Source organism: Phaseolus vulgaris, chromosome 11, assembly GCF_000499845.2.
Source record: "Phaseolus vulgaris cultivar G19833 chromosome 11, P. vulgaris v2.0, whole genome shotgun sequence".
NCBI classification, from domain to species: domain Eukaryota; kingdom Viridiplantae; phylum Streptophyta; class Magnoliopsida; order Fabales; family Fabaceae; genus Phaseolus; species Phaseolus vulgaris.
Window position 1 is genome coordinate 25,109,086 of NC_023749.2, and position 72,089 is coordinate 25,181,174.

General features: G+C 33.9%; 4 protein-coding genes across 7 annotated transcripts; 2 read left to right on the forward strand and 2 right to left on the reverse strand.

Moving 5' to 3' along the window:
* Positions 1 to 4,239: 4,239 nt before the first annotated feature.
* LOC137831447 (zinc finger CCCH domain-containing protein 2-like) lies at positions 4,240 to 5,966 on the forward strand. The gene has a single exon (XM_068639129.1). It carries the CDS (start codon positions 4,582 to 4,584, stop codon positions 5,668 to 5,670), a length of 1,089 nt encoding a protein of 362 aa, XP_068495230.1. The 5' UTR covers positions 4,240 to 4,581; the 3' UTR covers positions 5,671 to 5,966.
* Positions 5,967 to 29,492: 23,526 nt separating this feature from the next.
* Positions 29,493 to 30,535, reverse strand: LOC137820478 (ethylene-responsive transcription factor 4-like). The gene has a single exon (XM_068624598.1). It carries the CDS (start codon positions 30,431 to 30,433, stop codon positions 29,819 to 29,821), a length of 615 nt encoding a protein of 204 aa, XP_068480699.1. The 5' UTR covers positions 30,434 to 30,535; the 3' UTR covers positions 29,493 to 29,818.
* A 13,950-nt stretch (positions 30,536 to 44,485) lies between these two features.
* LOC137829421 (reticulon-like protein B18) lies at positions 44,486 to 47,644 on the forward strand. 4 transcript variants are annotated; one of them, XM_068636225.1, is made up of 8 exons: positions 44,486 to 45,155; positions 45,932 to 46,085; positions 46,176 to 46,250; positions 46,351 to 46,492; positions 46,594 to 46,663; positions 46,769 to 46,834; positions 46,911 to 47,033; positions 47,359 to 47,644. In XM_068636225.1, the coding sequence occupies exons 1-8, from the start codon at positions 44,690 to 44,692 to the stop codon at positions 47,529 to 47,531; spliced, it is 1,269 nt and encodes a 422-aa protein (XP_068492326.1). In that variant the 5' UTR covers positions 44,486 to 44,689; the 3' UTR covers positions 47,532 to 47,644. The 4 variants fall into 4 exon arrangements, with proteins under 4 accessions (XP_068492326.1, XP_068492330.1, XP_068492337.1 ...); XM_068636229.1 differs by having other exon boundaries at positions 44,536 to 45,155; positions 45,935 to 46,085; XM_068636236.1 differs by having other exon boundaries at positions 44,573 to 45,155; positions 47,384 to 47,644.
* A 756-nt stretch (positions 47,645 to 48,400) lies between these two features.
* On the reverse strand, positions 48,401 to 51,871 carry LOC137837914 (uncharacterized). The gene is made up of 3 exons (XM_068647095.1): positions 51,459 to 51,871; positions 50,744 to 51,347; positions 48,401 to 50,470 (listed from the first exon to the last, which is right to left on the reverse strand). Exons 1-3 carry the CDS (start codon positions 51,869 to 51,871, stop codon positions 48,401 to 48,403), a joined length of 3,087 nt encoding a protein of 1,028 aa, XP_068503196.1.
* Positions 51,872 to 72,089: the final 20,218 nt, after the last annotated feature.

Genomic DNA, 72,089 nt, shown 5'->3' on the forward strand with positions numbered 1-72,089 from the left:
ACGGGCCCTCCCTCATTTCCTGGTAAAAACGGAGACCGAGGCAATGTCCTCGTCGTCCTCGAAGGAAGTGGGGGCGACTGCCGCCTTCAGAGGCAAATGGCTGGCCATCTTTGCCTTGGTGGCCATCTTCAGCAGGTCATCCTTGTTAAAACGAGCTAACATCCTATCTGCAAGGGAAATACAGAAAAAAGTGGTTACGTCTTGTAAGCAAAGTTTTTATTCTCTAAGGATAAAGGGGAAAAGGTATACCAGTGTAACTCTTTAGAGAGTCCGAATCAAATTCGTTGGCTAGGAGGTGGGCAGTATTGAAGGCTACTGGGAGGCTTGTGAAAAATTTGCAAACCTCCTTATCAGCAGGAGCTAACTTGTCTAGGCGTCGAGTAAGCTTGGAGTTGGGTTTTTCAGTCCAATATAGGGGAAAACCATCTAGGATATCAGGGTGCTTCTTGTTAGCTCGAACCTTGAGGAAGTGGCCATTAAACTTTTTATACGAGGATTGGAAGAGGGTAAGGATTCCCTTTCCAGGGATACTATTTACAGAGACCCAGAGTTGGCGGTTTAGTTTCTTTACCTCGAAGAGGTAAAGGAACACGTCTACAAAGGGTGGGACACCGAACTGGTCACAAAGAATAGAAAAGGCACGAAAAAATGCCCAGCTATTGGGATGTAGCTGGGCAGGAGCTACATTAAGCTCGGTCAAGAGTTCTTTTTCAAAAATAGACAGAGGAAGACGGAGAAGGACTCTCTTCAAAACTATGGCATAGAAATAGCAAAAGGGTTTGTTGGGAGATATGGTTTCATCACAACACACTGGCTCATCTACCGCACAAGGGTCTAGGAAAATCCAATCATCCTCTTTGCCGAAGTGGCACTTACTTTTCCTACGGATTACTATCTTTTCATGGGAGGTGTAGGAAGAGGTTTCGGAAAGGAGGTTTGGCGGTGCCCAGAGATACAAGGATTTATAATCCATGGAGGGTTGCATCTAAACACAATCACCGCAGAAAGAAAAAAATAGCTCAGACCCAACGCAGTATAGAAACAAGCAAACAAGTATAAATTCATGCAGAAGAACAGAAAAGCGAAACCTAAACAAGTATTTAAGAATTCAAGCGACAACATGCGAATGATCAAAATCAAGCATAAGCGTAAATGGGTGCAAACAGATGGTGGTCCAGGCAGAGCATGCAATTGCAAAAGATGAATAGTCACAAAGGGAGAAAAGGAGTACCTTTCACGGTTAGAAGAAGAAAAGCTTGAAGACATGAGAAGGAATGAGTGAGGAGCTCTGAACGATGAGAAGGAAAAGGTGCAAGTTTGAAGGTTTTTTTTAGGGGTTTTAGTGTTTATGCAACTAAGTTCTAAGAGAGGAAGGAATTCGAAATGGTTGAGTTTCGCTGCCATTGGTGCTAAGACACGTGTGTATGTGGGGGCCACGAACAATAACATGTCACTTCAAAAAATGCTTCGAACGTCGTGCCCCACCTACCTCTGAGAAACGGTCACGTCAGCGTTAAGGGTACTCAAGAGACTCTTCGCTTAGCCAAGCTCAGCTCGAGCCTGGGGGCTTATGTACTGACCAGTGCTCGGCTCTCGGTGTTATTTTTCTATGCTTGGTTCTTTGAGATATGGGAGGTCAGCTCGGTCATTGGCCCTGGGTAGATGGCCTTTTAGGGAAGGCCCAAAGCGCAAGAAAGTGTCGTTACGTAGAGTAATTTTATATATGCATCCACTTATAGATATGTTTGGAGCGGTAAATATAATTTTTTTATTATGTTTGTTATGGGTATATGACGATATTTCCTATTGTGTTTTTCTATTGCATATCTGTTACATATGGCTAGTTGCTAAAACCCTATCAAAATAGGGAGATGCATAGTAACAGAAAAGGCCTACGAATGGTACCTGAAGATCATTGGTGTCCATGGTAGGTGGTTTTTCTGTTACAGGTACAAGGTACAAGATTAATGTGTTTAGAATATTTTCGGTTAAGATTTGCTTATCTCCAAGGAGAATGATTGCATAGTGCATAGGCGGCAATAAAAGGAGAGTAAGTCTCCAGGTAAAGGTACGCTATTTTTTAGACACTTTCAACAGGTAACGCCCTCTGTCTCAGCGAAATCTTATTCTAGTGCGACAAGGATTTACGAGCTCGATTCCAGAAGAGATAGATATAGAAGGAGCATTCAAGTCAACTGGCAACCCAGTCAACCGGCAAAAACAATAACCATTTATAATACTTGTTTTCCTCATTCCACCCAAACAAATTTCCAAAACAAACAAATTTCCAAAACAAAACTATGACTAATCGAATTCTAAAACAAACATTCAATTAATCGATTAAAAAAAATTAGCTTAACCTTTACTAAATTTCCATCTTACTAACACTGACTGACTTTAATAAATTAAAACTGTTTATCCTGAAAGATTAAGTGACATTCAAAAAAATAATTATTCTCTACATGTGATACTCTTACAATACTTCTTAAAATTAAAACAAAGACTTGAAATTATTTTTTATGTACAAAATGTAGTATTTACATAATATCATTAGAATCTAAAGAAACCATGATTCACCTAATAGAAAGATTAAAATGAGTAGAAAACTCCAGTTTTAAAAAGTTTTTATGAATCTTGTTGATTTAGGATTCTGAAACAACTGTGACTGACAATTACAGTTATCTAATCTTTTACACTGGCACAGGAAAGAAAGTTTGTCCATTTTTGTTGTCTTTGTTGGAATAATTGGGGTGGAAGAAAAATGACAAAAAAAACTCTGACTTTCTCTTCACCCTTCCCATGAAATTACCTAACCTCGAACTTAGTTCTTACTTCACATGAAATTGAGCAGCAAAACCAGTGCATATTCAACAACTGTCATGGCTGCCCCCTCAATCATGGTGATTGAAAAATATTCTTTCTAGGGAAAGAAACTACAGTGAAAAGCTTCCAAAGCAGTGACGCTGGTTAGGGTCACTGTGATGTGATGAAGGGATTCATTTCTTCGATGGGCCTAAATATTCTATTTCAATGGAATCAATGGGCTCAAAAAATAATGCAAACCAAGAAAAAAAAAACAGTGCATGGAATTTATTGTAAAAATTAACTCTATTCAGCTACACTTAATTCATCTATTTTCATTTAATCATTGTATTAAAATATTTAAAAATGGACTTTTTCAAAAGAATTTTTCAAAGACTAATGATTTGTCTTTTATGGCAATGAATTAACACTGTTAACCCAGTCAACAATTACATACAATTTTTTTTTCTATTTTTGGAAAAAAGTCAGCAGCTCCTAAATATTTTAATTATACCCTTTTCAGGCTATAACTTGATAAATTTTGTAAATTACACATTTAACCACTATTATGTATGAAAATGTTACACCTAAGTTTAATTAATTGGGATTGAATTCATATAGCTAAAATATTTATTGTTTTATAACTATTGTTTTAATAAATAAATAGTATATACACGAATATTTTAAAAACTTAATTGCAATTTTGATACTTATATTTTATAAAATCTTTAATTTTGATAAATAATTTTCATACTACTTTCATACTACTTTTACGCAATTATTCATACTTTTGTTCAATTTTAAGTTCGGTTATTCATATTTTTCTATTATTTCGGATATAACGTGTAAAATTGGGAAACGTATGGTACTGTGAAGTAAGAGAGGGAGAAATTTGTTGTTTGATATACTTTGATAATAATTTAATGTATTTTTAAAACTGAAAAATTGAATAACATTATGGATAATTAGAAATTAAAGGGCTAAAATTACGTAAGAATTGAACTAAAATTATGAATAGTTAAAAAAGTTTCATTTATTATTTGCTAATTGTAACGATTAGATTTAATAAATTACAGCATACAATATTTTTAGTGACAATACCGGAATTAAATATTGAAATCTTTTTATATTATTATGATTGTATGAACATATATTGACTTGAATATAATGATTAATGAAAAGCCAACTCTCTTAAAATTTGTAATAAATTGATTGTACAGAAAATTATGATCTTTCCTAAATATTAAATACTTTGATTTCTTTGTCTCAGACTGACATAAATAACCATCTTAATAATATTACTATTTGTTTGAAAATGGCAAGAAAGGAAAAGAAACCCTAGACATATCATTAATGATTTTGTCTGGGGACAGTAACATAGTGAAATGAAACTTGTTTAGGGTTTGAATCAAAACTAAAGTAATTCTCTGTGGGCAGGCTCAGCACATGATCTAGAACTTTCTTCAAGCTTCCACGTGTGATGATGCCACTTCATCAAACCAGCTCTGTAACATAGTTACACATAACCCAAACACATGACTGCAACGAATTGTGACACTGCCACGTACCCTCTTTTGCATGGTTACACCAAATGCTATGCAGCCACGCCCATTCTCACCACCTATATCTATCACCTTCACTCTCTTTCTCTCTTTCTCTCTCTGTGATGAACACCTCAACCACCCTATATAACTCACCCTTATTCCTCTAACAATATCCATTCTCCACACACTTTTTTGTATTGTTATTGCTTCACTCTTTCCTTCACTACACCAAAATATGAGCACCATTTGTTCAGAACACAAGTTCCAACTTCAACCCTCTCACCAACTTCTCTCCCTCAAGAAATCCCTAAGGGAAATTGACATCCCGCCAAGGAAGCTCCTCATGCGCCGCGCCGCCGCCGACATGTTTTCCGACGACACCCTCCTCCACAAATACCTCCCCAACACCAAATCCATGGACTCCGACGACTCTGATGATGTCGGAGACCCTTATGCCTCCGACGAATTCCGCATGTTCGAGTTCAAGGTTCGTCGGTGCACTCGCAGCCGGAGCCATGACTGGACAGACTGTCCTTTTGCACACCCCGGCGAGAAGGCTCGCCGCCGTGACCCTCGTCGGTTTCATTACTCTGGGACGGTGTGTCCAGAGTATCGGCGCGGGCAGTGTAGCAGCGGCGATGCGTGTGAGTTCTCTCATGGGGTGTTTGAGTGCTGGTTGCACCCTTCTAGGTATAGAACTGAGGCTTGCAAGGATGGGAAGAATTGCAAGCGAAAAGTTTGCTTTTTCGCTCACACCCCTCGCCAACTCAGGGTTTTGCCTCCCCAAGACAGTATCAAGAAGAAAAAGTGCACCAATATGAGTCCTCATAATCATAATCATAATAATAATAATAGTAACCATTGCTGTTTGTTTTGTCATTGCTCATCTACTTGTTCACCAACTTCTACCCTGTTTGGCATGTCTCATTTTTCTCCTCCTTTATCACCTTCTTCCTCTTCCTCTTCCCCTTCTAGGTTTGAGCCTAGCCACCGTCATGGTGTTGTGAGCTACAAGGATGTGTTCTCCGAGCTTATGTGCTCCATGGAGGGTTTGAATTTTGGCGAGACTTCATATGTGTCTGCTTCAAAGCCTCACAGTCTGTCTTGGCTTGATGTCTCTGAGGATAACAAACAGTTCAATATTCATTCACCAACCATAGCTACTTGTGGAAGCTTTTCCAATAATGAGAATAGAAGATTTTTGAGGGAAGGAAGTAGAAGCTTTTCCATTAATGGGAATGGAAGGTTTTCGAGGGAAGAAAGTGGGGTTGTTGATGATGTCATAGCCCCAGATCTGGCGTGGGTTAATGACTTGCTGATGTAGGTTATTATTAATACGTGTTGAAGATGATGACAAAAAGATGCATGGTGGGATCTGTGACGAGGATTTACCAAGTGTAAATACATGTCGGAGCAAGCAACATATCCTTGGCTTCTATTGTTATTATTGTTTCGAGTACTTTCATTGCTTTCTGAATTTTGTTCAATGTTGTCAAAATTAATTATGTAATTTTTGTGTCCATTATAATTAGATTTGATCTTTTGTTCCGAGGATTATGTAGAGAAAGAAAGGGAACTGATTCATGGAATGCAATGTTGAACTTTTCTTTCTGTTTTGGATTTTTCGTTGGCTTAACTATCTTATCACCACTGTAGTAAGTAAATACGTGCCTTAATCTCATTCTCTGCCATATGGAATCATCATTTAGATTTTTTGTTGTTCTGTTCTGTTGTGTTGGCCATTGGTGTCAAAGCAAATTCAGCAGATGCTTACACATGTCAACCATGCAGTGCTTATCGTGACGAAATTTAAGATGATATATTCTCTCAAAATTTATTGTATGCGGTGCTCTATTAATTTGCTTGATTCTGGGGTAAATAGAAAATTGTTCATCCAGATAAAGATTTTTTCGTGAATCACGAGGAGGCACTCCAATTAATGTTAGGGGAAATCATATTCATAAAAAAAAGTGTGTTTGCTTTTTCTCTCTCCTTACATTTTCACTTTATATTTTTTTCTTAGCAGCATTCTTCTTCTTTGTCCTTCACTTACATTGCTTAGTTTACATGTCTTTTTCTCTTTTATGTTATTTTTTTTTTCTCTAAGTCAGAATACACCTCTTATTACGTAGAAAGTGTAACTGACTGAGAATTTAGCTTAGAATTTGAAGTAAAATTCGATAAAAGTTTTCACTTTGAAAATATAGTTCATATATCTTATTTTGAGTCACTTTTTATATTTTAAAAGAAAAATATCAAAATGCAGTGGATACTTGTCTTCTTCGTAAACATCATCTAATAAAACTGGAGCCATACTTGTATATGACGATGAAAACAATAGAGTAATTCTAAAGGAATACGTAAGTATTTTTGTTGCAAATTCCTCCCTATAGAGATGTGCTTTGTTTCTTTTCGTTCTGAGTTGGAGATCTTCATTGTTGTGATAAAGTGAGGAGGGAACTTTGCGTGAGACATTATCATAGGTTTCCTTAGATGGTTCTATTTGTTCTATTTTAGGTTACATTATCTAATTAATTGGGTTTCACTCATTGTTCAAATCCAGCATTATCTCTTCTTCTTTCATGCAGCATCCGAATTAGTCTTTTTGTTAATAGCAATTCATAAGTCATTTTCACTAACATTAAGTTTATACTATTTTTAAATTATTGAACGAGGAAACCACACAACCCATCACACTTAACTAAATACTTACATTTTTCCAAATTTTAAGAAAGTGCAAGAAAATGAGTAGATACATTGTAGGAGCGTTTAAAGAAGTATTTTTTTTATAACCGTTTGCAATTAAAGATAACTGCTTGCTTCCTAAGTTTTAAGTCACAAGAAAAAATAGTTTTACTTTTTATGATAGTGGGGTCTAGGTGTTCATGCTTTCATCAATAATATATAGGTTCAATTAATCTATTATTCCATTTCAATTTGTATTCAAAGAAAGTTGAAGATGTATCTAAAAGAAAATCAGGAAATAAAAATTAATTTTAGATAAAAAAAAATAATTAGTTGTTATAAAAATAATTAGTTGTTATAGTGACTAAATTGGATATCATTTTATAAATTAAATAAACTTTTGTGGTTTCTAAATTAGTTTTTATTATTGTTAAATGGTTTCTAAATTGATATCTAATTAGCTACTTAGATTTTTGCTACTAAATTTAGAATCTAAATAATTAGTAGTTAAAATATTGGTAGTTAATTAGATACCAATTTAGAAACTATTTAACAATAATATAAACTAATTTAGAAACCAAAAAAAATGTCCAGACTCTAAAATGGTCTCTAATTTAGTCACAATAACAACTAATTATTTTTTATCTCTAAAATTGGTTTTTATTTCATGATTTTCTTGTAAGGTATCCAAGTGATCTTCATCATATATGTTGGTGATGAGATATGACCTTATATTAACTAGAGAAAAATGTTATTTTTTACAACTAAAAAATGTAAATGTTATTTTAATAATTATACACTAAAAAATATTTAAGTATGGGGTGAATAAGCCTTAAGTTAATAAGCAGAAGGAATTCTTTAGGTGAAGGGTCATAAAAAGGGTATGGTCGGTTGAGAAGTAGGGGAATAACCACTAGTGCAAAAAGAAGAAAAGGGTACTCTTTATTTAGTGCGGCTTTTCTGTTGTCCGCTTTCGTAAAAAATGCGATGGCATTTTTGAAATTATTTTGATTTACGAATGCGGCTATTTGTATAGTCGTACTTGTAAATCAAATACGAATGCGGTTATTTGTATAGCCGCACTTGTAAATCAAAACGTTTGATTTACGAATGCGGCTATTTGTATAGCCACACTTGTAAATTAAAGCGTTTTGATTTACGAATGCGGTTTTACCTTTAGCCGCATTCGTAAATTCTTTTTTACCCTAAATTTTGAAGCGCGCCACACACATTTTCATACTTTCTTTCTCGTCTTTGCTTTCGTTTCGCGTTTGCACTCTGAGTTCATCTCCTTCTGCTACATCTGCATTCCATTTGTGTCAATGTAAGTTTCTTGAGCTCTCTTTCTTCCTCTTCATCTCGAAACATTATTTCATTGGCTGGCATTCGTTGCTCCGTCGTTTCTTCCCTATCCGCTGTCGCCGTTGCTGGCGCTCCCGTGCCACTCTTCATGTATAAATTTTTTCGTTTTTTTTACATTGTTTGGTTCCTTGCATTGGTCAATACTCTTTCATTGCCTTCGTGGGTTTTTGGTTTGCTTCGTCGTTGTTTCCCTGTCCACTGCCACTTCCACTACCGTTGTCGTTGTTGGCGCTCCCGTGCCACTGTTCATCAACGTTGCCTTCACACAAGATTGGCGGTGTTTTAAATTTTTTGATTTTTTTTTTAAATTTTTTTGGCATATACAAGTGCGGCTATAAGAAATAACCGCACTTATAAATAGTATTTACAAGTACGACTATATAGCCTCACTCTTATCTCTTCGATTTACAAGTGCGTGCTAATCAAATGCAACTATATAGCCACCCTTATAAATTTAAAATAGTCGCACTCGTTTTGCCTTTCTGTATCAGTGAACTTTGAAGTTAAGATCTCTTGGATGCTCGTGGAGGGGAAGAGTATCAGGTTTTGGGAGGATTCTTGTTGTGAAGGCGGTGTTCTAAAAGCAAGGTTCCCAAGATTCTATTCAACTTCTGTGTCTAGCCAAGCAACTTTACACCAACTAGGGTCTTGGGACGAACAAGTATGGAGATGGGAGTTGGTGTGAATGAGAGATTTGTTTGAGTGGGAAATGGAGGATCTTAACTGATAATGCATCAGATTGAGGACAAGTCCTTAGTCAAGGATTTTGAGGACCAATGGGTATGGAAGGAAGAAGCTTTGATGGTGTTTATGGTTAGCTCTACGTATAAGTCCCTTAGAAATGTTATGAGTAGGGAAACCTGACCCTTGTTCAGTATGTTATGGAGTTTTAAAGCATGACCATCAGCGCAAGTTGTAGCATGGCAGGAGTTACATAATAAAATGGCAACTAGGGACAACATGGAGAGGAGAGGTGTGGTGTTGGAGAACAGTGTTATGTGCGGTGGTGAGGAGGGACGATTAACCATGTCTTCTTTAGTTGTGAAATAGCTTGACTAGTTTTGGAGTTTGTGCTGCCAGTGGATTGGGGAGGTGTCTGTTTACCAATAAAACCTACTTCCTAGCTTTCAATCCAAACCATTACATACCACTAGAATTAACATATTAAAACCAACAACAACTTTGCATCTACTATTGTGCCATAATCCTTACACAACAACTTTGTTGAGCAAACCTGGTAGTCTTTTACAGGTTTTGTATAAGAGTTGGAACACCCCTTAAGTACTCATTCTAATTAAATTCATTCTTTGCTAATAAAAGAACAATAAAAGATACAAGGTGAAAAGTGTTTCATCTCTTCTATATTTCAGCAAAAAAAATATTTCTCTTTTCAATTATAATATGGTACAGAATTATTAACATATTGTTGGAGATCCCACATCGACTAGAGATTAGGAAATTGCATGGTATATAAGTGGGTGCAAATCTCACCTCATAAGCCAGTTTTATGAGCTTGAGTTAGGCTTAAAGTTCACTTGTTAATATAATATCAGAGCCGGTGTGAGAGGGTGTGTTGGAGATCTCACATCGACTAGAGATTAGAAAATTTCATAGTATATAAGTGGGTGCAAATCTCACCTCATAAGCCGGTTTTATGAGCTTGATTTAGGCTTAAAGTTCACTTCTTAATACATATCAACACTTTTAACTAATTATATAACTAAATTAAAGTATAAAAAGAGAAGTAATCTTCGTTTTTCAAACACAACATACAATTGAATCATATCTAAACCTAAAATATAATAGTTGCTAAGTAGGGTTTAACCACTAATGTGGGTTTAATTTCATGAGCTGTTAAATTGCGATAAGACTATAGTTAAGAAGTATTTTGAATTGGGAAGTGAAATTTAGATAAAACAGAAAGTTGGTGTTGATAAATCCATTGGAAGTGGGTATGAATTGAATGAATATCCAATTTCAGAAGTACTTAACTGAGTTTAGATACAAAAGGGGTGGGGCAATTAACATAGATTGGTGTTTTGTGGTGCTCCTCATTACTTGTTAAAGAAGAACACTAAATGATGGAGCAAAGTGGCTTTAATGGGGTGAGATTTGTTTCCTAGGAGGTAAACTTATCTGAAAGACAGATGAGGGGGTGAAGGGAATGACCCATAAGGATGTGTATGGAATAAGTCATTTTGGTGGGGTTTGTGGTTAGGTATAGTGATTGCCATAAACTCACACACACCTAATGGTGTGGGATGGGGGAGCACCCCATGCTAAAATGACCCCTTTTGGAGTTTGAGGTCCCCTCTGTGCCCTTAACTTTGTGTCACAATTTGATGTTCCTTTGTAGAAGAAAATTGAAGAGCAGCTTTTGTGGGACAAACACCCCATGCTCTTGTTATGGTTGTGACTCTAGGAAAATACTAGTACTGACACCTGTGAAATGGGTACATTTCTTTTGTCATGTATTCAAGATTTTTAACCAACTTTTGTAAATATTTCAAAAAAATAAAATCAAATATAAAACTAGTTTTATAAAAAAATTGTAAACTAACTTAAATATATTCTCAATGTTCATGCACTTTGGTACATTTCAATGAATGGTAGAGTTTGAATTGAATTTGTAGTTGAGATCTGGCTAGGGTTGCTTGGGAACATTATTATATATCTTGGCTGAATAATGAGTTGTCTCCTTCCTTATATGGCATTCAAATGGTCACCAAATTTGTATGCATCTATACATGCATGCACACATGTCTCCACCAATTGCACCTTCCACAACCTACAAAAGAATAAAGCTGCTGCAGCATGAATTTTACACGTCCTTATCTTTTATTTAATAGCGTTGCCATCACCCAAGAGCTTTTTTTCTTCTTCTGTCAAGACCATAACCTGAGTTATTTGCACTGTTTATATTCAGATTAGACATTTACCCAGGGTGCTAATTAACATGCTAATGTGCTAAATATATGTATAAAAACTTTCTTAGGTTAGACCTATGCTTCATTATAATAAGAAAACCCCTTTTACCCAAATAAGTAAAAAATCTTGAATATCTAACAAGAAAAAGAGTAATAGCAACATGGTGTTTCACTGAATCTTCTATTGTGGTCTCAATAAGGTATGGTCCCTTCATGGTAAATACCATACAAGATTTTGTTGAATTGTATAAGGAATTCATGGTTGTGATTTCGTTTGCCAATATATTTAATAAGTAACTGCGTTTGAAATTGTTGAAATTGCATGTTAACGTTAAACATTTGTTTTGAATTACTAACTCAAAATTCACTAGAGTGTACCATTTCATTAAGAAAAAATTACCCTCAAATCAAGGTTTTACATTTTGAATTACCTTATCCAAAAATGTAAAAGATGTGATGGTTGACATATTTGGAGAGTAGAGAAAGAAATAAGCCTTTGTGGAGAAGATGATGCCATTGGTCCACATGCAATTATTTTAAAGGCAATTACTTTTTACACCCCATAGTTTCTTTGTTCACCTCTGTAAGCGGTGTTCAAAAGATAAAAAAAAAAATCAAATCGTCGAATTAAGGAATATATTCTTGATTATATATACAATTTGAAATATTTCCAAATCCATAAATAATATATTCTAGTTTTTTTAATTTGAAAATCTATTTTGAATTACATAATCTCAAAATGTACTCTAGATTTTATAATCCAAAATTACACTTTTAAGTTTTAAATTGTGTAATCTGAAAATAAATACATAATCCAGAAATACATTCTAGATTATATAATTTAAAATATATTTTTTAATTATACAATCCAATAATGTATTTAAAATTACATAATCTATAATAGATTTTTAGATTATGCAATATAGAAACATATTTTGCATTTTACAATTTAAAATGCATTTTTGGATTACATAATCTAGAAACAATTCCATACTATATAATTTAAAAACACAGTCTTATTATATAATCCAAAATATATTATAAATTGTGTAATTTATAATATATTTTTGAATTTAGAAATGTATTTCATATTTTACAATGCAAAATACATTTTTAAATTATGGATGATGTAATTTAAAAATGTATTACATATTATATAATCTAAAATATATTATATAATCTAAAATACATTGTTTGAATTTTTAAATTACGTAATCTAAAAATATATTATAAATTATATAATCTAAAATATATTTTTTAATTTTTAAATTGTTATAAAAAAGTATTTTCAGATTATTATGTAATCCAAAAATATATTTTAAATTATACAATCAATAATATATTTTTGAATTACGTAATCTAGAAACATATTCTAAATTATATAATTTAAAAATATATTTTAAATTATATAATTTAGATATATATATTTTGTTATTCAAATATATTTTTCGATATATTTCGGATTTTTGCAATGCATACTACATTTTTTATTTCGAATTGCTTAAACAAATTTTTAGATTATACAAAATATTTCCAACCCTTAAATAATTTAAACATTTTCACACCGACAGAGGTGCAGGAAAAATGTAAGAAAGTGTTAAAAGAAATGTCCTATTTTAAATAATGTATGCATTACTGGTTTTTGCTTTTTTTTGGAGTTCAGTATGACAGGTTGTAGATTTGTTGGCTGTTGTTAAAATCACAAATACTATAAAAAAATCATAAAATTAAAATTAAAATAATTGATAGTTAAAATATTAATAACTTACCAATTTAAAAACTATTTATTAATAATAGAAACTAATTTAGAAACTAAACATTTTTTTAATCTCTAAAATAATTTCTAATGTAATCAATATATAACAATTAATTATTTTTTTATCTAAAATTAGTTTCTATTTAATGATTTTCTTATAGTGCTAGTTGGGTTACCAGAACAAATTAGATGTTGTTTTTCTATGCACTATATTAATTCTAACGTGCATCCAACATAAAATTTAAAACCCGAAAGTGTCTTTATAATTTTTATTTTCAAAAAATGACATCAAATGAAAAAAACACACACTTCAGACTTGTGCATCTAGAACATCATTGCCTTCTCGATTTCCATATTGGAACAGTTATGAATATCCAAATCTAGAAGCAATCAATTCTTTTTTAAACCTCCTGACAACACCATCCGAAAATTCTTTCTGGATTAGAAAAAACCAGAATTCACCGGTTTCACAAAAAAATCACCTTCTTCTCCAATGAGCATTGCTTATTACAATCCACCAACATTACCTTATCCGGTGTACACTTCTTCTCCATCTTCTTCTCCATCGATAACTCTTTCTCTCCACCTCCGTCCTTCTCTCCATTGCCTTCGTGTTTAGTAGTGTGCCTTAATGAACTCTAGGTAGTATTTTAAATCATTAAGGAAAAAAAAAACTTTCATGTATATGTGTTAAGTGCAAATCTAAATTGATCTGTGCAAGGAGAATCAGTCCAAAATGTAATGCATTAGCCATGTATCAATTAATAATTTGAAGGAACGTGAATATTTACTTCTTAAATGGTCATTATTAAAATTGGGAAAAGTCGAAATGTCGGAGAAAACAATTACTCTCTTTGATTAACTAAATCATGCACATTAACAAAATCAGTTAAAAATTTATTGATATGGGTTTATATTCTCAAATATAATAAAATAAATTATGTCATTTATTTTAAATATTTGTTATTTTTTTAGTAAAAACATGCTAATTAATTAAGATTATTTTAAAAAGTTAATTAATATATCATTCAATTATAAATGGATCTACTTGGAACAGAAAATGCTCCTTTTTAATGTTTTTTCTTCCTGCACCCCATTATTATTAACTGCAACCCATACAAATAGACTCGGGAAGCTTGTTTTAAAAGTTATCATATATGTTCTGAAAAACTTGTTTAGAAATGTTCGATCTAAAAGCTCGTTCCAGAATGTATTTCAAATGTTTTAGAAAGTTTGTTGCGAAGCTCATTTTGGAAACTTGTTTCAAAATGTATCATATATGTTCCAACAAGCTTGTTCTTGAAAGCTCATTTCAAAATATATTTCATGTATTGCAGAAATCATGTTCTATGAATTCCCGAAACCATGTTCCAGAACTTTTGTTTTGAAATTTTTGTTCTGGAAATCGTATTTTGCTTATTCTGGAAGATTTCTGGATAATATAGAAGCCACTTTTACGAAGGGTAAAATAGTTATTTTAGAATAATAACGGTGTAGTTAGAAATTAAAGGGGTACACAAAGAAAAAGTCTTTTCTAACTTGTTGAAAAGAATAATTAAGAAAAGGTTTATTTAAGTTTCAAAGTCCCTCATAATAAACTTTGGTATTTTCAACTATTACTTTTTTTCTTCTTTTTTTTTCTATTGAGTACTCAAACAACTTATGTTTTTCAATTTAGTCTTTGTTGTTTGATTTTTTAGTTAATTGTATGACATAATTATTATTTTGTCTCATCATTTTCTTACTTAGCTATTTTTAAATGATATAAAATGTGAGATTTGATGATTAATATATATTGTAATTAATTTAAAATATTAAGTAACTTTTATGGTCTATACTAATTATAATATTGTTTTATATTAATCTCAAAACATTACATTTTTAACACATGAAGAAAAGTAAACAAGATAATGAGGTAAGATAACTATTACTCATCCAAATAATAAAAAAATAAATAACAAGACTTTGTTAAAAAATTAAAATAAATATTCAAAAATTAATTAAACCTTATATATATTATAGTATGCATGTGCATGATCTCTGCTGGTGTTGGTTTAAAAAAACAAATTTTTACATGTTCATAAATATTTTTGCCTTATTCGCTTCTACTCCGCAAGATTTGTATGCAAGCACGGTGCTCCAGCACCTTCACCATCGTTGCTCGGTCCCCTGTTCCACAGAGACTCCTGGTCCTAGCGAAGATGCTTCTTCCCATGGACCTACATCTTCTGCCAACGATGAAGTATGTTTTATCTCTATTGTGTTCTTTCAACATTGATTTTTTTTACAATGTACATCAGATTTGTTATTGTCGTTATAAGTCTCATATCTACCACCACCAGAAGATGAAGAATGAAATGAAGAACCCAATTTGAAACCAATTCTTATTTGTAATTGCCATAATTATTGTTTATGTTTTCAACTCAATTCCAAACTAATTGTGATAATTATTGTTTATGTTTTCAATTCAATTTCAAACTAATTGTGATAATTACTGTTTATGTCTTCAATCTGATCTTATTTTACAAATTTAATAAGAATTCTTTATTTTCTATAAAAAAAATTAGACCTTGTTAACTATACGAGTTAGAAAAAAAAATCTTTAAACATGGTATAAAATGTATTTAAAAGTTGTAAAAATACATTTTTCAACATAATAAAAAATATATTTTAATGATTTAATCAGCATATTTAGAACATGGTTAACATTTACTAAATTTTGATAAAAAAGTTAAAGAAAAATATTACCAATAAATAATATATATATACATAATTTTTTTAAGTTAAACATTTTTATATGCTAAATTAATTTATTTATTTTTCTCAGATTATATATATATATAATTTATTTTAAGTTATAAAAAAAATAAAACAGGATATAATTAGCTTGTTTTTATAAAACTATGTTTATCTAACCAGTAATTTAAAATATATATATATATATATATATATATATATATATATATGTCATGTTTGAATTAAGATAGATTTACAATCATCAATTATTTTAATTTATAATTATTGATATAAAAGATAGAAATGATTATATTATTATTTCTTTTTTAAATCAATCAATTTTTATTTTTAATTTACTGAAAAATATAATTATTTAAAAATGTTATATAAAAAATATTTTTTATTACTTTTATATATTTTTTTAATATAATTACTAATATATCCATTCACTATCCATTTGTCACCTCACACGATACTCAATTTCACATTTCTTTGATACATATAGTCTTTGATGCCGTAAGATGAGATTTAATAAAAATAACTAATTTAGATATTTTTAAAAAACATATGAATCAAATTAATTTTTTTAAAAACTATTGTACTAAATTAAATATTATAATGTAATATAACAAAAGATTAATACTAGTTTAGCTCTTTCTTTTGTTATTTTTATATTGTCTCAATCTTCTTCTTTTTCTGTTTTATTAGTATATTGTTAATTTATCTTTGTTTTAATAAAATATTATTTTTGAAAAAAAAAATAGTAAACCTTATAAAGAGAATGACTTTTAAGAGTTGTTTAAAAAATAAAATAAATAAAATTAATTTATATTTATTAAAAATTCATATAAATTTTCTGATTTTTATTTCTAATTTGTATATCACCTCATTTTAGTTTAAGTAAAAATTTAATTTAATTATTTTACTATTTTTTTTAATAGTTTATGGAAAAAGTCCTCCAAGTATAGTTTTATTACTTAAATATTTTATTTTTTTTACTTATCTGATTGTGCTTAATGAATAGAAAGTTAATAAAAAAGATATCTATTTTTTTCCCTCTCTAAAAATATTATGACATTGTAGTCGGTGTTGTGCAGAAGTGAACACTATTAGGAAATGGTGTTATTAAGTTCGTGGGTATATGATTTCTGACAAGGAATAAATTAAAAAAAGTTAAAACTGATAAAAAAGATGGTAGACAAACTTCTGACAGAGAAAAAGTCCTTTGCAAAATTATGATCACTAAGTAGTTAATTAGGTTAGCAGACCAATGAATTGTATAGTTCATCTATTATCTACACCATAATAAATATATATAAATTAAAATTAAATACAGACAAGAGTATAAATTATTAAAGAATAATAAATGTAGTTTTTAAGACTCTGATCTATAAAAAAAAATAATTCATTTTATCCTCTTGTTTCATTAAAAACATTTAAACTGAGAAAATAAACACAATATTTTCTTAAATAAAAAGATTTCACTATAAAGCCTATTCTACTCTCAAACAAAAAACTTATTTAAAATTTGAAGGCTTTGCAATGGTGTGTTTTTTATACCCTTAATTCTAATTATATAGATGAGATCTCAACTCAAAACATTATAATAGTATGTGAAAGTTTTATCTTAATGGTGATGAGATTCATTATCCAGAGCATTGATTAAGGTATTAAAGTATAAAGTTAAGGAGGAAATTGATGAAAGGGTAGAAATGTAAAAAGAGAATGTGTGGGTGATGGATAAGGAAGTGAATGAATAAATTGGCGGTTGAACAGTGTTGTGAGTGTGACTGGTGACGGCAAAGCGCATTATAGCCGCCCAACACAAGACAACACGCAGCAGCAGCATCCAATTTGGTGCACCGCGTCACGTGGCGCTTTAATATGAAACGCTCTTTGGGTCCCACGTGCGCTCTACGTGTCATGCGTTACGCAATACAGAAACTTCCCACTCTTCTTCTCACGTTCTCATCTACGCCATATCATCTCCTCTCACTCACCACTTCCCACCCTCCGCGCGTGCTCACCAACTTACTCATCTTTTTTTCTTTGCGCTCAGTATTTTTAAAAAATATCTTTATTTAGTGTATCTCTTCAAATTTCTGTTAAATATTAATATTTTAAATATAATTTTTAATTGTTAATACAAACTATTTTGTCCACAAAATTATTTCATATTTCTTCTTTTTTATTCTTTACAAACTAACCCCACCACAGCCAACACTAAACAACTGTATTTATATAATAAATAAATAAATAAATATTAGTTTTTGAAACTAGTTTCTTGACTCCCCTATAATTTAAAATATTTTTTCTTTTATGTTCGAAAATAGGAAAGATAATGAATATAATATATATTTAATTTCAAAAATAAAATAAAAATACTAATCAATTATCTCTCCTCCTATTTAGCTACGAGTTCTTTTGGTAGGAAACTAAACATAATAGTGCAATAGAAAAAGAAAAAAATGGAAATAATAAATTATAAAAAAATTATTATATAAGAAAAATGTGTTATTTGAAGGAGTGTAAAAATAATTGAAATTCTACTAATTTAATGAGTTTATAAAAGATATTGAAAAAAATGTTATATAAAATACTTCAATATAGTAATAATAAATTACTATTCTACAGTATTAATTTAAATAAAATGTTATTTTCTTACTCCATTATTTATTTTTTTATTGCAATTTTTTTATTTTTTTCATTTTATTAAATTTACTTTAGAGAAAATGTTATCTATTGTTATGTTTTTCAGTATGGAATTATCTAATCATGAAAATATATTGGATAGATTGTTTTTATTTATTATATAATTTTATGATAAAGAACATTATATTTAATAATTTATCTTTTTTTAGATTATTTATGTGATGTTAGATTTTTTTTTATTGATTTCTCTCACCGCTTAAACTTATATTTGACAGTAAAAGAATATATGATGTTACACTTTTTACTTTTTACTAACTTGTCTAACATTTTATTCGTTTAAGAGATTGATTGATGTTTAAGAGATTGATGTATTCAATGATGTTAGACTTTTAATTGAACTAAAAAAATTCAATATCTCAAAATTTTAATTAGTGTTCTAAAATATTTAAGTATAAAACATAATTATATTTTATTTTAAAATAATAAAAACAATAAAATCATATAAAATATAAGTGTCGCAAAAGTTTAATATCTCAAAATTTTAGTTAGTGTTTTAAAATAGTTTAAGTATAAAACATGTACTTTATTTTTAAAATAATAAAAATAACAAAATCATATAAAATACAAGTGTTTTATTTGGTAAATTATATAATATAGTGTAACTTTTCACAAAGTTTGATAAAGATGCATATAAAGACAAATTAAACATGCACCAAATATCATACGATACACATATACTAAACAAACCTCGTACTAAAATAAATATCCATATGCTTTAATTACTTTATATTTGTAAGGAATGTTTATTTGTTAAGGAGATTTGTTCAAAATTAAGTATAAAACAAATATCAAAGCATCTCTCGAGACACAAGTTAATATTGTTTCTTTAATCAATTATGTGATACAAAGAACTTTTCAAATCTGACACAACTATAAGTCTTATACATAATCCACATCAATCACGAATTTTGTGCAAAAGGCTATACCAGCAAAACTCACTCCATGAAAAGGTAGAGGAAGCTTCAGATGAAAACTACATAACTTGTGGCTAACACAATTTCATTGTCTTCCCACTGATGACAACAAATAGTCGTATTGAGTATAAATAATATTATTGTCATGTCTCACTCAATGCAGACAACCACTTCTTACGTCAAGCAAACGAAGTACCAATTTGTCTTTAGATAATTCAAATGAATATTTTTTTTTGTGCCCCACAGATAATGATGCATGATATATGCGAAAAAAAAGACTAAGAAGATATACTTTGTGGAAGAAGTCAACATTGTCACATGTTATGGCTTTACCTGTTGAATCCAAGCAATGCTACATCACTCTCTGTACTCTTACACCTTTATAAGGGTAAGAAGGTTGTTCAAGAATAAGAGATTGAACACCATCAGTTATGTCACGAGTCTTATCTCCTATCTACGTACTCCATGGTAAAACATCTCGTAGAGAAATATCCAAAGCTTTGGATGTCCCATTACTTGATTTTTTAACATATTCAAGCTCAATGGAATTTATACCACAACTTTTATGATATCTTCATCCTTGTTATGCTTATTATTCACCCCTTCATTGATGATGCTTAAAAAAAATAAAAAGTAAAGAGGAAAAAATAACGAGCAAGAGGGTCGTTAAAAGAGGAAGGCTCAAATGCTTAAAATTCATGTTTGCCTGAGCATATGGTTGAGTGTGTGTAACATCATAAATTTTACCCATATATAATGAAATAAAAGTAAAACAAGCAATATCTAATTACAAATAATATATACTACTTTCTTATATGTGTATCTCAAAAGAAATATCCCTCTTCATAGGGATTTAATATATACATCAAAAGTTTTAACAACAAAACAAAACATTCAAATAAAACTATCTCATCCTCCAGCTGCTCACTAAGGAGCTCTATTACCTGCAATCTCATCTGCTCCCGTGTAAAACACGATCATCACAGATAAAGAAACCAACACAAACAAATAACAGGGTAAGCTATCTATAAAAAAAGTTTTGATATAATTCAAATTTTAAATTTATAAGCATAATTCATCAATTCTCATGCGATTTCTCAAACCATCAAGTTTTTATTACATTCATAAAATTCATATTTCATATGTCGGACTTCTACTGACTCATAACACATAGACTCTTGACTCTACTTTCGGAAGACTCGTGTGTTGACTTAGACTCAGAGATCTGCACCTGTCATACTATCTCACTGTGAAATCCACACAGTTATGCGCATAAAGAATCTCAATATCTTATCTCTCCTAGTATGACATGGTTAACTCATATAACAGGTCAAGTTAGTTATCTTTCAAACAACTTACCCATTCATATGAACCTCCTTCGACTCTCACCACCTGAATAACTTCATCTATATGATTTCATTATCTCAGGAGAGTCAGGATATCTCCTTCTAGACGAATCCCTAGTCAATGCACATCCTAAACAATCTTAACACGGTATTTTCTTTCCTGAAAATACTATGTTTTGATTAAAAAAATATATTCTAAACATTAAAATCTCCAACATCAAACAATCAAATCATTCCACAATTTAGAATTTCCAAAACACAACAATTCATTCACTAATCATATAAATGTCTTGAATCAAAAGGATTCCAAAGTGTATCTAAATAACATCAAGTTTTACTATCCAAAAAGAGAGACAATAAAAGGAGAATAAATTAAAATTATCTTTCAACTACAACTATATTCAACAGTATTTAATAAAAAGGATGAGGAAGTCACAACATGAAAATTAAAGTTTGATCACCAATTGTTAAACCCAACAACTAACTTATCTCAAAAACACCAGAATTCAGATTACAATCAACATAGCTCTCAAAATAATCAACTCATAATTTACTTTAAAAATTGTCACAAACAATTTTAGTTCATAAACTGAATCATCAGGAAATATTCAAAATATATAAAAATCATCACAAACCTTTTTCAAATACATTCAGTAATTCATTCAATTTCAAACTTATATACATTCTACACCATCTACTATATCTAAATTTTACATTTCAATCTCAAACAGTTTCCAATCTATACCAAACAAGAGATCCTGCAAGAAAATTTTGAAATTGGTGACCACGTCAACCCCACATCTAGATCTTCTAGCTTAAGGTTCTATTGGCAATTTAAAAATATAGCTTCCCTTACCTGAACTTTAGCTGATGCTCACTAGGAGCTCCAAATCTACCAAAAGCCTAAAGGTAATTTAACCTGCACCACAGAATCCTGATAAAAATTTAACTATATAACTAGGACCCTTTGTTAACAAAATTAACCCGTACAAAATCTAAAACTAACCCGTACAAAATCTAGTAAGATCAAAATTAACTCAAAAGAAAAAGGGGCCAAGGAACTTACTCTATCTGAGATTTTGATTCGGCAAACTTATAAGGTTCACTACCAGGAGTCCAACGACAGACTCCGATCGCCAAACTGATAAGCGAGGAAGTCAGAATCTTAAAGAAAAGGAAGAGAAAAGGAAAAAGAGGAACAAAACTGAACTTACTCTATAAGAGATTCTGATCGGGCAGTCTTGTAGTCTGTCTTCGCGCCAGGAGTCTAACGGTATACTCTGATAGTCAAACTGATGAGTGAAGAGATAGAGAAGGGAGAGAAAGGAAAATGGAAACTTTTAGAGAGATGGTGGTTTTTTAAAATGAAACCTGAATAACTGATTTTCTATTTATATGTCCTTTTTCATTTTAATAATAAAATATTCAGGTATCATTTAAAATATACCACTTCTACTCTAAGGTTATTTTCTAGATCCTTACAGCGTGAGCCTTAAAGAAAAGAGTAGAAGATGTGTTTACAAAATCAAAGAGTGTTCAGAAAAGAATATGTACAAGGTAAATGGGAGAACCTTTTCAAGCATCTACTTTTGATGAGCTGCAGATATTTGTTAAAATCTACAACTCAAAAAGAGCATCTCATAGTAACTGAGTTGCAGATTTTATCAAATCCTACAACTCAAGGTTGATGTAAATATGTTAATCAACAAAATAATTGGTTATTCGTTATATTATGATTTGTTTTTATGATTATTATAAAATCTTCATGTTATTTTTTTTTTGAAGCACTATAAAAAAAGGAGACATTGTTAAGGTGAAAGTTCAAATACCTTGTTATTTTGATTCAATGCTTAAACCAACAAAACATATAGCTACGTTTAATAAGATGAAGACAAGATCATCTTAGCACATCTTCTGTCACACGATAAGATATTATTGATTAACCACAATTTCTATTAGTTGAAGATTCAAGAACAAATGAAAGAGCATTCACCATATTTTTCATTTCATTTGTTAAGTGTTAAAGAACGTCAAACAAAATGAACATCATAAAGATCAACCAAATTATCTCTTAAAGAAATGAAAGAGCATCAAATGATTAACTCGAAACAAAATCTAAGTTAACACAAGAAGATTATTACAAAAGCTTGAGTCTAACACAAAAAAAATGTATCATACATATATCCCAGGAAGACTTGTGTTAAGCATTAATGTTCAAATATCTCTTGGGACACAAGCAAAGGTTGCAAGGACCATCAAATCTCTTGACACATCTATTTTTAAATTCTAACCCAACTACTTGCCTTGTACGATGTGTACTTTTACTATGAGATGGTACACAAGGCTTTACTACCAAGGAAAGTGTATATTGTTAGTCATTCAAGATGTTGTGTAAAGAAAGAAAATCATTTAAAGTTGATGAGGAGCATTAAATGCAACATTCATGTTGAAGCTCGTTAGACGTAAGGAGGATATGAAAGAAGAACTGAAATTGCTTAATGGTTATAACAACTATCTTCTTCTAGCGACTATATAAATCATCCATCAAGAAGAAGAAAAGAGAGAGCAGGAGATGCACTATGTTAAGATGTCGTCAAGATGATAAGCAATCCTAAAAGACATTAGAAAAATTATCCTAAAGCTAAGAGCAAGAGCACTGCCAAAATGTATGTATCTATTAGAACTTAGAAAAGAACACTTCTACAAGCATAAAATGCTTTCAACATTATGAAAATTAGTAATTTTTACAAAAGCATAAAATGCTTTCAACATTATGAAAATTAGTAATTTTTACAAATATGGACATTACATGCAAATACTAATGACATTCACAATCTAATTTAATTTTATGATTTGATATGATAAGATAATTATTTTCATTGCATTGAGATAATGTTTAAAGCATTTGTTCTCAAATATAATGCATTATTCGAGTTTCCAAAAGATAAAGTATGGTATATATGCAAATTGAACATAATTAATAAAAGAATTAAAATTTTATTAATAGCTTATGTTATTTAATAGTATTCTTTTTGGTGATGTTATATATTATCTTTTTATCATTAATGAAGAGAGAATCTAATCTATTTGCAAAATACATAAAGATGGTAAATCAATGATAATAAAAGTGTTTTATGAACATAAGTATGGAGAGTTAACATGTTTTCCCTACCACATCTTAATTTGTTGTGCAAAATAAGAGAAAATCTATCAAGTATAGCAAAATAAATATTTGTGCTATCATATCAAATAGATTAGTTGATGAAGTACATTAAAGGAATATGTTTTAAGAAAGACTTCTAATATAATGACTACTTTGAAAAAACTTTATAATATACTTGGGAAGAAATAAAATTAGAATGACCTAACTTTCATAAAATATTTTATCAGCAATTTTATATAAAAAAGTGAATTGTTTTCAATTCATTGTTAAATTATAATTTTATATCATCATGATTATTTATGTTAAAATTATTAAAATTAAATAATAATAAAAAAAGTGATAAAATGATTCATGTTTTAGTATGTTGTAAAAACTATATATTATTGTAATATATATATATATATATATATATATATATATATATAAACTAGGTGTTCAATAATTTTAGATTAACACAATCTATTTTGTAAATATGGTCTATTTAAAAGGAACTTTTATTGACTTTTGAAAAAAAAAAGACATAATCTAATAAAAAGATATTAAAAATTGTAACATTTTGTAAAAGTTATACCAATATAATTTGATCTCACCTCTTCTATCTTCTTCAATCAAGATTATTTAAGTGAAAAAAATCTTTAAATTTATTTCTTTTAGTGTTTAGTTGAAAACACTAAGCATAACTTTTGGATATGTTTGTCTTGGACGTTTTGATATGTAACCATTATAATTATGAAGAGTGTAAAAGTATCAAGATATTATTGTTTAAAAAAATTGAACAATTATTTAAAGAAACAAATAAAAATAGATGTACTATCTAGGAATAAAATGAAACAATACAAATCTTTGTAAGACTTTTTTTCTCTCTCCAAAATAATGTTCTTAAAAAAGAAATTTAAGTAAAAAATCAATTGTAAACTATAAAGTTTTAATTTTTTTATTATATTTTATTAAATGTATTAAAATAATATATATATATATATATATATATAGATAATTTTTTGAATTTTATGTACATCGCCTTGTTTAATTTTTAATGAGTAGATGATAGGAGTATTTTACAATTAAATATTATGTGAATTTATAAGTTTGACTTGGATTAATTTTGAAAGTTATGCATGTGGGAGGTGGTAAATAAATTATTAATGTGAGAAAAAAAAAGTAATGGTGTATATCTTACTTGATAAAAAAATATTTTTTTTATAATATAAGTGGAAAAAAAAATTTATAAATCAGTTTAATAAGTTTGAATTAAATTTAAAGTTTAATGTTTTTTAATATATTTCTTAATATATGATATTATAATTATTTAATATTTATTCTAATAAAAATTTATAGTAATATATATATACATAATTTCAGCCACAATATGTGTTTCTTAATAAGTAAACATAAATGAAAATGGTTGGAGAACATTCCTAGAACACCACAAAATATGAAATCTCTCTCACACAACACATAAAAGGCAACCATGGTAGGCACTTATGCTTGAAGTTATTTGAAAAACATAAAAACGTGATGTGTGAATATAAAATAGTAAAGTTGTTAAGTGATAAGAAAATGAAGTGATACATGCGTGTCCAAAGGAAAGAGGGGAAGGGACCCAAGAAGAAAAAGAAAGCAATGTCACTAGGTCCCACCTTTTCCCTCACACCCCTTCTGTCTTCCATCTTACTCTTCTTTCTCTTATCTTTTTCCATAATTTGGTTTAATCTACCAAATTAGTACTCTTTTCTACTTCATTCATCTCATGCTATTCATATTTAACTCTAACTAACTTGGTCTTTACATATACATAAAATTAAATATTTATAAATAATCTGGATATAATATGATAAAAAATGACATAATAATTCAACCGTACATTTTGATAATATATTAGAATGTAAGTTTAAGTTTAACTTTTTCATGAAAAAATTTGGTTTAAGTTTGAATGTTAATTTTTTGTTATTTTAGTATATAATAAATATATTAATACGATTTTAGTAACTATTCTATTAAGTGGATAGAAAAAGAGAGAAAATGAATAAAATAAAATAAAAAGTACTAAAAATAAATGTATTTGTTTATTTTTATTTATGTGTGGACGGCAAGGCGAGTGAAGAGGATAACACGTGGCGTTCAAAGTGAAGACATGGCCGTCAACACGGTGCGCTTTCTGTGGGTCCCACACAAGATATTACAAAATCTGCTGCTTTCTTTCCTTTGAACCAACACCAACGCTGCTAACCTAATTAATTAATAAATAAATAAATAAACAAATTGAAGAATGCAGCCATGGTCAATGATGCTAGTGAGCCTCATTAAAATTCTCCCACCCCCACAAACCAATCCATATCATTCTGTTAATGTAGAAGTTCAAAACTTTCTTCTTCTTCTTATGCTTATATTCTTATGATTTTTCTTTTCATTTTTAGGATAATTAAGTATCTATAATTAATAAAAACTTATTCATTATTTTTCTCTTATTTCTTTAATTTAATTCTTTTATTTATTACCTGGATTTTATTGACTTAAACACAGTAACTTATCATAACTATGAAATTAGTCTAAATTAGGTCTTTAAATAGTATTTAGGGTGATTTTCTCAAATATTTTACTTAAATACTAATTTCAAATTTCTTATATTTAGTTAGTTTTACTTGAATGACAATGACATATTAGCTTTATCCAATTTATATTATTCTTAAATAATTTATCCATACATGAATTTTTAGACTAAAATCTATGCAAAGAATCTATAGAAAATTAAATATGATGATTAATTAATAAACTATTAATAAATATATAACTCTTCTTCAAGCTTGATCTCATGCAAAAGTATATTACATGAATTACTAGGAAGAAAAATATGGCAATCAATCCATAATCTATAACCATCATGATCTAGCCCATGTCAAAAGTCTAGTGCATAAATTGGTACAAAGTCAAATATGATAGACCGATTCTATCATTAGCTCCTCCCCATTTCTTCTTCTTTATTATTCTCCTATCCTTTGTTTAAAATAATATTTTTGTCTCAGATCCAAGTAAATTACCACTTCACCCACCATGTGCTTGATCATAAGAATTCACCAATATGGTAAGACCCACATAGTGTGACGATAAATGTTCAAAATGAAAATTTATATGATAATTGAGAATAAAAAAAAAAAGACATTGATTTAGTTTATGTTAATGCAAGTAAGTAGTTAAAGATGTAAAGTGAAAAATAAGAATAATGGTAAAATGATATTTGATGCAATAGAAAAAAAAAATAGAAATGTAATAAATTTGTGATGAAGATGTACAAATGTTTTAAATTACATACAATATACTTTGAGTGACAAACTTGAAAAGATGCATGAGAGATAGGCCGATCTCAAAACATTTTAATACACTTTTATGATACTTAATAATTTAAATGATAATTTTTTTTATGATTGAGAGTTGTGTACTCTTAGATTTTTTATCGAATTGTATAATGATATATTGGTTTATGTTTGATTATAAGGAACTTATGTTATTAAATTATTTTATTAACATATATGATAGTTTTTTCATTTGTGTTCGACATTAAATGATTGTGAGGTTATTTGTCAACATGTATAACAATTTTCTCTTTTTTTTTTTTTTGCATTGTGTCATATTATCTATTGACCTATATGATGATTTCTTTGTTTGTGTTCGATACTAAGAGATGTATGTTAGATTATTTATTGACCTATATTATCTTAATACGAAGTTAGTAACAAGTCTCTAAATGATGCGTTGTTCATTTGTGTGCAATTTTGTAAAGAGTTTGATTATTCCTTAAATAATTTTTATTTATTTATTTTATTTTATGTTGCTGATAAAAAAAAAATTACCGTCCTATATTGTAACATTAGTGCTTATTTAGTACTAAAATTAATTACTTTAGTTTAATAGTTTATTTAAATATTATCAAATAAATAATTATATATATATATCATAGAATTAAAAATTAAGAAATATATTGAAAACAAAAGGTTAAATTTATTAAAATATTTTAGTGTATATATATATATATATATATATATATATAAACTGAAGTTTATTTTATTAGCATATATAAGTGAAGTAATTTGTCCAAAAACAACATATACATGTATACATAAATTACCTCATTAATGACTACTAATGGAAAATTGATTGTTTAATACATCAAATAGTAGACTTAGGAGTATCATTAGGATGATTTTTGTAAAGGATGACTCAAGAAATCTATCAGTTATTTTTTAAACTAAAACTGCTATATATATATATAAAAAAAAATTATTGTAACCCACTAATTGAACAAAGTGATTTGAATTGAATAGGTTGGTATGTTTCCAATTATTACAAAATGAATGCATAGTATGCTCCCTTGAGATAATTAGCAGCAGCATACTTGGACTTTGAATTAATTATAGTTTGCACGTATCAAGCTTTTTCTTTAAATGAGTTGTAGTAGGATAAATTTTATTTAATTGGATAGAGATAGAGTAGTTTTGTAAAAAAAAAAAAGTACACAAAACTCTTGAAAAGAATTTTACTCAAATCATGAGTACTAATTTGTTTGGTAAGTTAAATTTTTTATTTAAACAACCAATCCATGTTTATTATTTAAAATAGCTCCTCATGTTTAAGTATATAATTATTTATTAACTCTTTGAAAATTAAAATAAGTCAAACCTAGTTTTGCAACGCTTGTATTAGATGGCCAAACTAAATATTATGCAATATAAGATTAAAAAGTAATTTCATCCACTATTCAATTCGGTTTTAAAACGGTAAAAGACTTTCTCAAAATGTCTACAGAACAAACAAGTTTTAAACCATAAATTTAATAATAAAACAACTTCTCAATTTGCCCCAAACCACTAAAAACCTTCCTTAAAAACATGTCTATGAAACAAAATTTCAAATAAATTTAAAGTTGCACCTGACATAAACATTAAACTCTTAAAATTTTCGGCTATCTTTGATTTGTAAACCTTAATTGTTACATTTAAGCTTCAAATCTATGACAACAGTCAATAAACGTCTGCAGTAGTATAACTCATTGTTTCCATAATGGGGCTATTACCCATTTTAAGTTAGGTTTAAATTTTATAAAATTAAAAATATCATTTTATTTTTATTAATATTATTTATATATATTGTATTATTATATTAAAAATTTAGTATATGATATTGCACTAAAAGCAATTTGATTCCCGTTGAAATTCATGTCTTTACTTCTAAATCTTGAAGTCATGTTTTTATTTGTAATTGAACACTGCATCTTTACTTCTAAATCTTAAACACCTTGAATTCAACTGAATTCAATTCATTAAGGCTAAAGCCATTAAAGGTTGAATCCATGTTTATATTGTTTAGTTGCTCAGATCAGTAATTATGAGTAATCCAAAACTTACACTAAAAAGCTTAGGTTGAAAAACTAAGATCACTAAGATCACCAAGCTTCTTATACCACAACCGTGTGTTGTTTTTTCCATGGTCACATTAAAGACATAATGGTAACTCATCATTATCACAACACAAGGTAAAAAAAAATGCAGGAAAGTGAAAATCAGAAATTACTTAATTAAAATTAAGATTAGCCAGAATTACATATCAGATGTCACATAAAACTATACCAGATCTGAACAATTTCAGATCATGCCCCTTTGTTTTCAAAGACCTAAAAGGACAGAAAATTAACCTATCTACATCGAAGATGTAATATATGATATGTATTTATATAATTAACATCTAATACCTCATCTATGTATCTACCAAAGAAGATTAATATTTAATCTACCTAGATAAAAAAGAGAATTTTTTTCCTCAGTTCTTTCCTTTTTGCTGTTTTTGTTATAAGGGTATGGAAAATTAAGAGATTAATGGAATTTAATAATCCATAGGAGGAGCCAGGTTAAGATCGAGATTGAGTTCTCTTTTGGATAGGCAATCAACAACGGAGGAGGAATCTGAGTCACTCTGAACCGGGGCCGGTTCGAACCGAAAAGGGAATTGGTGGGTGAGGTAATGAGCCCGGTCGAGGAGAAAAACCGGACGCACGGCAGTGACGGGTGTCACGAGTAGCTGCTGCTGGATCGGGAGGAAGGGGAAGCGGTCGATGAGGGCAGAGACAGGGCGGCGCGTGACGTCACGCTCCGGGGCTGCGGACTCGACGGTGCTGCTCTGACTAGGGCTGCTGCTGCTGCTAGTTTTGTTTTTGTTGTTGTCAAGGTCGTTTTTGTTGTTGTTGGCGGTGTCGGGGGGAGGGGGGAAGTTGGTTTTGGCTTTGGGGCCGCGAAAGTTACGTGCGGCGGCATCGTAGGCTCTGGCGGCTTCCTCCGCGGTGTCGAAAGTCCCGAGCCAGACGCGGGATTTCTTGCCAGGGTCGCGGATCTCGGCGGCGTAGCGACCCCAGGGACGCTTGCGGACGCCGCGGTAATGGACCTCGTCGGCGACATTGTTTGGCTTCTTATTCTTGATGACCGTTTTGTCCTTGGCGACCATGGTGGTGACGTAAAGCGTTTAATCAGGGAGTGCTGAAAGATAGATGTTGGGTGAGGGGAGGGGTTGGGTATTTATATAAAATGTGCGGTGGGTTTGAAGAGAGAGAAAGAGGGTGGAGTGAAAGAATGGTGTGTGAGGTGTGAGTTATTAGAGAGAGAAGAAGAGAGAGAGGCGCCGCCCAAAGGAAAGAGAGGGTTACGTGGCACGCGGGAGTTTCGAGACAAGCGGCGAAGGTGGGGTTTCATGCGTGCCGGCTTTTAACCTATTTCACTCTCCTCTCAATAGACTCTCTTACACTCGCTTACCTTCTTCGTGGTTTCTTCCATATTAATTTCAATTTTTCAAAAGATGAAAATTTAAAATAAAACATTTTATTGAAAATAAAATTAGAGCAACCTCACTTTTTTAATAAAAAATCATAAAAGCCAAAATAAATAAAAGTTTAGACCTAATTGATTTTATTTTGAACGTAATAAAAAACAGTTTTGATATAAAAGGAAATTTATATCGTTTCTGAGTACCCTGAGGATGCGATAATGCTCTTGAGATTATCGCAATCCCGATAACACGTTTGTATTATTTTGTAACAATGTATTGTGAGAAATGCTTGGTTTCCTATTATTGTAAAGTTAAGCTAATAACAGTTTTTCTTTGGGGGAAAGAGTGAATGACCAAGTCTAAAGTAGTTACAAAGTGTGAGTGTTGATGGGTAAGAGGCATCAGCAATATTTCACTAATGTGAAGAGTAATTATTGTGGGTGATGATGGATAGGGATTTTTTTGAATGGTTCCTTGAGACAGTTTGGTGAATGGGGAGTGAACCTGGTGAAGGGGAACGAGTACACGCACACGCGTCACTTTCTTCCTTTTGACGCGTTTGTTTCGGTGCATCCAAAATCGCCTCCTGTCCCTGTCCCTCTCCCTCTCGTTAATCAATCAAACACCTTGTGTGCGTGCCGCGACTCCCTTCACTCTCCCACTACCACCGCGCCACGCGTCGCGTGCCGCACCGCGCTTTTCATCTCGTGTTTTGCGCCGCATGATTCCGGAGGGAGCACACACGCCCGCACTACACGCGTGACGGGGCGAGAAAGCGAGTACTCAAACGTAATCGTGCTATATTTGTGCGTAAAAGCCTGAAGCTAAGAAATAAAAAAGTGGAAAACCGTAATTGAAAATGTGGAAGTATGGCAAAAAGGTAACACCGATTACGGGATTGGGTTTTTTGGGTAATGAGAGGGTAAATTTGTTTTCTCTTTTTCAACATAACTCAGTAGTTGACATTAAGCAAATTTACATGCTGATGCGACGCATAGTTATTTATAGAATAACTTTTTTTTTTCAAAAATATTTATTTAAAGTTACCTATTTACTTAAAAGAAATTTATGTTTATGTATGTGAGATATCTAAAATCTAGGTATTTAAAATCAATTATATTTACATAAGAAAAACTGTGTAATTTGTCAAATATAATTTGGTAAAATTGACTTAAAATTTTAACTGGATTTTTGTGTGAATATTTTAAATTAACTTTTAATTTAAGAATTAGTTAAAAATTTTGTTAAAATTTATTCATTGTATCTAATAAATAAATTTATTTTAATAGGTTATAACGATTTTTATATGCTATTTTAAGTAAAAAATTGTATAAGTTAGTTTATATTTTATTTGTTTTCCTTTAATGATTTTTAAAAACCTACTCATTAATAACCAAAATATAATATGAATACGAACAAAAGCCAAAATTCAAAAGTGTAGAGAGAAAAATAAATAGTTAGATATTTTTTCTATTTTAACTATCGAAAAAATGAAGTTATTATATTTACCATAAACTCTTGCATTATTAATGTTAAAATCCTAAACATAAGGTCAGTATAGGACAATCAACAACTAATATAGAAATCTTCCTATATGTTAATGTTTTTGTTGTTATAAGATATTTTGCTTCATAAATTTATCATTAAAATTAATTATCATCAAATTTAAGTTCTTATTTTTATGTTTTTCTTTGTTGTGAATGTTGATCTAATGTTAGGTTTTGTCTAATTATTAACGAATTTTGGTCATTTTTGACACACGTTGTTGATTGAGAAGTCAAATTCTTTTTTTATTTCGCATTACAAGTTTCTTTCTGCAAAAATATATTATTTGTCTTATTAGAAGTGACAATAATAAATGTCCCTTTTTATCAACATCTTTCTTATTGCTTCTCATTTTTTATTTTATATTTGTGACATTATTAGATTACTTTTTTTACCTTACACTAGAGTTAATGACCATGTAACATATATGTGAGGTTATAGGCCGAACCCAAACATGTGGTGAACGATTTTGATATTGATTCCTGAAAATAAGAAAATATGAATCCTGCATTTATTATGGGGGTGAGGATCTCAAATATTTAGCCAGATATGCAGGATAGTATTTAATATTGAAAAAGGGTTATAAAAAAGGTCAAATATGGAGGAAAAGAGAGGATACTCATTATAAGAGAGGAGGAATATCGATCAAAGGGATAAAACACTTCGGTTGGAGACCACTGTTTATGGTTAAACTGAATGCTTTAGTTTGGGATACATCTTCCTTGGCTAGAACATTTTGGCACCTACCATGGGGTTGCACCATACATTCAAAATAAAATGCGGCCAACACGATGCACTATGACAAATGGAGAAGAAAATGGTGAACCAGATGCATTACAAAACATGATGGGAATGATGGAGGACATGAGGAGACATAATGAGGAAAGGTCGGAGGAGTCTAGAAGAGTTAAGAAAGAAAAGTGTTAGAGGAATCCCTTCGAGTTCATAACTAAATTCAAAGGAACAACGAGGAGCTTGAACAACAAATCAGAAATCAACTTCTTGGAGATTGCCAAGAGGAGGATGTTGAACCAAATTTTCAACCATTTTCGGAGGCAATATTGAGAGAGTCCATTCCACCTAATTATGAAAAGAGATGATACCCATTATAAAAGAGGAAGAATACCAATCAAAGGATATAACACTTCGGCTAAAAACTACTATTTTTGACCAAAGTGAATGCTCTAACTTAGGATATATCTTCCTTGCCTAGAAGAATATCTATAAATATCTATAAAATTTAGGGGTTATATAAGTCAAAACTTTGAATTAATTGCATAATGAATCTATCCTCCTTAGTTGTATTTGATAATTACATTCATTTTCACTATTTGAATAGTTTATATAAGGAATATGTTATTTGATCTAGTTTATTGGAGATTTAAGGAGATTCAATGAGTCACATGTCCATACATCACCACTAAGCAAATAATGTGAAGTTATAAAATTATATTTATACAGAAAAGAAAGGGTATTATTTGACCAATCTTAAGTGGTAAAATTGACTTGTAAGTTTGAGTGAATATTTTACGAGTATTTTAAGTTAACTTTTTAGTTTAGGAATTACTTTAATTTTTTTAACAATTTTTGAATGCTATATTAAGTTATTTTTTATACGTTAGTTAATATTTTTTTTATATTTTTTCTTTAATAATTTTTAAAAAATTATATCTATTTTTCATTGTTCTAAAAGTAAAAATTTATTACTCTATTGATTTATCTATTAGGTGACTCTTGTATATATTTAACTTACTTATTGCTATTATGAACAACTCTATATAAAGAATCAAAATTCTCTCTAAATGTATGAAGAATTGTTTACTAAATTAGTTTATTTTTGCATGTTCAAATGTTAATTTGAAGTGTGAAATTAGAATTATAAGAGATAATGACCTTAAAATTAGGAATTAAAGAATATTAATATAATTTTCATATAGGATAGTCCATAATTATGGTTTTCTTTTGTTGCTAACTCTCTTGAAACTAACTTTGTGACAAAATTTTAATTTTAATTTATTGATTGATTTTGTAACATCCTTAATTTTACCCATATATAATGTAATAAAAGTAAAACAAGCAATATCTAATTACAAATAACATATACTACTTTCTCATATGTGTATCTCAAAAGAAATATCCCTCTTCATAGGGATTTAATATATATACATCAAAAGTTTTAACAACAAAACAAAACATTTAAATAACTGTTCACTAAGGAGCTCTATCACCTGAAATCTCATCTGCTCCCATGTAAAACACGATCATCACAGATAAAGAAACAAACACAAACAAATAACAGGGTAAGCTATCTATATAAAAAGTTTTGATATAATTTAAATTTCAAATTAATAAGCATAATTCATCAATTCTCATATGATTTCTCAAACCATCAAGAGTCTATTACATTCATAAAATTCATCTTTCATATGTCAGACTTTTACTGACTCACAACACATAGACACTTGACTCTACTTCCGGAAGACTCGTGTATTGAAATTAGCATCCAGAGACCTGCACCTGTCATACTACTGCTGTGAAACCCACACAGCCATGCACATAATTATCTCAATATCTCATCATCTCATCATCTTCATATGACAGGGTAAATCCATTTGATATGCTCTGATCAGTTCTTTCAAACCTCAGAATCAGCCAAATGGACCTCCTTCGACTCTCACCAACTGAATAACTTCATCTATTTGATTCCATTATATCAGTAGAGTCAGGATCGTCTCATTCACAGGACACTCACAAATCAATACACCCTAATAACAATCTCAACATGGTATTTCCTTTCCTGAAAATACTACGTCTTGATCACACTTTAACCTCATTACATACATCATTTAACATATCAATGCACCACTCAATCACTTCATATATATAAACTTTCTAAACAATCCAAATATATCTCAAACTTTACTTAAAACACATAATTAATTCCAAATATATGCTCTTTAAATCAATCATCTGAAATCACACAACCACTTCTCATCAAACATCTCACTTAAGTAATTCAACCAAAATATTCAAAAAGAATAGTTCAACTCATTTATATTATCATTCAAACACTTTCAATTCTCAATCACAAACAGTTTCAACAAATTATTCCCATAACAGATTCAAAATCAACCATTCCAGTGAATATATTACTTTACTCTTCAAGAGAGACAATCCTGCAAGCAAAAACAATTGGAATTGGTGACCACGTCACCTCCACATCCAGAATCTTCTAACCTAGGGTTTTATTGAAAATAATAAGACTAGCTTCCCTTACCTGAACTTTAGTTGATGCTCACTAAGAGCTCCAAATCTACCCAAAAGCTTAAAGGTAATTAACTCTATTTAGGATTTTGATCGGACAATCTTGTAGAGTTCATTGGCAAGAGTTCAATGACAGACTCCGATCGTCAAACTGATAACTGAGGATGTCAGAATCATAGAGAGAAGGAGAGGAAAGGAAAAGGGTACGAAAATAAACTTACTTTATCAGAGATTTTGATCGGGCAGTCTTGTAGTCTTGGCTGCCAGGAGTCTAATGGCGTACTCTGATCGTCAAACAGATGAACGAGGAGGTCAGAATCTTAGAGAGAAGGGAGAGAAAGGAAAAGGGAAACTTTTAGAGAGATGGTGGTTATTTTAAAATGAAACCTGGATAACTGAATTTTCTATTTATATGTCATTTTCATTTTAATAATAAAATATTCAGATATCATTTAAAATATATCACTTCTACTCTTGTTATTTTCTAGATCCTTACAGATTTTATTAGTAACAATACATTAATCAATTAAGTATTTTTAAAATAAAATAATGTTTATTATTATTATTTTATTAGTTATTAATAAACATATTGGTATGAGAAGATTGTTATTACCATGAGTATATAAATAATAAAATAAAAATCTTCCAGGGATAAAAAAAATACAAGAAACAAAAGCATATTTGTTCATAAAATAATTTTCTTCTTTTGTAATTTATGTACTCAAATATTAGGTGTTGTCTCCATCATTGTTTGAAATCCACACAGCTATGCGCATAAATAATCTTAATATAACCTCTCTCCTAGTATGATAGGGTTAACTCATATGACAGGTCAAGTTAGTTATCTTTCAAATTGTACAGGACAGGAGCTCGGTCCTCGGTTTTGGACCAAGTACTACTCGGTTCTCGGGTAGGGTAAAAGTCAACTCGGCCATGGACCTGGAGTCAAGGTAGCGGTGTTGGGCATGTTTGGTTAATGGGCCTAATTTTCTAATGATGTGCTATTATTTAAATTCAAGTTGTATGTGCTTAAAGCTAAAATATAAAGAGATATTTTATGAAGATATAAGATAAAATATAAAGAGACATTTTATAAAGATATAAGATAAAATATAAAGAGATATTTTATCTGTTTGCTGCACGTTGATAGATGTTGCTAACCCTAAAAAGATAGGGAGGTGTATGTATAACAGAATGTGGCTTGCAGTTTAGCACCTAAAGGTCATTTGGTGCATGTGGTAGGTGGTTTTCTGTTAGAGATATAAGATAATGTGCTTATTTTCAGTTAATATTTGCTTATCTCAAGTGTAATTGATGCATGTGCGGTTATAAAAAGGGTTTGAAACCCTAGGTGAAGGTACGTTAGTTTTAGACGCTGTTTTTACACACTACACTGAGAATTATTCTTGCCTTTGTGAGCCCTTACTGACTTGAGCGTCAGAGTGCAAACAACCGTAAGGGCGCCCTCTGTCTTTACATGTAAAAACATTCAACAACCAAGAGAAGTGCAGATTCTAGAGGAGACAGGCGGAGCTTGAACTAGTCGTCAGAGTCAACCGACGGCTAAGTCATCGACAAAAACATTTGGTGCCCATCATGGGGCCTGATAAAACTAGGTCCTACCCACAATCGTGATCAGAGCTATCAGGCGATATGAGGAATACGAGACAAGGGATATCTGGACAACAAGAAAGCGACAATGTTACCATGCAACAAATCATGGAGACCATGAAAGCCCTCCAATTAGTGAATGAAGAAGCCAAGGCTGACCAGTTAAGGCCATTCCTCGAGCGTGGAATGTGGCAAACCTCAAGTTGTATTTCAGCTAAGATATTCTTACTTAATGCTTTCTTTTTGAACAATGGGTGATAAATTTGTTCTTGGAAGATGATGCATTTAGCGTTGTTGATTTATTTGAATTGGCACATGATAAGTCGACCTAGCTCGGTATAAGTACGAGCATAGGCGCTCTGTGGGATTGATTTGTTTGTTGATTTGCGTAAGCACAACACATGTAAGTCAACCTAGCTCGGTGTCAGTACGACCACTCGAGTATAGGTGCCCCGTGAGTAAATGATTACCCAGTGACAGGTAAGACAAGGGGCATGTGTACCATGCAGGAGAGCTCGTCATTTGGACCCAAGTGTTTGAGGTAGGTCATCTCGGTGTTTGGGCGTGAGAGGTAAGTTGTGAGCTCGACTCAGATGTTGGTCAGCCCAGAAAAGGAAACAAAGATAAAGAGATATTTTATCTGTTGTGATATTATTCTAGAGATAAAAGATAAAGAGATATTTTGTTTGTTGTGATATTATTTTGGAGATAAAAGATAAAGAGAGATTTTATCTGTTGTGATATTATTCTGGAGATAAAAGATAAAGAGATACTTTATCTGTTGTAATTCTGGAGATAAAAGATAAAGATATATTTTATTTGTTTTAATTCTGGAGATAAAAGATAAAGAGATATTTTATCTGTTATGATATTATTCTAGAGATAAAAGATAAAGAGATATTTCATTTGTTATCATGTTAATCTGAATTATATTATTGAACAGTGCAGTGGTATAAGGTGGCACCCTTTTTCCCTTAAAGAGGGTTTTTTAATGAGATCATCGAATAAATGTCGCTTATGATGCATTATTGTTGCTGATGCTTATTGTTACTTTACATATTGTTTAATTTGTGAGCAAGTGCATAAACGAGTTATTCAGAGACGTAGGTAAGTCGCCTAAGTCGGTGTCACTCAGGCTGTAGGTGCTCTACAGGATGAGCAAGTTACATAAAAATGCTATCCAGAGACGTAGGTAAGTCGCCTAAGCCAGTGTCACCCGGGCTGTAGGTGTTGTGCAGGATGAGCAAGTTGTGTAGATAAGCTATCCCGAGACACAGGTAAGTCGCCTAAGTCGGTATCACCCGAGCTTTAGGTGCTCTGCAGGATAAACAAGTGCATAAATTTGGCTAAGTGTAGGATATGTCGAGCTAACAACATGGTCGATACCATGTGAGAACTAGACACTGTGAGGGATGAGCAAGTTGTGCAGGTGCCCGTGATCACCCGAGTTGGGCGCTCTGTGAGATGATTTCAAGTTGCATAGTTTAATTGTTCAGGGGTATGTTGGCAAGTGCCTTGCAAAAGTTGATGATGACGAGGGCACGTGACCAAGCAGAAAGCTGAGCTAGTATGTCGAAAGAATCACCATGCCCAGAAGGGCACAATTATCCGAACATGCGTCACATAGAGCAGTACTTGGCGAGATCAAGGTAGGAATGCCTCTGGATGCGCCACATTCGAGCATTAGCCTGTAGTGGCTATGGAAAACAGTTCAGTAAAGGCCAAAGCACTTTAAAGCCTCTTTGCTTAGCCAAGCTCAGCTCGAGCCTGGGGGGCTTGTGTACTGGATAGGAGCTCGGTCCTCAGTCTTGGACCAACTACTACTTGGTTCTCGGGTAGGGTAAAAGTCAGCTCGGCCATTGACCTGGAGTCAAGGTAGCGGTGTTAGGCCTGTTTGGTCAATGGGCCTAATTTTCTAATGATGTGCTATGATTTAAATTCAAGTTGTATATGCTTAAAGATAAAATATAAAGAGATATTTTATGAAGATATAAGATAAAATATAAAGAGACATTTTATAAAGATATAAGATAAAATATAAAGAGATATTTTATCTGTTTGCTGCATGTTGATAGATGTTGCTAACCCTAAAAAGATAAGAAGGTGTATGTATAACAGAATGTGGCTTGCATTTTAGCACCTAAAGGTCATTTGGTGCATGTGGTAGGTGGTTTTCTGTTAGAGATATAAAATAATGTGCTTATTTTCAATTAATATTTGCTTATCTAAAGTGTAATTGATGCATGTGCAGTTATAAAAAGGGGCTGAAACCCTAGGTGAAGGTACGCTGTGTTTAGACGTTGTTTTTACACACTACACTGAGAATTATTGTTGCTTTTGTGAGCCCTTACTGACTTGAGCGTCGGAGTGCAAACGACCGTAAGGGCGCTCTCTGTCTCTACAGGTAAAAGCATTCAACAACCAAGAGAAGTGCAGATTCCAGAGAAGACAGACGGAGCTTGAACCAGTCGCCAAAGTCAACCGGCGGCCAAGTCACCGACAAGAACACAAACAACTTACCCATTCATATGAACCACCTTTGACTCTCATATTCCACATCTCATAATATCCAACATCACACAATTAAATCATACCAAAACTTAGAATTTCAAAACACACAAAAATTTATCCAATAATTGCATAAATATCTAATTAAAGGATTTTTCAAGGGTAGATGCTTCCTAAGAGCTCCAAACCTATCAAAAGCTCAAGGGTAGCCTAACTTGCATCATAGAGTCCTGATAAAAAAAATCTAACTATATCACTAGGACCTTAAGCTAACAAAGATTAACCTTGAAGCCAAAAGAGTCACATGCAAATCCTATGCAGAGACAAACCTAACAAGTTCATAATTTGACTCATAAAGAAGAGCAAGAATGAACTTACTCTATTAAAGATTCTGATCGAGTAGTCTTATTAATAGACCCAAATCCATAAGAAGATGACCATGGATGCCAACTTTGAAAGGTCATCTCAACAAGCAAAAGAAGATTCCATCAATAGGAGGAATGGTCAAGGACCAAAGCATTTGAAGTTCTTTCTATTAGTCTTCTTAATTTTTTTTAGCCTTGTTATATTCACTGCATTTTTCGTTTTGAATATGTTACTTGTTATGCCTTTCTTTGATCTTGCTTTTTACTTTGAGTCATGTGTTCTTTAGTGTTCTAGGTGTCCTTACTTTGATTCTCTTTGCTTGCTTTTAATTGTGAAATTTACAATTCAATTAGAAACTTGTTTTAGTAAAAGTTGATGTTAAGTTCCAAACATATGATTGCAAGTGTTCAATTATCTTGAATCCACCAATTTTTTTTTTGTGGAAAATTGAATGTTCTTGACACTTTGCATGATGCAATTAGGATAAAAAAAAACAACAAACTCTTTTATTAAAAAGAAGCAAAACAGTACCACTTCTTTACAAAAATAGTGAGCAATTCACGTTGATACCATACAACAAGGGTGCTTTGTTAAAAAACAGTGACGGTTTCATATAAAAGTGATATTAAAAACAACAAAGCATTTATTTCTAAAGGCATCTTGCTTATCATTTGGTTTAGAAATTCATTTTGCACATCTATGGATTCAACTTGATTGACAAATTGTTTTCTACTTTATGGAATTTTGTTCCTTGATTATATATGGGTAGTTGTACTAATGTGGCTAGTACAAAAGTTGTGGAGAAGTTAGCCTTACCCACTATCTCTCATACCAAGCCCTATAAATTACAATGGCTTAGTGTAGAGGGTGAAATCATGGTAAATAAACAAGTCCTCATAAACTTTGCAATAGGAAAGTATAAAGATGAGGTTTTATGTGATGTTGTGCCCATGGAAGCAACTCATGTTCTTTTAGGAGGGCCTTGACAATATGATAGACATGTTTTACATGATGGCCTCACCAATACAATGTCCTTTTCCTTCCAAGGGCGCAAGGTTACCTTAAAACCCCTCTCTCCCCAAGAGGTTTATGAGGACCAAATAAAAATGAAAACTAAAAGAGAAAATGAGAAAGCAAAAGAAGGACATGATAAAACGAGTCACAATACCTTATCAACTAAATCAATCATGTTGACTCGTGCTATGCCTCAACTTGCGCCTCCAAGGTGTTCTTCTTCTCTTTCTTTTTCATTACCCAAGGTTCCTACTTCCACACCATCTTGGTTAAAGAATGTTAGGGATGATTTTTACATACCTCCTAATGGTTTTCACCTTTTAAGAGGACTTTTTCCAAAAAATATCATCATTCCCAAACAATATTTTCCAACATGGTCTGTCTATAGGACCTCTTTATCTGAACTCCTAACGCTTAAAAATGCCAAGTCAAGTTTGCCTTTCTTTTCTTCCATTGTCTTAATTGATAGCAAACTGACTTTGATATATGCAGGAGTACTAAATTCGTGGTCGAATTCTCTCCAACTTGGGGGGCATAATACGACCCAAGCCCAAGCCTGAGGCCCAAGACCAACCCATGATCTCATCATCCATCATGTCTCAGAAAATTACTAAGAGCAAGGGCACAAACATTAGTAGATGAGTTTCAATTGATGTCTCTTTTTTATTTTCTTTAGAATAGAATTAAATAAAACATAAAAGGGAGGTGTGGATAGGAGTTTAGGGCTTACAAGAAGAAGTAGCAAAGTCACACTTTCCATGTGAAGTCACACCTTCCATGTGACTTCGTTTTAGCGCCATTTTCAAATGGTGTGCATTTGAAATTTCCCACCATTAAATCCGGCCCTCTAAAGCTATAAATAGAGGTGCTTGGCTCATGTAAAAATACATTGAATTTGAAGTAAAGTTACTATACACAATTTGTGTGAGAATTAGGGAGACTTGTTTCTCCTAGCTTAGTCTTATCTTGTGAGTCTTTGGGAGCTCTCAAGTGGCGGCAACCTCACTCATCTTGGAGTCTATTCACCTTCCAAGTGGCGTGAATCTCTTCCCTTGCTTCAACCACATAAGTTTTCCTATCATTCATCTTCTAATTCCATTTCCATTCCATATCAAGTTCTAAACATGTCTTGTTCATTTGTTCTTGGTTTCAATCGGTAGACTTGTGTTGTTTCTTGAATCTAATTGGTTGATTTGTGTTGTATGCTAATTTCAATCGATTCATTGTCCTTTAATTGTATTTCTATTAGGTTCATATTAATTGTCTTGTGTTCTTGATTCCGCACCATTAATTGTCATTCATAATCACCTATACTTGTGTTTTTCCTTTGGTCTTTGGAAATGAACCTTCACATCTACTTAATACTTGTTAAGTTAATGTCCAGTGGGGATTTTCCTTAGACTTCTCACCATAATTGCTTAAGAATTAATGATCCTAATTATAAAAAGTGTCACCTAATGAATCAACCTAAAATCAACTCACATCACTTATAGTATTCACTGTCAGGAGTTTGATGGCGGACTTCGATCGTCAAACTGATGAGCGAGGAGGTCAGAGTCTTAGAGAGAAGGCAAAGGAAAGGAAAAATGAGTTTTTAGACAGATGGTGGTTCTTTTTAAAATGAAACCTGAATAATTGAATTTCTATTTTTATACTATTTTAACTTTAATAATAAAATATTCAGATGTCATTTTAATTGTACCAATTCTACTCTAAGTCTATTTTTATCGGTCTTTACATTCTGCGTAGTGATGTAATTTTAGAAATTTTGAGTTTTGTTTTGTTCTTGGGTGGGATGGTGCATGAGGATTGTTTAAGGTGACCTCAGTGGAGGACACCAAGGTCAAGTTCTCTAATCTCGGTGTGAATGTAGTTAGTCACAGTAAATGATGACCTGTATAGGAATAATTGATTGCTACCAAGTTTCTGCACACTGATCAAATATTTGAAAATCAGGCTTACTGTTATTCTTAGGTGGGATGATGCATGAGGTGTGTATAAAGTAACCCTAGTAGACAATACCTAGGTGAATTTCTCCAATGTCACTATTATCGGTGTATAATTATTATAGTGGACCAGTCGAACTTGTAGTTATGTACAATATTTATAATTTATGTTTTAGGTTAAACAATTTGATTAGTCAGTGTATTTGTGTTACCAATGTTACATTGTTCAAAATGTTTAATATAATCAATTTCATTTTTTATATGATAAATAAGTTTCATGTGTGATAAACAAACCAAATTCACCTCATTCATCATTCTCCCTGACCACTGTGTAGTGCAAAAACTTAAACCGTGTCACTACATCCTAAACCATTTTTGAGAATGAGCAACGCATTAACCTCAACCATACAACCATACTCGAGTCCAATTGGTCACTACTTCAATAAATGAAATCTTTCATACTAAAACTAATCACAATCTATAATTAACCATAATTTTTTTTAATAAGATTATAACAATAATATTAAGAAAGTTTAATTCATAATTACGATTGGAATAAATCTTTATTTTAAACAAAAATCTATTTGACTAAGTTAAATTAAGATTGTAAGAATAAGAAAATAGATAAATAACACTAACTAAGATGAAAGAATATTATTGTAATTACTATTACTATTATTAATATTTTATTATTATTAATAATATTATTAAAATTAGTATTAATATTAAAATTAATTTTATTAATATTATTATTATTATAATTACTACGACTATCATGATTATTATTATTTTTAATATTATTACTATTAATAATAATATTAATATTATTACTATTATTAATAATATTAAAATTATTATTATTAATATTATTATAATTACTATTATTATTAATATTGTTAATAATAATAATAATAATAATAATAATAATAATAATAATAATAATAATAATAATAATAATAATAATAATAATGTTAATAATAAAAAACTAAAACTGCAATCAAACAACACATGAAAAAAAAACCTTCCACTATACTGTACAAGAAAAAAACTAAATTTGCAAGGACAAACAAAAGCTAAAAAAAAAACCTCAAAATGTAAATAATTTGAAATATTTTCAAAAAAGTCCAAGGATCATAAATTATTAAAATATTAATATTTATTGTTAGTCTATGTGAAAATATGGCCACCCATTTCCTATCTTTGACAAATTTTAGAAGTTTTTTTTTCTCACACTTAATTGTCCAACCTCCCTTGGAAGCTGCAATAAAGAAACAATTGCTAACAACTTAGAAGAAGTACTCTGAAACATTTGCACACACTAAATTTTTGAAGTTTGTATAGTAATAATTCAAAACAATAAAGGAAACTCACTAACTCACTCACTCTCAAGAGGATCTCATCATCACTTTTTGACGTCACACTCCACTAAGCGTCAAGTTCCAACGTTAACAACACACTCAAATGTTTTTAACTTTTTTCTAACATTAACCGTTGAACCTCACGGTCCCACTCCACTACCACTGCACCGCCTCATTTGAAAAAAGGTTACGGCTATAAACGCCCTCTTTTCCCAACGGCTCCCCACACACCAATCTACATTTACGCTTCATTTTACAAACCATACTACACAACTTCAATCTCACTAAACTCACTGTCTCTCAAATTCAAATTCACATTCACATTCATGGATTGTTTTCCTTCCCCTTATCACCATCACCACCGGTCTCGAACTAAGTCATCGTCGCGTTCGGTTCGCAAAGACGAGAACTCGGTTCCGGTCGAGCCTCTTCGAATTTCACTCGACTGCGTTCAGTCACCGCCGGCCAAGCCTTCGTCGTCGTCTCCGCTGTCTCTCCTCCGATCTCCGACAAGCTCTCTTCCGCTCAGGGAGCTTCTCCTTCTCTCACCTTCTTCCGCGCGGAGATCCAAGGCGCGGTTCGACGAGGAGGCGCCAGAGGCAGCAGGAGTGCGGCGCCGGTGCAAGAACCGAGCGGCGTCGCCGAGGAGCTCGCGGCGGTGTAGGCGCGAGGAGAAGGAGGGAGGTCCGGTGGAGGAGGCTGTGAAACAGAAGAAGAGGAGGCACAGTGGGAGACACAGGAAGGAGAGGCTGAGCTTGGTGCCTTTTCAACCACCTTCAACTTCATCTCCAAGTATGAATAAATGCAGTGTTCCTAATTACTAATTACTAGGTTTTAGAGGTTATAAATGTTAGTTATGAATGCTCATAAATTCTATTTAGCTTGACTAATGTTTGATGATTAAAATCTACCTTGTGGTCACACATTCTATTAATGAGTAAGATAACAATATCAACTTTTATTTGATGTGTAAATAGCTTTTATACAGATATGTGTTCAATTTATATATTTTTCTCTTTTACTTTAAACTAATCACAGGCCAACTTAAAAAAGTAGTTATTATAATTATGATTGAATAATAATGTAAAAACTAAATTTCATAAACTAAAATCTTTTATATCATTTGTTACATAACATTTTGAATGAGGAGATAGATAGTGCTTCCGTAAAAGGCAGGAAATATTTCTGGCTCTAGTAGTTCATAAATTAAATTCTAATTTAATACGTTTTGTAAATCTAATTAATTTTTAAAAAATTTATTTTAGTAAATTTGGAGTGTAATTTTATGATATATATCTTGAATTTCCTTCTGTATTATGAGGAGAGAGTAATTTAACTGAATTTTGTGATTCTTTGAGACCGGAACAGACTTTTGCATTTTGAAGGTACATATACAGACACACAAAGCTAAATTTTGTGCACTAAATTTGGTGGTTTTGCTAGATTTATGTAACTAAATTTAACTGAGTTTAACTCTTGTTTGTTGCCCTGTTTATTTGATTTCATTTAATGTTATTTTGAAGCATAGTATAAATGGATTGATGCGTTTACTTTGGCTTGATGTTTAGAAGCTGATGAAGAGAATGGGGGTGATCTAGATCGTGTTGGAGCGTTCATTACTGATTTGGTTATGTGGAGAGATGTTTCGAAATCGACCCTTTGGTTTGGTTTCGGGTGTCTTTGTTTCTTGTCTTCTTGCTTCACTAAAGGAATCAACGTTAGGTCTGCAGCTTCTCTCTCTTAGTGCTTCTTCTTTTTTTGTTTGTCGCTCTAGTAGAAGAGTCTGACACGTTCCCGGGGTCACCATTTCAGCATTTTCTCGGCCATATCACGATTGGCAATTCTCTTGTTGGGAGTTTCCTTCTTCTCAAACACAGTTTTCCAAAGGTAATACAAGCTTAGTTTGTCATTATGATGCTTTTCTTTTAAAGCAATCGTAGTTTTGGATTTGAATGCACTTAAGGAATTTGTGTGTGAATGTGTTCAGAAACCAGATTGAGAAAAGGAGTTTTGCCAAGTTGAAAGAAGATGACATTTTACATCTTGCAAAATTGATTCTTCCTGCATTAAATTTTGCAATTTCAAAGACTAGAGAGCTGTTTTCAGGAGAACCGTGCATGACCCTGAGAGTAATCTCTTAAACCAGAATCTTGGTTTCCTAATTGTTTGCAAAATTTCTTTTTGTGTTAGTTTATTCCATCAGATTGTATTTTAACTTTTTTTGTTGCAGGTAGCTCCTTTCCTTCTACTTGGAGCGGAGTATGGTCATCTTATTACAATTTGGAGGCTCTGTGCCATTGGTGAGGACATCATGAACTCTCATGTTCCGCATTGTCATGTTTTATGATATATTTTTGTTTTGATAATGCATATCTTACTAAATTGCTGTATGCATACATGAGCAGGATTTTTTGTCAGCTTCAGTGTACCAAAGCTTTATTCCTGCTACTCGGCTCAGATAAATCAGCGAGGTATAATTCCAGCCTCTTGTTGAAAACATTTTAGGTTATCCAGATTTGTATTTTACACTAAGGCTTTGCCATGCAGTGGAGTGCTTGAAATTGCGATTGGTGGACACATGGAATGCTTGTACTCACAAGAAGAAAGTGGTCGCTTTGGTGCTTATCACATTCTGGAATCTATCTACAATAAAGACTCGAATCTGCACAGGTAACTCTCCAGTAAGCTACTTGTTTAAGTAATTTTAACTAGTTAATCTGACCAACATATACTATTTTACTGCCTTTTGCAAAAGGATGCATGACTATTTAAGCATCAACAGTCTCCAAAATTGTAATGCTAATCTAGTCTCATCTATAACTTAGAATATAAAAACAGTGTTACCTGAATACGCATTTTTGCTCCTTACATATTTACTTGGTGGAATACCTTTAAAAGATTCATTCTGTCTCAAAATCTGGATGATGTAATGTGACATGTACATTTGGCAACATTGTACTGGTAGTTGATTCTTGTGATGTAATTTCCTTTGCAGCATTTATATTGCTTGTAATACTCAGATATTTCCGGCAAGATATCACGGAACATGTAGAAGCTGATGGAATGGCAGAGAAGGAGCAGAATCAGGCATTGGTGGTGGTGGCAGAACCTGAGGAAGAGGAACCGCGGCATGCACTAGTGGTGGCTGAACGAAAGCGCCAATGCTAGAAACTTTGTTCATCCAGCCATTTCTTTACACTGAGCACGAATATGTAGCTTGCACCCACAGATGGCTCATTTCTTTGCAGTTTAAAATTAACAATAAAAACGTGCTTTCAAAATCCCACATGTGTTGACTTGTTCTGAACTGGTTAGAACCGGACAGAATACTATCAGAGCTATCTGACAAAAAATATTGAATATTATACTACAACAGAAAAGAAAGCAACATAATACCAATAAATAGAGCGGAAAAATAAAAGAGATAAAGAGGAAAAACACACTCGAAACTTGTTAACGGAGTTCGGCCAATTTATCCTAATCTCCGAACACAACTGAAATAGCCCACTTTTATTAATGTGGGAGAAGATATGACAAATTGAGATATTTTATAATGAAGGAAGAGAGGTTAATTTATAACCCTCAAACTTCCTTCCCAGACAATGAACCCACCAATGTGGTGAGATTTAGGATTAAGCCAAAAAAGTCAACAAATCTCCACCTTGGCTTAATTTCAAGTCACACCTAATACAAATCTTCTCAAACAAACATAACAAAACCAATCTTTGCGGTGCTTCAAATTTGCGTCTATGGGTGCCAACTTCAAATGTGCAAGATATTAACCAAGTCTAAATAGTGTTCAAGCTTGGCCCTTGTAACCACCTTGAGGAGCATATCTGCAAGATTCTCCATAATGTGAATCTTTTGGAGAACAATCTCCTCTTCTTCGAGAATCTCACGCACAAAGTGATAGCGAACATCAATGTTTTTTTTTTGATCGGCAATAAAAAATAAATAAATAGGAACCACTTCAGGGGTGGTTCAACCCTTATACACGTGCCGGCCTAAAACCTTCAGACTTACAAAACAAGCCTAACTCAGGAGATTAACCTCATGCACACCAAAGGTTCTAAACACCAGTCAAAAAAGGAAAACGAGGCTGACCTACAGTTAATAGAAACCCACAACCAGACCTTTACTTGTACCAAAGAAAAAACTTCAGAAGCATCCCCCACTCCTTTATTAAAAATAATGTTATTCCTGTGCTTCCACAACTCGCTCACCACCCCTACCCAAAATGTGGACCAGACGTTATTAACCGTTTCAGAGGCACTGCTCAACCTGTAATTATCAAAATTACACTTTGGCTGAATATGAGACGCCATCGAAACCCCAAGCCACCTATGGCACAACCCCCACACCCGCCTAGCAAAACTGCAATCGAAGAACAAATGACAACAAGACTCTTCCACCAACCCGCACAAACCACACGCCGAGCTAACCACCAAAACCCCTCTTCTACTCAAATTTACCCTGGTAGCAAGCTTGTTTTCCAACAGCCTCCAAGCCATAAGAGCTGCAGAGGGAATTGCCTTGCTCTTCCATAGCTTACTGAAAATTGGCGAAAGCGAAGTCTCTTTATCCTTTCTAACAAGATTATAGGCAGAATTAACCGAATAAGATTGGGAATCCCCTCCCTTCCAGATCCAACCATCCACCTCACCCGAAACAACTCGAGCCTCTAACAGAAGCTGACCCAACTGCTCCGCCAACGACTTCTCCCACTCAAAAAACGGTCTTCTCCAAGACAACTGCCAAACCCACTCACCATTTGACCAAAAGCCAACCTCAAACACCTTAGCGTTCTTGGAAGAGCTAATAGAAAACAACCTTGGAAATGAACTCTTCAGTGACTCACCGTTCAGCCACCTGTCTTCCCAAAAAAGTATATCCTTCCCTTCCCCTATTTTCCACTTGAAACCATCTGCAAAACTTCTTCCCCAACCCTCCGAGAACCACACCTCTTTCAAATCTTTCCACCATAGAGAACACCTTCTACCTCTTCCTTCCTCTCCCAGGCTTCTCCACCCTCCATATTTAGACTCAAGGATCTCCTTCCAAAGGCCTCTCTCGGTCGACCCCATCTTCCAAATCCACTTCCCCAATAAAGCCAGATTGAACAGTCTTACATCAATTACCCCCAACCCCCCAAACTTACGTGGCTTGCATACCTGACTCCATGAGGCCCAAGCCATCTTCCTTCCTTCTGCACCCCATCCCCAAAGGAAGTTTCTTTGCAACCTAATCAGCTTTCCAGCCACCCCCGAGGGTAATTTAAATAAAGACATATAGAATAACGGAATAGAGGATAACACCGACTTGATCAAACAAACCCTCCCGGCCATCGACAAACATCTTCCCTTCCATCTGCTTAATCTAGTCTGAACCTTCTCGATCACCCCATTCCAAAAATCCCCTCTTTTATGACTCCCTTCGACAGGCATACCCAAGTATATAAAAGGAACAACCATCGTCTCACAATTGAGAATAGCTGCAAACCGCTGGAGCATTCCCTGGTCCAAACCCGTCCCACCAATCCTACTTTTCCCGAAGTTAACCCTTAACCCGGAAGAAAGTTCGAAACAGTGCAAAATCGCCTTAATGTTAAACACGCTTTTGACATTTGCTTCACAGAAAAACAAAGTATCATCTGCATATTGTAACATATTGACCTTTACTTTATCCTTCCCAACCTCCAAACTATCAACCAACTTCTTTTCCTCCGCTACCCTTGCCACCCCAGCCAAACCTTCTGCTACAATGAGGAATAGAAAAGGAGCTAACGGATCTCCCTGACGAAGACCCCTTCTAGGAAGGAACTCCCTAGTTGGGCTCCCATTTACAAGGACAGAGACCGAAACCGACTCTAAACAACCTTTGATCCACTGAATCCAACGATCACAAAAACCCAACCTCCTTAACATATAGTAGAGAAAATCCCAACTCACTGAGTCATAGGCCTTCTCGTAATCAACTTTGAAGACCACACAACTCTTTCTTTTTCTCTTGTATTCTTCCAAAACCTCATTCGCGACAAGCACACTGTCCAATAAACCTCTTCCTTCAAGAAAAAATGACTGTCTGACATCTATAATTTTTCCAATCACCTTTTTCAAACGCAAGGAAAGCGCTTTAGAAATGATCTTATACAGACAACCTACTAAAGAAATAGGTCTAAACTCCCCTAACTGCTGTGGATTTTCTACTTTTGGAATCAGACAAAGAAAAGACACGTTTGAACCTCTTGGCCAGCTGCTGTTACCCGCAAAATCCTTTACCGCCAACACCACGTCCTCTTTTAGAATGTCCCAACAAGATTTTATAAATCCAAAATTAAATCCGTCCGGACCGGGACTCTTTCAACTCTCACACCCCCAAACCGCTGCTTTCACTTCTTCATCCGAAAACTCGCCAACAAGCATTTCATTGTCTGCTTCAGAGATGGAATTGAAATCGACGTTATCCATTCTGACCTGACAACCATCATTCCTAGCAAACCTTTCTTCAAAAAACTCACAAACCTTAATCTTCACCTCCTCCTTATTGTCACTCCATTTATTATTGACGAAAATCCCGTGCAGTTGATTCCTAGCCCTCCTCCATTTTACCGAAGAGTGGAAGTACTTCGTATTAAGATCCCCCTGCTTGATCCAACTTTGTCTTGCTTTCTGAAACATAATCGCCTCTTGTTTAGACTTAGAGACAGATAGTTCGGCAAAGAGGGACTTTCTTTCTTCTCTTTCTGGCTCATCTAACCCGTCTTCATCATCGCGCAAGTCTAGCTCGTCTAACCTCTGTTGGATTTCCTTACTAGACTGATTCGCATCTCCAAAGACCTCCTTGTTCCACACCTTTAAATCTGCTTTCAATCTTTTCAACTTTTCTTTGAACACAAAAATTCCTCTTCCTACCACCTTGTATGAAACCCAACTCGATTTAACAAACTCCTTAAAACCACTATCTCTTTGCCACACATCCAAACACCTAAAAGGTTTCGGACCCTAATCCACTGAGACTTCCTTCAGCAACACTGCGCAATGATCCGAGATCGATCTGCTTAATACAAATTGTTGGCTGTTAGGCCACAGATCCAACCATTCTTTGGATACCAGCACCCTGTCTATTCTGCTCTTCACCAGACCATTAGGTTTGAACCAAGTAAACTTCCTACCCACCAACGGGATATCCGCCAATTCTGAACTTTCAATAAACTCATTAAAACCCTTAATTTCTCTAGAGTAGTCAGATTCCGACATCTCACTCCTCCTTTCCTTCTGCATTCTTATTGAATTAAAGTCCCCAATGATACACCATGCCTTTGAGAGTTGCCTCTGTCTGAAAGTGCCAACCTCCTTCCACATCTCTTTCTTCTCCCTAAGAGTATCAGAGCAGTAAATATTCACAATGGTAAGGTGTACACCATTTCGTCTCTTCCACAAACCCTCTAAAACCGTGAAGTTTCTCCCATTTACGAAACTGGAAAGCTGGAACGACTTTTTACTCCACATCGTAAGCACTCCCCCTGCTTTATTTATTGCTTTGTTTTCCACCCAATCCACTTCATTGGTACCCCAAAGAAGACACACCTTCTCCCTGCTAAACTCCGAGCACTTTGTTTCTTGTAAACACACCATATCCACTTGTTCCCTACTGATCAAATCCCTTACATAATTCCTCTTTATAACGCCTCCCGCCCCTCTTATATTCAGACTAATTATCTTCATTAACTGCCTTTCTCCTTTCCTTCCACATCTTTCTCGTAGTTACTCCACCTTGATTAGATAGCGAACAAATACTATTTAAAACTACTTCTTCTCGGTCTGGGAACGAAAAACCTGCCTCTTTCCCGACTCCCCAGACACTGGAGGCTACATTCTTATCCGTCTTCACCCAGAAAATCCTATTACAGTTCTCAATAGCACTATCGGAAGCAAACATTGAATTCGACTCACTACCAGATTGATGGACCAAAAATACTTGGTCCACCTTAAGTTGCTTTCCGACTTTATCTCGAAGTAAAGCTCAAACCTCCGTGAATCCTCCACTTCTTCTGACTTGTTACCATCTATCGACCCTCTACTCACCAAACCGTGGCTTTCTTCATTTCTGTTTAAAAATGGTATCTCGTCCTCGCCCTCTTCATCCACCCTTACTCCTGCTAATTCCGAAACCTCCAAAGAGATTCCGGGCCTTATTGATTCTCCAACCCAACTCTTACTTCCCAAATGTTCCAGCAAAAAGCCTTTTGCAAGAGCCTCGGTATCCGCATCTTTGCAACCTTCCAATTCTTTTCCACCTACCTCTTTAATTAAAGCCTGTTGTGGGCCTACCTCCACGTAATCTGCATCTTTGCAACCTTCCAATACTTTTCCACCTACCTCTTTAATTAAAGCATGTTGTGGGCCTACCTCCACGTAAGAATCCCACCCAAAATCCTTCCCACTCACATTGCAGATTTCCGCGCCTACCCCATTAACTCCTTCCAACATCCTAAGGGACCCACGGCCTGCAATACCCCTAGAATGCCTCCCCTCCACGTTGGAACCCACTCCACCCTTTTCGGAACTACTCCCTAATAACTCCTCTTCTACACTTCGTAACCCGCGCTCACCAATGCATGAGCTTCCTTCATCAATGCTCCTCCTACCCCAATCTGAAGTTGCCTTGGACTTATTGGGAATACATGCATCAGACATTAAAGGTGAACTCACGCTTCCCACCTTTGCTCCTAGAAAATCGTTCTCCATTAAAGCACCACTTAAAGCATCTTGAAAAGGCACTCCTTCACCTTGCTTGCGTACCCTACCTAGGGTTGATGATACCCGCCTGCCCTGGACGTCATCACCACCGCCGTAAACCTTCGTTCCTCCACCTCCTTCGTTGCCTACCTCCCCTCATCCAACCGCTTCGAACTCGGATTCCGCCGAAACGCCTAAGCTTGCTCCTACACTTCCCTCCTCCAACCGCTTCGAACTCGGATTCCGCCGAAACGCCTAAGATTGCTCCTACACTTCCCTCCTCCGAGCTTGCCTCTGTATCCACCTTCGAGCCTCCTCCATCCCAATTACCGCTAACCGTCTTGTGGAAAAAATCCGGGAAACTTGCCTCTTCTTCAAACGACACCGTGCACGAAACTCCATTGATGCTGAGGACCTTCGCCACTTTAACTACGCTGTTGAACTAGATTTTAACCCGTGTACGCACGTATTCCAACTTTTCTTTCTTTTTTGTTGCTTCATCTATCTCCACCACCTCCCCTACCAACTCCCCTACCCTGAAAAAGCACTGATCGCACCACATTTGAAGCAGGATGCCTCTGCACCGAAGCCACATTGATCTCTCCTTCACTGCAAAGGACTCATCCCAAGGTGCAACCGTCAAGAACATTTCATCAAACCAGGCTTTATTTTCAGTTAAAATCTTACTCAATCCTTCACCTTCATCACATGACAGCAACACGTAACTTTCCCCAAGCTGCCTTATACTGACATGACTAAAGCCACCCAAGACAAAGCACTCTTTCAACGCCTGCATGCAAGACACCACCTTAAGGCTACCCACATAACAACCTTCGAGCCATGAAGGAGACTCTAAAACCACCGTCAGTTCAGTAACCTCTTCTCCCTGTGCGCCACCTGCATTCCCTCCAGTCCCGCTCTGAGCTACCTCCCCCGAAACAACTTGAGCAAACGACTGTTGCTGCTCCGTCCGACCCCGATTCCAGTTCGTCCTGGGTTGCGTCGCTCTCTTCCTTGGCGGCCAGCCAACCCAGAGCCCTCATTTCTTTGCACCCTTGTACCCTCCGCCCTCTGGTACTTTGGAAGATTTACCTGCATCTTCCATGTACCAATCCATATTGAGTCCAACTCTCTTTCCAGAGATACAACGTCATTCACTCCCTGAAACCTTACGAACCCAAACTTTTGATTCCTTGCATTGAGCTTTCTTGAAACAAAAACATCCAGCACCCTTCCCCACCTTTGAAAAACCCTCCATAAGTCTCTCTCCTGAAAGTGTTCAGGAAAATGTGTGAAAAAGAAAGAAGTGTCAGCCATCTTCAGAAACTTACCCCACCGGAAACCTAACGGCAGTACGTATGATGGTATCAAGTTTCGTGGAGCCCCATTCTGTAGGAATTGTATACTACTCACTCACTGTAGCGAACATCAATGTGCTTCGTCCGTGCATGAAATACTTGATTCTTTGCTAAATAAATAGCACTCTAAATATCAAAATATATCTCAAGTTGTTTCTGACCAACTCCCAAGTCTTTAAGCAACCCATGAAGCCAAATTGCTTCCTTCACAACCTCTGTAATCGCCATATACTTTGCCTTTATCGTAGACAAAGCCACTGTAGACTACAAGGTAAACTTCCAACTAACTGACGCTTTTGCTAAAGTGAACAAATAGCCAGTTGTAGATCGTCGCTTATCCAAATCACCTTCATAATCAGAATCACAATATCCAACTATGCATTGTCCAAGTGATTCATCTTGCTCAAATGCCAATCCAACATCTACGGTATTTTGGATCGTAGAATCCATTTAACAGCTTGCCAATGACCCTTTCCCGGATCATGCATGTACCTGCTAACAACACTAACAACCTTTGAAATATATGGTCTCGTACACACCATTGCGTACATCAAGCTTCCAACTACATTTATGGGACTTTTGCCATGTATTCTCGTGCTTCAACCGTCTCGGAGATAACGACTCCTCAATTTCAAATGAGGAGCAAGTGGGGTACTTACACGTTTTGTATCTTCGTGCATACCAAAACGTTGTAGTACCTTCTGCAAATACTACTTCTGTGACAGCCAAAGTTCCCCCCTCTCTCTGTCCTTGTTTATCTCCATGCCGAGAATCTTCTTGGCTTCTCCTAAATCCTTCATCACAAACTCTTTACTCAACTGAGCCTTTAACCTGTCAATCTCAACTTGACTCTTTGCTGCAATCAGCATATCATCAACATATAAGATTAAGTAAATGTATGAACCTTCTTGAAGTTTGCGCAAATACACACAATGATCATATTTGTTTCTCTTGCCCTTCTGACCCTTCATGAACTTATAAAATCGTTTGTACCACTGTCTCAGAGATTGTTTCAATTCGTACAACGATTTGCTACCCAATCTTCTTTACAAACAACCTTGTATCCTTCTGGTTGAGTCATATAGATTTCCTCCTCCAAATAATCGTGTAGGAACGCAGTCTTTACATCAAGTTGAGCTAACTCCAAATTCAAATGTGCTACCAATGCACACAAAATTTAAATGGAAGAATGTTTAACAACTGGAGAAAATACCTCATTATAATCAATTCCCTCCCTCTGAGCAAAGCCTTTAGCAACCAACCTTGCCTTGTAGCGAACATCTTCTTTATTAGGAAATTCTTCTTTCTTTGCAAATACCCATTTGCACCCAATTGCCTTCTTACCTTTTGGTAATTATGCTAGGTTCCACGTCTTGCTTGTTCTTCTTCAAATACTGCATCTCCTCTTCCATCGCACCTGGCCAATTACCACTCCCTGAACTCAGAATGGCTTTTGGGTAAGTTGATGGAATGTCATCAGCATCTGGAAGTGCATAGGCAACCATATCCATGAAACGAGCAGGCTTCTGAATATCTCCTCTTTGTCTTCTAATTGCAATTGGCGCCGATTGCTGTTGAGGTTCTTCGGTAGGAACCTCTTCCTTATCTGACTCTTCTTCTACCATAGGAGAGTCACTAGTGGTGTTTCGTGTTTGGATAACCACTGTTTGCTCAAATTCCACCTACTTCGGAGCACACTCCACCTGCTTCGGAGCACACTCCACCTGCTGCGGAGTATTATCAACTCCTTCTGGATTTACCTTCTTTAACATGACAAATTCATCAAAGGTAACATCCCTGCTGATAATCGTATTCTTTGCCTCTAAACACCACAAACGGTATCCCTTCACTCCAGGATTAAAGGCCATGAAAAGAGCCCTTTTTGCCTGTGGATCCAACTTTGATTCAATCACATGATAATATGCAATATAACTAATAACATGAAAAGAATCATAATCAGATGCAGGTTTTCCAGACCATACCTCTAACGGGGTTTTTCCATCTATAGCAAATGATGGAAAACGATTGACGAGATGTTGAGCGTATTTCACAGCCTCAACCCAAAACTTTCTGCCTAACTCAACATTAAACAACATACAACAAACTTTCTCCACAAGTGTCTTGTTCATACGCTCCGACACCCCATTTTGTTGTGGTGTTTTTCTGATAGTGAAGTGCCGAACTATGCCACCATCTTGGCATACCTTCAGGAACGAATCACTCTTGTATTCTCCTCCCTTGTTTGTTTGGAGAACTTTGATCTTGCTTCCTGTCTGGTTTTCAACTTGAGCTTTCTCCTTAAGGAAAATTCGAAGTACATCATCTTTGTTCTTCATGGTAAACACCCAAACTCTCATGGAAAAATCATCAACAAAAGTGACAAAATAATGCCTACCTACGATTGACGAAGTCTTGGCAGGTCCCCACACATCTGAATGCACATAAACTAGAATACACTTGGTATTGTGAATTGCAGTGCCAAACTTCACTCTTCGTTGTTTTCCAAGAACACAATGCTCACAAAATTCAAGTTTGCAAGCCTTCGTACCTTTCAACAATCCCTGCTTGGCAAGAATTTGCAAGGATTTCTCTCAAGCATGTCCCAACCTCATATGCCACAGCTTCGTTGCCTTGACATCCTTCTTAGTGTTAGAAGTTGTTGCCGCTACTGTCCCACCACTGTACTACCTTGGTAGTAATACAAATTGTTCTTCCACATGCCTTTCAACATCACCAGTGCTCCTGAAGTTGCTTTAAGAATTCCTTCTCACATCATCACAACTACGTCTTTAGATTATAAAGCCTTTAATGAGATGAGATTCTTTTTCAACTTTGGCACGTACCGCACATCCCGCAAAATTCTGGTGGATCCATCATGATTCCGCAGCTTGATTGAACCTATCTCGGTTGTCTTACATGGATTATCATTACCCATGTAACACAACCCCGCCATCGAGTTCTTGAAATTCAAATAACCATTCCCGAATGGGACACATATGATACGTACAACCTGAATCCAATATCCACTCATTTGGATGCGATGATGTTGAAGGCGAGACAATAAAAGAGATATATGATTCCACATCACTTTTGCATTCTGCAACATTTGCATCTTGCGGAGCCCTCCCTTTCTTCTTCAGTTTTGGGCAGTCTTTCTTCCAGTGTCCTTTCTCATGACAGAAAGCACACTCATCTTTGGCAACGATTCTCGACCTTTAAACTTTGATGGAAACCAAGTAGAGGATACTCAAGCCCATGAAGCCCAAGCCCAACAAGGGGCCCAAGCCCACCAAGGGGTCCAAGCCCAACAAGGGGCCCAAGCCCAACGAATCACTAGGAGCATGGCAAGAGCTTTGGGACAAGAGTATAATAAGATGGCTCTTCTTATTTCTTTTATAGAATAGGGGTGCGGATGTAATAAATAGGTGTAAGTAGTAAGGGAGGTTAGGGGGGAGTGTAGATAGGAGTTAGGAGGTGCCAAACTAGGAAGGAAAGTCACACTTCCTTCATTGTCTAGTTGGCGCCGAATTTGAGTAGCATTTGAGGCTCATTTGGCTTTGCATTTCAGCACCTCATAGGCTATAAATAAGGTGCTTTCCTTTGTATTTTTCAGATTGGAATTTTGAAGTAGAGAGACTATACTCAAATTTAGAGAGAAATTGTGAGTCTTGAGTCTTCTTCTTCCTTTGCCTTATCTTGTGAGCAATGGTGAGCTTCAAGTGGCGGCACTCCTTCACTTATCTTGGAACTAAGCTCCAAGTGGCGTGAATGGCTTCTCCAAGTCTCAAAATCCAGCAAGCTCCTTTCTATAAGTGTTCTTCTTTCATTTTCTTTCAATTCCATTCGGTAGTTTAGCATTTCTTGGTGTTTCCTTTCATTTGTGCCGATTAGATTTGTGTTTCCAGCTTTGCTTTGCAATTTCTATTCGGTGCAGTAGCATTCTTTCCATTTTCTGTTCGGTTTTTATTTGTGTTCTTCCATTCTTTGTTGTTTGATTCCATTTGACAATATATGGACCTCCATATGAGTTTTGGTTGGTGCAAAGTCTTGGTGAGTTCTTGAATTAGAACATTGATCCAATTCTAAGTAAAGTGCCATTTATGACCAACTCAAGTTGCTCCTAAGAATGTCAAAGAATCATGTATTCTTGTTGTTGCATTCACATCAAACTTAGACCTTCCTCTTTTCCCCTTTATCTGGCTTTGCTGACGACCTCTTGCTACCAATGCTTCTTCTGATGTCGTTGATTTGCTTTTCATCTTATCCTGCTTTCTCAATTAATGACTATACAAAGCAGAACAAACAACATTTAACGACACATTCTCCTTCCCGTGAAGTAGCGTAGTCTCCAAATGTTTAAATTCATCAGGAAGAGATGATAACAACATCAAAGCCAAATCTTCATCCTCAAACTTCACATCTAAATTTAACAGGTGTGTTACTAATTGATTAAACATAGTGATGGATTCATTCATAGTAGTACCTTGTTGGTAGTCAAATTGGAACAACCTTTTCTTCATCAGGAGCTTGTTCTGACCACTTTTTTTCAAAAATTTTCTCCAATGCCTTCCACAGTTTTTGTGCAGAAATCTCATTTTTTAAAGCATACTTATGCTCTCTGGACAAGTAGGATCAAATAGTTCTGCACACCAATCGGTTGATGATGCTCCGGTCTTTATCCTCTACCTCTTATGGTTTCTCTTCCTTAAGACTGGAGCATCATCAACCGATTAGCGTGCATAACTATTCGATCCTGCCTGTCCAGAGAGCAGAAGTATGCTTTAAAAAATGAGACTTTTGCACACAAACTGTGAAAGGCATTGGAGAACAAGTTTATGAAAAAGAATGGTCAGAACAAGCTCCCGATGAAGAAAACGTTGTTCGGATTTGACTACCAACAAGGTACTACTATCAATGAATCCATCACTATGTTTAATCAATTAGTAGCACATTTGTTTAATTTAGATGTGAAGGTTGAGGATGAGGATTTGGCTTTGATGTTGTTATCATCTCTTCCTGAGGAATTTGAACATTTGGAGACTACGTTACTTCACGGGAAGGAGAATGTGTCGTTAGATGCTATTTGTTCTGCTTTATATAGTCATGAATTGAGAAATTAGGATAAGATGAAAAGCAAATCAACGACATCAAAAGAAACATTGGTTGCAAGAGGTCGTCATCAAAGCCAGACAAAGGGGAGAGGAAGGTCTAAGTCTAAAGGTCGAGAGTCGTTGCCAAAGATGAATGTGCTTTTTGTCATGAGAAAGGACGCTGGAAGAAAGACTGTCTAAAACTGAAGAAGAAAAGGAGGGCTCGGTAAGATGCAAATGTTGCAGAATGCAAAAGTGATGTGGAATCAGATATCTCTTTGATTGTCTCGCCTTCAGCATCATCACATCCAGATGAGTGGATATTGGATTCAGGTTGTACCTATCATCTGTGTCCCATTCGGGAATGGTGTTGAACCAAGTGGTGTTCAAGCTTTGAAGAATCCAAATCCTTTGAAGGATGTTGAAGGCTAGACTGTGCTTGTTGTTGCTTAGCTGTCTTAGATAGGATCTGGGGTAGATTGTTTATGTAATCCACTCTTGATTGAATCCAAAACATAAGCATTCTCAATCTTTTTAAAAGAAAAGTGTTTTTCAAACTAAGTGAAAAACAACCGATTGTTTTGTCGAAACAATCGATTGTTTTATACTTAGGAGTTTTTAGAAAAGGTTGAAAACTGTTTTTCAAATGGTTGAGCTGTTAAAACCAAAACAACCGATTGATTCGTGGAAACAACCGATTGTTTGTTTTGGTATCATAACAGAAAAATAGTTTGTGCTTTGACTGAGCTTTAAATGATTTTCTAATTGTTTACGCTCCAGTTTTTAATGCTTTGACCAATCTTTAAATGCAATAAATAGTTTGTTAAGATTTGATAACAAACATTATCCTTGAATTATTCAGAAAAACATATTTGAGTTGAAGAAGTTTTTACACAAGTTTTTGAGATTTTCAAAGAGTTGAGATTGCTTAGAGATTGAGATTGATCAAAGAGTGTGAGATAGGATTTCTGCTTGTATTGATTTCGGAATTGCTTCTATAACAAGTGTAATCCTTGTTTCTGTTGAAGAAGAATCTTTGTGTGTTTGCTGAGAAGTGTTGTGTGTTCTTGAGGGGATCAAGATCAACATTCTTAGTGTTGGTGTGTTGGCCAAGAGAAGTGTGTGTCTTGAGGGGATCAATGTCACTTTCTTGGTTGTGTTGTAAATGATCTAGGTTTGATTGCTTAGTGGTGTTCCTCAATGGTTTCTGAGAAGACTGGATGTAGCTATGGGTTTAGAGTGAACCAGTATAAATCTATGTGTGCATTTTCTATATCCCTTAACTCTTTAAATTCAGTTTTGATATTTGTAAACTGGTATAAACAACCGATTGCTTCTGCGAAACACCCGATTGTTTATGCGAAACAACCGATTGTTTCTGCGAAACAACTGATTGTTTTTCTGGTGCTGTGCTTTTTGCTTTGTGTTTTGAAAAACTGATTTCTTAATCAAGATATTCTCGAAGTAATTTCATTCAAGGCTTAAAAGTTTTCGAAATCCCTCTTTAAACCATTCATCCCCCCTCTAGTTTAAAGCCACACATTCTAACAAATGGTTCTTTGAATTTCAAGAACTCGATGGCGAGGTTGTGTTACATGTAGGAAAGCCGAGATAGGTTCAATCAAGTTGTGGAATCATGATGGATCCACCAGAATTTTGCGGGATGTGCGGTACGTGCCAAAGTTGAAGAAGAATCTCATCTCATTGGAGGCTTTAGAATCTAAAGGCGTAGTTGTGATGATGTGAGAAGGAATTCTTAAAGCAATTTCAGGAGCACTGGTGATGTTGAAAGGCGTGAGGAAGAACAATCTGTATTATTACCAAGGTAGTATAGTGGTTGGGACAGTAGTGGCAACAACTTCTAGCACTAAGGAGGATGCCGAGGCAACGAAGCTGTGGCATATGAGGTTGGGACATGCTGGAAAGAAATCCTTGCAAATTCTTGCCAAGCAGGAATCGTTGAAAGGTACGAAGGCTTGCAAACTTGAATTTTATGAGCATTGTGTTATGGGAAAACAACGAAGAGGGAAGTTTGGCACTGAGTATCACAATACCAAGGGTATTCTGGATTATGTGCATTCATATGTGTGGGGACCTGCCAAGAATTCATCAATCGGAGGTAGGCATTATTTTGTCACTTTTGTTGATGATTTTTCCATGAGAGTTTGGGTGTTTCCCATGAAGAACAAAGATGATGTGCTTGGAATTTTCCTTAAGTGGAAAGCTCAAGATGAAAATCAGACAGGAAGGAATATCAAGGTTCTCCGAACAGACAATGAAGGAGAATACAAAAGTGATCAATTCTTGAAGGTATGTCAAGATTGTGACATAGTTCGACACTTCACTGTCAGAAAAACACCACAACAGAATGAGGTGTCGAAGCGTATGAACAAGACACTTGTGGAGAAAGTTTGTTGTATGTTGTCTAATGCTGAGTTAGGCAGAAAATTTTGGGTCGAGGCTGTGAAATACGCTTAACATCTCGTCAATCGTTTTCCATCATCTCCTATAGATGGGAAAACCTCGTTAGAGGTATGGTCTGGAAAACATGCAACTGATTATGATTCTTTCAATTTTATTTGTTATATTGCATATTATCATGTGATTGAATCAAAGTTGGATCCACGGGCAAAGAAGGATTTTTTCATTGGTTTTAATCCTGGAGTGAAGGGATACCGTTTGTGGTGTTTAGAGGCAAAGAAGATGATTATCAGTAGGGATGTTACCTTTGATGAATCTGCCATGTTAAAGAAGGAAAATCCCGCAGTAGGATAGTACTCCGCAGCAGGTGGAGTTTGCTCCGAAGCAGGTGGAGTTTGAGTAGACAGTGGTGATCCCAGCACGAAACACCACTACTTACTCTCCTATTGGACAGGTGCCATGGAAGAGGAGATGCAGTCTTTAAAGAAGAACAAGACGTGGAAGTTGGCACAATTACCAAAAGGTAAGAAGGCAATTGGGTGCAAATAGGTATTTGCAAAGAAAGAAGGTTGGTTGCTAAAGGCTTTGCTCAGAGGGAGGGAATTAATTATAATGAGGTATTTTTTCCAGTTGTTAAACATTCCTCCATTCAAATTTTGTTGGCCTTGGTAGCACAGTTGAATTTGGAGCTAGCTCAACTCGATGTAAAGACGACGTTCCTACAGGGTGATTTGGAGGAAATCTATATGACTCAACCACAAGGATACAAGGTTGTTGGTAAAGAAGATTGAGTTTGTAAACTTAGCAAATCGTTGTACGGACTGAAACAATCTCCTAGATAATGGTACAAACGATTTTATAAGTTCATGAAGGGTCAGAAGTACAAGAGATACAAATACAATCACTGTGTGTATTTGCGCAGACTTCAAGATGGTTGCTACATTTACTTACTCTTATACGTTGATGATATGTTGATTGCAGCAAAAAGCCAAGTTGAGATTGACAGGTTAAAGGCTCAGTTGAGTAAAGAGTTTGAGATGAAGGATTTGGGGGAAGCCAAGAAGATTATCGGCATGAAGATAAGCAGGGACAGAGAGAGGGGAGAAACTTTGGCTGTCACAGAAGCATTATTTGCAGAAGGTACTACAATGTTTTATTATGCACGAAGATACAAAATGTGTAAGTACCCCACTTGCTCCTCATATGAAATTGAGTACTTTTTTTTATCTTCGACGACTATTGAAGCACGAGAATACATGGCAAAAGTCTCATAAATGCAGTTGGAAGCTTGATGTATGCAATGGTGTGTACGAGACCAGATATTTCAAAGGCTGTTAGTGTTGTTAGCAGGTACATGCATGATTCGTGAAAGGGTTATTGACAAACTGTGAAATGAATTCTACGGTACCTCCAAAGTACCGTAGATGTTGGATTGACATTTGAGCAAGATGAATCACTTGGCCAATGCATATTTGGATATTGTGATTCTGATTTTGCAGGTGATTTGGATAAGCGACGATCTACAACTGGCTATTTGTTCACTTTAGCAAAAGCGCCAGTTAGTTGGAAGTCTACCTTGCAGTCTACGATAGCTTTTTCTATGATAGAGGCAGAGTATATGGCGATTACAGAGGTTGTGAAGGAAGCAATTTGGCTTCATGGGTTGCTCTGATAGTTGGGAGTTGGTAAGAAACAACTTGAGGTATATTCTAACAATGAGAGTGCTCATTTAGCAAAGAATCAAGTCTTTATGCACGGACGAAGCACATTGATGTTCGCTATCACTTTGTGCGTGAGATTCTCGAAGAAGAGGAGATTGTTCTCCAAAAGATTCATACTACTAAGAATCCTGCAGATATGCTCACCAAGGTGGTTACAAGGGCCAAGCTTGAACACGATTTAGACTTGGTTAATATCTTGCACATTTGAAGTTGGCGCCCGTAGGCACAAATATGAAGCACCGCAAAGATTGGTTTTGTTATGTTTGTTTGAGAAGATTTGTATTAGATGGGACTTGAAATTAAGCCAAGGTGAAAATATGTTGACTTTTTTGGCTTAATCCCAAATCCCACATCGGTGGGTTCATTGTTTGGGGAAGAGGTTTGAGGGTTAAAAATTAACCTCTCCTCTTTCATTATAAAATATCCCAATTTGTCATATCTTCTCCCACATTAATAAAAGTGGGTTGTTTTAGTTGTGCTTGGAGATTAGGCTAAATTAGCCGAACTCGGTTGACAAGTTTCTGGTGTGTTTTTCCTCTTTATCTCTTTATTATCCTGTTGTATTTATTGATATTATGTTTCTTTCTTTTCTGTTGTAGTATAGTATTCAATATTATTTGTCGGGTAGCTCTGATAGTGTTCTATCCGATTCATTTGTTCTGAATTGGTTCAATTCACTAATTGTGTTGTTTTAGTAGGAAAATTACCCGATTTTCTCAATACATGACTCATTTCTTTGCAGTTTAAAATTAACAATAAAAGGGTGCTTTCAAAATCTGCCAATATGAATATTTGCAATCAAAAGGCATTGATAGTCCTAGTCATCATGTTCGTTCAATAAATCATAATATTTATTTCTTGAGACTTAGCATGAATGTATCCTGCGTCGACGGGGCATGTCTTTGTAGCTAGTTGAAAAATAATTAATGTACTTTTTTTTGCACAAAATGATTAAAGTTAGTGCTCAAAATAATTAAATATTAATATTAATAATTATATACTAGGAAATGTAGTTAACATCTAATTTATCATGCGACTGAGTTATTCAACAACGAGAAGCTTCGTTTTTGCTGCATTAACATTCCATTTTTGATTAGTGTGAGAGTCATCCTGGTAGACAAAAGAATATCATAGACTATGACATTATTAATTTATGAATATTAATGAGCTCAGTGGCTTAACAAGCAACGAAAATACAAGACTGCTTCCGGATATAAGAACACTTTCCTAAAAGATTTCTTACAATAATCCAAACTTCCCACTCCTTACTTTCCTCTCACCAAATACTCACTCATCCACATTGGGCCCCACTCGCCCTTTCTCATTCTCTCCATTATTGGGTCTCACTCTCTTTTGGCAGCTTCTTCCTCCACCTCCATGACTTATTAAAACACCCCATAAATTTAAAAATTCCAAAATTATTCTTCAGTGAAAAGTTAACAATAAAAAACACAATGTTTATGGTTGGTAGGTGAGTGGGTTGAAGGTGGTCGTGGTGGAAGTGGCTGCTGTGGTGGTGGTGGTGTTAATGGCAATTGACGAAACTTCGTGGTGTGGTGTAATTTTCAGGTAAGTTTTTGGCGTACTTATCCATGATTGCTGGAAGAGGTATTTATAGATTTTTTGTGTTCTGGATTAGGTAATCCGATACATCAACGAATTAACTAATCCGTAAGTTTCAAAATTCAGTAATTATGTTCTGGATTATGTAACATGGAACTAACTCCCAGATTCAAATTAACATTTCGGCTTGGGATATGTGTAATACATCATTGTGTTTCGGATTAGTTAATCCAGATCCGGGAAAAAGTTTTGTGTTACACAATCCGGAACATAAGTATTGACTTTTGGAACTTATGAATTAGGTAATCTGAAAATTTACTGAATTCAGAAATGTAGCGAAACTGATGATGACTTGTTTTTGGATGCGTGTCCAGATGATATTTTTTAGTTATCAAATAACTTGGAGATTAACCAATTCGAAAGCTATTTTTGAGTTATCAAATGACTTATGGATTACCCAATCCATAAGGTAATTTTGAGTTATCAGACAACTTATGGATTACCTAATCTGAAAGTTATTTTTGAGTTATAATTTGACTTATGAATTACCCAATGTGGAAAGTATTTTTGAGTTATCAAATGAGTTACGGATTACGCAATCCATAAGGGAAATTGAATGCAGTTTTTAATTTGCACAATTGTGTGAATTTCAATAAAAATTAGAATAAAATGGAAATTTATGTTTATTAATGAAGGTGGAAGTATGGACGTGGAGGTTGAATTGTTTACAAAAAGATCTGATGAAGTAGAAATGATGTCCGGTATGGAAGACTTGATGAATTTTGTGTGTGAACATGCATTGGTTGAAGGGGACTATGGTACCCATTTTACAATAAATGAGGTGAATACCATTTCTTTTCATTCATGTTTAGTGCATTATAATTTTTAGGAATGATTTTGTAATAGTGTAGAAATAACTTTGTGTAGGTGTTTCCTTCGCAAGAAGACTTACTTGAATGGGTCCGTAGGATTGGTTATGGACTTGGTCTTATTATTGTCATTATTAGTTATGACACAACAAATGGAAAGCATGGGGTGAAATACGTATGTCTTGTTAAGTTGTGAAAAAAGGTAGGTACAAAAAGTGCAAGGATGATTTGGAGGTTACTGTAGTCAGTACTAAAAAATATTATTGTCCCTTTAAATTGCGAGGTAAACCTATTGGAAATAGTGAAGGTTGGGTACTTAAGGTAATATGTTTAACTCATAATCATGATTTCTATGATACAAAAATTTAGAGGGTCATTGTTGATATCGCAAGTGGGACTTGAAGCTATTGTTTGTGATAGAGATCTTGCTCTGATGAATGCCATCAATATTGTGTTTCCTAAACCAACGAATCTTCTTTGTCAGCTTCACATCAATAAGAATGTCAAATCAAATTGTAAAATGTTGGTAGATTCTGTCGAGGCTTGGCAAGTTGTGATGGATTCGTGGAGGTGTCATTGACTGTACAGAAAAGTTTGTGAAGTGTTAGACAAATTCATTAATGCACTTCGAAAATACAACATCAAACAAGTATGTTTGTAAATATTGGGATGCAATTTATATCAAAAAATGCTTTTACTTTGTTCAGAACGTGTAAAACGCCTAATTTTTTTATGTTTTATACTTATACAGGGTCGAATAATCTCATTAGTCTTTGAAACGAGTATTACAAAATAGCGTGAGAGACTTGTGCTCGTGTTAGGAAGCTATAAAACACATTATTGTACTTCAACATAACAAAATCAAGCCATTCTTTCAAATGAGTTTACATCTCTTAAGACACACATTCAATGTTAACTAGTATAAAAGGTTGGTTGGCTTTGTATCTAAACATGCTTTGATTCACATTGCGAAGAGTTTGATCAAGTCAATCTTGTTGGTTTTGATATTGAACGTTGTGGATGTGTGCTTAGACGGACTCACGGGTTACCATGTGCTTGTAAGTTTACTAGATATGTTATGGGTGTCATTCCACTTAGTGAAGTTCATGTTATTTAGATTTATCTAAATGTGATTCATCATTTGAGTTGTCAATTCAACAAGAATGAAATGCCATTCTATCTCGGTTCAAATAGGTTGATATTTGTGGCAAAGTGAAAATTAAGAACAACTTGCGTGAAATTGCTTACCCGGACATGACGACAATATATGCACCACCTAATGTAGTTAAGATAAAAGGATCCCAAAAGAGTCAAGCAAACAAATTTCAGAGGTCCACAAAATGTGAACCTTCATATTTTGAGCATGTAGATCACATCCATTTTGTACATGATAGCTCATAATCTTTGAAGACTTCTAAGGGAAAGGGAAAGGTTAAGGTGATCACCAATATTAATTTCATTCAAAATGTCACTGTTATATTTTGGATGTAATAGATGTCAAAGTTGGACATTGTAGGTTTCGTGCTATTGCTTCATTGCAGGGGATGGGTCATGGCCACTCGTCAAAATGGATTTATTCATAGAATATCTCAATGGCATGAAGAATACACAACATTGTTAGGTGGTCATCAAGAAGTCCCTACTGGTGGATGGGTTGTCAGTCGTAGGTGAATAGACATACCAATCATGTGCATTGATTAATTCAATGTGTATGTTATCTAATTCACATTATTGTATTTTGCATACTAGTGTTGAGAAATGAATGACAGTATCGGATATGGGATACATAATAGGAATCATATACAGTGTTATCTTAGTCTGTTTTTCATTGAAACAAAACATTACCATTTTCCCATTGTGTACTACACCACCCCATATCGATGTTAGTATACTTAGATTAATATGTATTGGCTATGTGTATGATTCGCACTTTGTGTAGGTATGATAATTACTCATCACATTACTTATATTCCATATTTTGCTAATTTCCATTTGTGGTGCAGGTAAAAATGCATGATGATTGTCTCATACCTACCGCTGACATTTTATGGTGTACACATTCTTACCCAGAGGCAAGGTTATGACCATCATACTACATTAGTCTAATGCAATATTTTACCCAATTAATCGATATTAGTACGACATATGTGAATCTTGGAGACGATTGATATAAACATAATTTATTACTTGAGTTGTGATTCATAATTTATTCCCGTTTATGTCAGATAAAAAAAACACTATAACATAAATTCATTAAACCAAATTATACAAATACAAAGTTACTATTACTACAATCATGTAATAAAAAAAATCAATGTCGTCCATTGATTGAACATGATCGTCTAGTGTACACCGCTCCGGGATAACTGCAACATTGGCTTCATGCTCTCATATGCTATAGTAGCTTCAGTGACCTAACGACAATCTATCATGTGTTGGAGGATAGTGACAATGAGCCTAAATATACCCTGCACAAAGTTCAAATAAATTAAAGTTGTTCAAAATTAAAATTAATATATTATTTAATCACATATAACAATAAAAAATCTTATCGGATGTGCATGCTCCTCTTGAGACGAGCTACATAATTGATTAGCATCTGGATTACGAAGGCGAAGACGAGGTACAACATTACACCGATCTCCAAGATCAGCTCTACCAATGTATGAGAATGACACCATCCTAAACCATGACATGTACTCAGGAACACATGCAAATGGACTAGAAGCAACTGTCAAACCTATCACACAGGAGTCAACAAAATGCAACCACCTTTGGTCAATGACATGTACACTAAGACCCTCAATCTGCATTAGTGGTCGTGGAATGCTCTGCTTGTAGCCAAATTGCATAACACTCATGACGTTTATTTCAGCAAGTGTACCGAGTCAGAAGTAATAAATTATTCATAAGGATGAATATCAAATCCCTAAGGAAAAATTTGAAAATCACAAGGTATAATATTCACTAAATATCAAAAGATGTCCAAAATTTTGTTTGTAAGGTTGTTGTCATAAATTTAAGTAAGAATTTAAATAAAACAAAGTAAATGAGTTAAGATAATTCAATTGAGAAAATTGAGATTAGGGTTAATCCTTCTCACTCGTCTGTATTTTAAATGAATAAAAACATATGACATTCCAACTTTATTGACATTGATGCACATATAAAAATCATTTATATCGATTCCTCATATATAAAATTTTTAAGATTGTGTCCTAAAATCGATTCCTCACATATTTATAAAAATATTCTTATCATTACGAACAAATGTTATAAAGCAATTAACATTTCAAATATATTCTTAGCATTAAAATATATTAATCATTATTATTTATGTAAGATACTTAGAAGTACTTTTCAGTCAATTCTAAGGATCAAAATCATGAATAAAGATTCAAACTTTAAGAATAAAATGATAATACCAATATCAATGAAGAAAAAAATATTATAAATAACTATCGCCTCAATACATAAGAGTTTAAATAGATTACTCCCAATCCCAAAGGGAAGACTTAGCCACTTATATTGGCCATTACAAGCATGGAAAACAAGAAAAAAAACCATGGTGTTTCTCCTTTACGACTTCCTCCTCTAGGGTTTTCTATCTTTGATTATCCTTCCTTTGTCCTTTAGGGTTCCGCCTCAAACCTTCTATTTAACCTCATTTGATGTAGGTTAAGTGACATCTTGCTCAAGCAAGGTATTGCGTGCTTAAGCAAGTTTCACAAGAAAACCCTAACTTCACTAGAGTAAACTTGTTTAAGCGAGCCTGAGCGAAATCTTGGACGAGTTTGCTCTAGAGAGCAAGTTTGCCTCTAGAATGATCTTTCTTGGGCGACTTTTCTCCTTGTCTTAAACTTGTCCATTCCTCCTTTGGCCCTTTATCTCCATCTTCCCATAGATTTCTGAAATTAGCACAAACTTAGGAATAAATCATTCTTATTCATTTCATAATCCAAAAATATGTAAAAAGGTTCAAAATCTTAAATCAAAGATTAAATTATAACTTTATTAACAATTAAAGTCTATAAGTGCCTATCTTTTTTAAATATCATTGAATTGTGACATTTATCAACTTCGCAAACCTAGAATCTTGCTTGTCCTCAAGCAAAGTAAATGAATATAAATAAATCATATTCAAGTTCAAATATCAAAACAACTTTATTCACTAAACAATAAATTAAATTAGAAAATTATGGTGCTTCCAACTTCAAAGCAAGATATAGATACAATCAATTTCCAGAATAACAACTGAAACAATGAAATGTCAATTTATCAAGGAATTTCTTCTCATATTCTCACAGGTAAGTGTTTCTCTCAATTTCAACTGAATCCTAACAAATAAAAATTGCTTTTCATTTCATCCTTATATCACAATCACATTAGAAACATGAATATGAAGGTTTTCTGCAGGGTTGTAATGAGGTTGGGCTTCCAAAATTTTTTGGTTTTTCAGATAACAAAATGCACACTTAAAAGAAAAAAGAACATATCTACAATCCAAGTACAATGCATATGTTCTATCAAATATCCAATTTCTTTGACCTTAACACTTTTTCCCATTTTCTTTTCTTATTTTCTTATTCATGATTTCAATTTTTTTTTCAATCAAGAAGAATAAAAATAAATTATTCCTATTTCCAACCCAAAGAATTATTTAAACTTAACATATTCAAAACAACTAAAACCAACCATCCTCTTTTCTATATATAAATTACATCTATGTTCTCATTCCTTAAACATGCGAACAGGTAGGAAGATATATTAGTTAAGGTTCAAGGTGCAATAATAAAATAAAATTCTTGACTGAAAAAAGGGCTATCACAAAGATATAATCAATTCAAATAAAGGTTGGTTGTTTGTGTTGATCAAGAGTGATTAGGTGCTTTGAAGAATTCAAATTGTGCTTTGAAGAATCCAAATCCTATGTGTTTGATGCAAGGTTGTGTTGCTGCTGTGTTTTGGAAGGGATCTGGGTAGTTTTATTTGTAATCCACTCCTTTGTTGAATCTAAAGCTAATATGTTTTAAATCCTTATTGAAATAAAGTGTTTTTCCAACTAAGTGAAAAACAACTTGTTGTTTTGTCGAATCAACCGGTTGTTTTACTCTTAGAAGTTTTTGAAAAGGTTGAAAACTGTTTAAGTTTGATTGACTTAACTGCCAAACCAAACAATCGGTTGTTTCGTGGTTTCAACCGATTGTTTCTTTGAAAATTCTAACAGAATTCTGTTTTGGTGGTTGAATGTGATTTAAATAATTTCCAACTGAATACGTTCCTTCATTAAATGCTTTGACCAATCTTTGGAAAATATAAATAGTTTGTTTATGTTTTCAAACAAGAAAAGAGAAACAAATTTGAGTTTTTTAGTTGTGAAAGAGTTGATTCAAGATTTGAACATTCACATCAAAGCTTTGGGTTTTCTAAGAGAGTGGAATAGGGTTGCATTTGTATTGATTTCAGATTGTTCTGTAAACAAATGTATTCTCTTCTCAACCTTCTGTGTTTCTGGTGTTGTGTTGCCAAGGAGTGTTGTGTGCTCTTGAGGTGGTCAAGATCAATACTCTTGGTGTGTGATTTGCTAAAGTGAATGTGTTTCTTGAAGGGTTCAAGGTCACTACTTTGGTGGATTGTGTGTTGTAATCTGGTTTGATTACTTAGTGGATTACCCAATGGTTTTCTGGGGACTGGATGTAGCTCTTGGTTTAAGAGTGAACTAGTATAAGCTGTTGATGTATCTTTCTCTTACCCTTAAACTCATTTAAATTCTGTTTTAAGTTTTACTGGTATAAACAACCGATTGTTTCGCAGAAACAACCGATTGTTTTTCTGTTGCTTTGTTGTTTTATTGCTTTTGTTCTTGGCTAACCTGATTCCTGTTCTGGATTCATACAAAGAATTTTGTTAAACTTTAAAAAGATTTCAAAAACCTCCTTTAAACAATTCACCCCCCACCCCCCCTC

Bases quoted from the DNA above. Each gene is read 5' to 3' on its own strand.
- LOC137831447 (XM_068639129.1), top strand. From the start codon at position 4,582: ATGAGCACCATTTGTTCAGAACACAAGTTCCAACTTCAACCCTCTCAC.
- LOC137820478 (XM_068624598.1), bottom strand. From the start codon at position 30,433: ATGGTCGCCAAGGACAAAACGGTCATCAAGAATAAGAAGCCAAACAAT.
- LOC137829421 (XM_068636225.1), top strand. From the start codon at position 44,690: ATGGATTGTTTTCCTTCCCCTTATCACCATCACCACCGGTCTCGAACT. The intron at 46,251-46,350 runs GTAATACAAGCT...GAATGTGTTCAG, and splicing joins TCAAACACAGTTTTCCAAAG to AAACCAGATTGAGAAAAGGA. The intron at 46,664-46,768 runs GTGAGGACATCA...ATACATGAGCAG, and splicing joins TTGGAGGCTCTGTGCCATTG to GATTTTTTGTCAGCTTCAGT.
- LOC137837914 (XM_068647095.1), bottom strand. From the start codon at position 51,871: ATGTGGAGTAAAAAGTCGTTCCAGCTTTCCAGTTTCGTAAATGGGAGA. The intron at 51,348-51,458 runs GTTGGATCTGTG...GAAACCTTTTAG, and splicing joins GTGCTGGTATCCAAAGAATG to GTGTTTGGATGTGTGGCAAA. The intron at 50,471-50,743 runs GTTTGGGGGTGT...CGTTTGAAAAAG, and splicing joins ATGAAGAAGTGAAAGCAGCG to GTGATTGGAAAAATTATAGA.